The 72,089-nt window shown below is 44.5% G+C and overlaps 1 protein-coding gene across 3 annotated transcripts; it reads left to right on the plus strand.

The window, feature by feature from the left end:
* Positions 1-2,785: 2,785 nt before the first annotated feature.
* On the plus strand, positions 2,786-58,840 carry LOC147625572 (diacylglycerol O-acyltransferase 2D-like). Of its 3 annotated transcripts, none has more exons than XM_086817081.1 (11): positions 2,786-3,022; positions 3,162-3,575; positions 3,679-3,859; positions 3,962-4,036; positions 44,228-44,313; positions 57,216-57,322; positions 57,512-57,667; positions 57,832-57,918; positions 57,997-58,094; positions 58,193-58,280; positions 58,372-58,840. In XM_086817081.1, the coding sequence occupies exons 3-11, from the start codon at positions 3,693-3,695 to the stop codon at positions 58,471-58,473; spliced, it is 966 nt and encodes a 321-aa protein (XP_086673207.1). In that variant the 5' UTR covers positions 2,786-3,022; positions 3,162-3,575; positions 3,679-3,692; the 3' UTR covers positions 58,474-58,840. The 3 variants fall into 3 exon arrangements, with proteins under 3 accessions (XP_086673207.1, XP_086673208.1, XP_086673206.1); XM_086817082.1 differs by having other exon boundaries at positions 3,162-3,512; XM_086817080.1 differs by having other exon boundaries at positions 3,162-3,859.
* The last annotated feature ends 13,249 nt before the right edge of the window (positions 58,841-72,089 follow it).

Genomic DNA, 72,089 nt, shown 5'->3' on the forward strand with positions numbered 1-72,089 from the left:
CAATACATGTCGCATCATATATGCCCACAATGGATAGTTGGTGCCATCCAACTTATCCTCAGCAGCCAACATGCGGAATACATCATTGTTGTCAGCCATGGCCAATGACTGTACTGCTAGATGTAAATGCTGTCTGTAAGAGGTAAACCTGTATAAAATCGACCTGTGCTATGTAGCACAGCCCAAAACAGACGAATGGGCACCTGTCCTACAGATTTTAATCTTGACAGAAAATCTGCACAGTAGGACGATTCTGCCTGCGCAGTACTTGGAATGCAAAAACGGAGGGCGAAATGACTTCAGATCAAAATTCTGAAACCTGCAGACGCTCGTGAAACCTCGTTGTAATCGGAGGAGATGAAGCGGCAGGTGCCGGTGATGCTGCCCGGGAGGAGGAAGCCTGCTCTGATACCAATTGTTGGAATTAGGGTTGCAGGAATGCACACACAACTTCAAGAAGATGAGGAAGCTTGAGCACAACACTGTAGTGTATTATGAGTGCCAAAAATAAAAGATAACCAACCCTAAAAGATAATGGGCGTATATACAATGCACGGGGGAAAAAACCTCCTAGTGAGGGAAAAAGTGCCCCGGCGGTCCTAAGTGTGTTCACACACATCACTACTATAATATGGTAACAGCATATACGACCAATGGTGGGACTTGAACTCGGGTGGATCATGGCCTTTATAAGGGCCCTCGCACTAGCCAATAGCCAATCTGCCCCACTTGTGGGTGGCAGAAAGGTAGTGCGAGGGGCCTTTTTTATTACACACACACACACACACACACACACACACACACTAGGAGAGAGAGGTATCAACGTCGGTAGAATGCAACACGAGGGTATATACGACCAATGGTGGGACTTGAACTCGGGTGAACTCGGGTGGATCATGGCCTTTATAAGGGCCCTCGCACTAGCCAATCTGCCCCACTTGTGGGTGGCAGAAAGGGAGTGCGAGGGTCCTTTTTATTACACACACACACACACATTGGGAGAGAGAGAGGTATTAACGTCGGTAGAATACAACACGAGGGCATATACGACCAATGGTGGGACTTGAACTCGGGTGGATCATGGCCTTTGTCAGGGCCCTCGCACTAGCCAATCTGTCCCACTTGTGGGTGGCAGAAAGGTGGTGCGAGGGTCCTTTTTTATTACACACACTGGAGAGAGAGAGAGAGAGAGAGAGAGAGAGAGAGAGAGAGAGAGAGAGAGTCTATGTGTGTGTTTGTGGGAGGGAGAGCTCCGAGAGAGAATGTGACAATGCTTTAGGAGCTCCTACATAGATATACATAGCAAGCATGGTGTGTTTATATATAGGTTGCCAAGTTGAGGACCATGAGACCCAAAATGGGCTTCAAATGTAAGGCCTATCTCTACTCTCACCAAAGAAGGGCGAGTGTGTTTTTATGCATGCAAGAATACTCTTGCCCATCAAAGACGGGTCATACCACTAGTCTATACAAGATTAACCACAACCCCACCTCCCTCCACGTGGGCAAAGGAGGTGGGGCTAATTCAAAATAACTACTCCTCCTGCAAGTGTGAGGAGGAGCCAAATCTCACATCTTCCAATGCAATTTTGAATTTGAATCTAAGAAGATATCATCTCACATCTTTCAATGAAATTTTTGTATACATGCTTACATACCTATAGATACACACACGTATATATATTATGTATGTATGTGTATCTATAGGTATGTAAGCATGTATATATAAATAGATTTATATGTATGTCGACGCACACACATGTATGTTCATGCACACACAAACAGCAGCACATGATACGTGCACACACGCATACAAACACACATACACACTCGCACGCATGGACACACGTGCAACATAGAGAGAGAGAGAGGCAGATAATTTCTACGTAGGAGATAGTTTGTGTGGGAGGAGAGAGTGTGCGTTTAGATTAGTGTATGTGCGGTGTGTACATGTGTGTGTGTGTGTGAGAGAGAGAGAGAGAGAGCTAGAGAATAAAAAGTAGCTTTTAATAAAATATAAATTAAATAGAAAACATATATGTATATGTGTGTATACATGTGTGTGTGTGTGTGTGTGTGTTTATTTACATTTATATATACATACATACATGTGTATGTATGTATGTGTATGTATATATATGTGTGTGTGTGTGTGTGCGTGTTTAGATGTGTGTATGATATATCTATCTATATATTTAAAAGTGACCACAACTAATCACCCATCTCCGCACATGAAAATTTAATCAAAATTAATTAAATTATGTCGATGTTTGTATTTATTTTTTTAAATACATGTATATATGTATAAGTATAGGTTTATGTATTTAAAACATAATATTGTATATACTATATATTTACATATGTGTATGTGTGCGTGTGTGTGTGAGAGAGAGAGAGAGAGAGAGAGAGATTGAAAGAGAGAGAGAGAGCGCTTCTATGTGTGGGAGAGTGTAAGGAGAGAGAGAGAGTGTGTGTGTGTGTGAGAGAGAGAGAGAGAGAGAGCACGTGTGTGCATGTGTGTGAGAGAGAGAGAGAGTTTCAACATTTGAGAGTGTGTGTACGTGACAGAGAGAGGGAGAGGGTCATGTGCATGTGTGTTTAGAGAGAGAGAGATGGTTGTAGAGAGGGAATAGTTCTTTTCAAAGGGAGAGGGTTATGTGCATGTGCATGTGTGTGTGAGAGAGAGAGAGATGGTTGTAGAGAGGGAATAGTTCTTTTCTGGAACCTTGGTCGACCATGGGATACGTATTCCTCCAAATGAGTTTCAACTATGACACGACCAATAGGATACAGCACACAATATCAAAACAGATTACTACAGGAACAGTTTTGCGCAGCATTGTCGCCGATGACGCAGCCACGGTTTTTGGCGGATCTTCTAGTTTCCTCCGACGAAGTTGGGGCACCTCTCATCATTTCAATCTGTTTTTAGTAGCGACTGCGACTGTGTGATACTCTCAGACACAGATACACAAGGGGAAATGAAAGCGGTGGTGCTCATCAGACCTCAACCCTAACACAGGTTAGCAAGCTTTGCCAAAACATTCTCAGGTTTTGCACTGGCGTTCGCTTTAGGGTTCTTTCCCGGCAAACATCTCAGAGCCTATCAGGGGTTTCTGCTGAAGGTGGGATTTTGATCTCTTATCGTCTTTTTTCTGCAGGAGGTATCTGTGAGACCTTCAGCCTGTTTGATTTCTCACACCCTGTTACAGAAGGTATCTGTGGGATTTTGCATTGGCACGCTAGGGTTTGCAGAAGAGGTACAGTAGCACTTGTTTGGAGAGACTCTGAGAAGAGTTCAGCCAGGATAACACTCTTCCGCAAAGCCTGTTAAGGTTTTCAGACCATTTTACAACGGAAAGCAACTGCTTTTCAGAGCCTCTCAGGGTTTTAACACTTGCAATAGAGTAGAGCGCTGCATTTCAGAGCTTGATAGGGATTCTAGCAGAGGCAGCATCCCTTTGCGAGCATCTGCAACGTCTTCTCACAGGCTCTTAGGATTTTTAGCAAAGGTAGCATTCTTTTGAGAGCTGTGACAGAGCTATCACAGAGTCTGTTACGTTTGTCAGAGAGAGGTCAGCATTCTTTTGTGAGATTCTGTATCGGAAGTGGTAAAAGCAAGATAGTGTTCGTGTCGCAACGTTCAGCTGTCTTGTGGATTTTGTTTGGCCTGAGCAGTGACTTATAGGAGAATGGCCAGTGACACGAAGGAAGAAAGGAAGCCCACAGTTGTGCGAGCACTGCAGACTAGCAAGTTCAAGAGCACTCTGGCTGTTTTTCTGTGGCTCTCTGCTATCCATCTGGTTGCCATCTTGCTTCTTCTAATGCTTTTTGTTCTACCAACTCGATGGAGCGTAACGTGAGTTTCTCACAGGCCAGATTTAGATTCTCTCTTGCGCCTTTATGTTTACAAAGCAGCAGGCAAGAGCTTGATCTGATTGGGGATTGTTTGTTTGCACAGGTTGCTCGCAGTATTACTCATGCTTATGGTTATTCCTCTTTACGAGAACAGTTTTGTTGCAGTGCGAGTTGCAAAGTACCTTTTCACCCCCTTGCATTGAAATATGTTCATGCCAATTATGATCAAAGTTTTGTTTATTGATGTTTTAAGTCACACTGCCACCATGATTTTTGGAAATTGAAGAGTAGTTAGATGAAGGTTACTCTGCCTTGTGTGGTTCTCCAAGCTATAGCTCTGCTAGTTGTTGGTATAACATAATTTCTTTGAAATCTTGTCCTTTTCACCAGTATCAACTCAAGATCTTCCTTTTTGGTTGCTTGCATGCAGACAGTACCATATTCAGCAAACACATATCATGTATTTTATTATGGTCACTTCAATGCATGTTGCTTGATGGATACGCTGTTGAGGAAGCTACAAATCTTCTTGTTACTGATTGAGTGAATTAAGATCTTCACAAAATACATCCATGTGCAAAACAACCTGAGGTATCCTGTATCCAGTTCTCCCACTTGAGTGGGGGACCAAAGGAGGTTGATTGCTCAAACTCAGGCCCAAATTTGTGAGCTGCGAATTAGGGGAGGAGGACTAGATCAGCGAATTTGGGGAAGCAACATGTTGTGCTGTCTTATGTGGTGAGTGGAGTCAGAACCCAGCGGAGGATGAACTGAACTAATAAAGGTAGCAACCTCTTTTGTGGATGGAGTGGAAATGAGCTAGGAGAAGGCATCAGAGCTATAGGTGCTGTGGGGCTGAGAACGTTGCGATAATTCACATAAATTTGAAAGCCCTGGAGCTTCCCCCCCCCCCCCCAAAAAAAAAAAAGAAAAGTGCTTGCTTAAGAGGTCGTTCTCTTAGTTTTCTGGCAACAATGGCGTCAATTCTCCAGTAGGTCTGTAAGTCTTTTGTTTCAGTTAAACCTTTAGCTCGTGGCTCAAGTTATGGAAAGCAAACACTGTACAAGGAGGCACCTTGTGCGTATTGGACCTCTGGAATGGTGTGTACATGCTCTCTCTCTCTCTCTAGGGCAGATACGGGTCTCATCTCACTGCCTCAAAAGTGGAGGCAAGGAGAGCAGAGGGCATTTCCAGAGAAGATCTGTATACTTTTCTCCACAGAGGTTGAGACAGAGGAGCATCATCTTTGCAGTGTCCAGTAATTATGAGATCTGGGGGAGATTTCACTGCCTCTTCAGAGAGTATTTTGGCCCACTAGCCAAAATCCTGGATTTACCTGACCAGATGCTTGGATCTTTGTTTGTTGGAGCTCAGCAAACATAGAGACTTCCTTCTCCGAGAGAGCAGAGCCCAGACTTGGGACATTTCACAGCCTACCATCACTAGCTTCTTCTAGGTATAGGATGACCAGATGCTTGGATCTTTGTTTGTTCCTTCTCAGAGAGAGTAGAGCTCAGACTCAGGACATTTCACAGCCCACCATCACTAGCATATAGGATGACAGCACCAGTCAACGATCACGAGAGGCACTCGGCTGACCCATCCGGGGGGGGCTTGACACCACTCTATCCAACTTGGTGGAGCACCTCGACCCTACGAAGTCACACTGAATTGCGCTCGTCAGCTTCAACGGACTTGGCACCCACAGCATAGTCACAACGCAATGGGAACGGGAATGGGAATGGCCCTGCCATCCGGAGCAAGAACGGCATATAGGGATTAGGGAATGCCATGCCAACACACACACACACACTTTTTTTTTTTTTTGGGGTAATATCCAGTGCAGTATATTTATATGCTCATAAATTTACATGATGGGAGGTCTCCGAAATGGAGAGTATCCCAAAGATCAGAAACATAAAAAGAAAAGCTCTATGCAAGAAGCATCCATATCACCCTCATGGCAGGCATCATATAAGGATTGCCGCAATGAGGCTCGGAAAGATTCATATGACTTGTGAATCTGCCGACCCAAGTATGCCAAATTATGCTCACTCCAGATTGTCCAAAGAGCCCAATATCTCACCCAAGAGAGAAATAGTGAGTATTGAGACAAAGACCTCATAAATCTGCCAATGAGCCAGAAATGTTTCCCAAATCTGTGACTCGGGAAACGGAGCTGAAGATAATCTGAAATTCCCCTGAGGAGGATCCTAGAACACGGGCAGTGCCAAAGCAAATGAAGAACAGTCTCTGAAGGAGCCTAACATCTTAAACATGTGGATGGTGCAATGCCACGTTTAGCAAGTGTGACCCCCACTGACAATGTGCCTGTCATACATCTCCAAAGAAAAAGTCTTTGTTTCAATGGCATTTTACACTTCCATAACATCCCGAGATTCTTCCGCCACCATGAGAGGGGCTTCCTTATATGCCACAGAGAATTAGCATGTTGCTGAATCCATGGAGCAGGCTGAAGAAGCCTGTAAGCTTTGATGGAGGTTAAGGCGGGAAGAGGAACAGGATGAGTGCATGTAGCAGAGGGTTGCAATTGCCAATCCGTAAGCCTGTCTGTGTCAGCCACAGGAGGAACAGGTAGAAAAGGATGTAATAAATCAGCAATTTTCTTCCATATAGACCTATGATGCATTCCCAATGCATAGGAAGCAGTGGCCTGAGGAAAAGATAAGACATAGCCCTGATCATCTACCACATCATGTATGTATCTAATTCCCAATTTCATGAGATTGTATGCCCGAACAGGTTCCTATAAAGCGAGTGGAATGTCAAAGATGGCACTCCAATGAATACTTTCTTTCCTCATTGAGTTTGTCCCCGAGCAATTATCAGGAGCCCATTTGACCTTCGAAAGTACTTGTTTCCAGTCAAGTATCAGAGCAGTAGAGAAAGGACAGCCAGGTATCTTCCCTACAAATCTCCCAATGACAACCTCCCAATGATCAGTAATCCAATGACCATAAGCACAAGTCCTCATGTTGACACACATGGATGCTAGCATACAAGTCCATGGCTGTTGTTGGTGGAAAAAAGTATGCAGCATAGTCGCCTTCCTTGCAAGTACATGATATCTTATATTGAGGACATTAAGTCCACCATGCATCCTAGGAGAGCACACCATTTTCATCTTCATCAGTCTCAATGCTTTCACAGCAGTTTTTGTCCTCCATAACATCTCCATAGCTTGAGACATAAAGGCTGAAATATCCCTGGAGGACCAATGCAGCAAAGGCAAATAGAACTGGACATAGGACATTACAATGGACTGTACTATTCTGAGCCTGACATGAAGAGGCCAAGTAGAAATCTTCCAGTATTCCAGTTTATGTTGAAGTCTTTGGAAGATCCATTTTAGCTCCTGCTTCCTGGTGATATGCCATCCTATGGGATATCCCAAATGCTTGACTACATCTTTGGAATGCACCACCACAATGCATTATCAAGTTCTGTGTCAGTAAAAGGTCTCTCCAAGGTAAGAGCTTCATCCATTTCCACTATTCCAGGAGAAATTCAGTCCTAGCCTCAGTCATTTGATTTGATGGGGAACTAGGAGCGGAGAATAATTTCTGGAAATAATTCTGGCATTCATCTTGGAGATCAGAGAAAGAGTGCGTCCAAGAGCCATCTAGCTTCCTTACCCTTAGGCATGAGTTTTTCTTTCGAGTAGCATGCAAGCCCTGAAAAAAGGCTTTTTGATGAGCAGCCCTTATCCATGAGGGGCTTCATTCTTGCCCTAATCTGCCATTTGTGCAATTTCCTCTGATCATTAATTTCCCCATTTAACCTCATTCCTCCGTTCAGTCATATGCCAGTTGCCATACTCCCTAATGACATTCTGCATACGAGAGACAAAAGCTGTCCCAAGCATAATTCATGTCCTCCTGGGCATGTAAAGGCAAGGGATGAATTGCAAGTCTGATCATTTGTTGGAAATAGTGATGTCGGAAATAAGCCTGATTAACATGCAATAATCTACTGGAGAGGGGCTGCAAATTCATCCACAATGGGGCATGATCTGACAAGCCCAATGAGAAATCTATAAGGAGATGAGGGCTAAAATCTGTAAATTGTTGAGGGTAAAACAAATACCATCTGTCAAGCCTTGCCCAGTATGTAGTAAGTGCATTATGATGAAAAGTATATCCAGGCGCTGACCCTTGGAGAAGCACCCATAAATCTTCAGCCTGCACAGAAAGAAGCATGCTGTCCCATTTCTTCCTTTCCAATGATAGCATATGAGATCTTGAAGTGGTGTTATCTTTTGGCAGAGGGGAATTATTAAAATCTCCACAGATGAATGCATTGGATCTCCATGGATATCTACATAAAGAATCCCATAATGAAGCCCTCATGGCAGAGGTCTGGGAAGCATAGACTGATGCAAACTCAAGAATATCACCATTGACATTACATTGTATGACCATCCATCTGCCACTGCTGTCATTGAAGGCTAACTGAGGCTCCGGCTCATGTCTAACCAGTATGCATACACCTGAGCAGGTAGTGGTACCAGCATAATATATATCATAACCGCCGAAATAAACATGATGACCAACCATGGAGTGTTGATTATGCTCTTGCAAACAAACAATATCTGGCTGCATTTTATGTACATAATTCCATAAAAGCCTCCACTTTGAGACATTGCAGAGGCTCTGTGCATTGTAGGTAAAGCAATTTAGTGTTTGAGGCATGAAAGAGGTATATACAGCAAAGTATCAGATATAAAAACAAGACATCAGAGAGGCAAAGCCTCTGCCTGCATGGGCTGCATTCCATCATGACCCATGAAAGACATAGCATTATCCCCTTCTTCTGAATCACATATGGGGATGCCCTTCTTCAAAACCCCCACCCAATTTTGAAGGACAGGAGCTGAAGTAGAAGCCTGTCCTGGTAAGGGAGAAGAAGCATCCCATTGACGAGATTGAAGGGGGCGTTGCTTCAATACAACCACCTTCTTAGCTTGTTGAAAACCATTCTGATCAATCCCCGCAGATTCCTTCATCATCTCTTTTCCTTTATCTTTTCCTTTTCCAGCAAGTGACTGCACCTGATTGATTGGTTTGGCATTCTTTGCTCCATATCTATTTGCTGTCTTAGCTTGCAAATTCTCATTCTTTTCCTGTGTCTGGGGCGGCAAGGCATTGGGAGGGGGCTGATGCAGAACCATTGGGCATTCAGAGGCTAGATGCCCAAACTTGTGGCAGGCAAAACAAGCTCATGCAAACACACCCCACTTCAATTCAAAATACTTTTTTCCATATTGCACTCCCTCAACTTCCACTGCAATAGAAGGAGGGGTTGGTGTATCAGTGTCCGAGAGAATGCAGAACCTGTTACGGTTTCCCATGGGGCGTGGAGGACAAATGACCTGTCCCAAAGAAGCAGCCAGGCCAGGCAACTCTTCACGCATATAGTCCGGGAAGTTAACAACCTCAACCCATACAGGACAATGATGTCGTATAAGACTTTGATAATCCTTGTTTGGGGACCAGGGCATAGCATGTACCATCTGCTTCCCGTAAAACAGGGGAGAGAATTCAAGAAGCCTCTGCTTGCACGAAGCATCTGATAAATGCACCTCATAAAAGCCTCTGGAAGCAAAATACAAAGCATCCTCCAAGGATGGACTTAATCCACTGCGCGACATCACTGGCCGTTGGGATTCTTCCTGGAAAGAAAATTATAACTGCAGTTTGAGACAACTTCCTGAGAGGATTCACGAGGGACGGCAATTTCAATTTGTACGTGACCTCTGGAACGGGTTTGCCCCATTCCTGTCGTGACTGCTGAAAGTCATCCTTAAGGGTGTCAAAAACGTACTGAGCTTCCATAGTAAGTTCATCATCTTGTGATGCAGGCTCTGATAGGCGGCGCTTAGCATCTGCAGGTCTTTCTTTTCGAGCATATGTACAAAAATCCAAACCTGAAGCCATGATTGAAATACGACTCTCTCTCTCTCTCTCTCTCACACACACACACACACACACACAAAGCTATGATATTTCATTTAAAACATGACAAACACGATAGATTATACATAGCCATTGATCATGAGACTTGAGTACTCAAGAAAAACAGAAATAGATCTAGATTCCACAATCAACTTCTGAAACTTCAAACAATACAAAGAGAGGTGAAACGCACAGGAACTACAAAGATAGATGCAATGTCAAATTACAGAAAACTAAAAGATGAAGTACAACATATCAAATGTCAAGATTAGCAACTAAATCATCATCAATTGCTCTGGGAGAGCTCCCAATCTTATCATCATGGCCCATGTCCATCCGCACTGCATCTGAGTCTGAGTCTGAAGAAGGGTGGGCATCAACGAAACCCTCTGTCTCTGGACTGCAGAGCTAACTAAGTAGTCACAGATATAAACCAAATCATTGGTTCTTTGTGTAGCAAGTCGGTTCTGCTTCTTTGAGGCAATGTGGCTAAATACACTCCACAATTGCTCAATAGGAGAGGAACTAGCTCCTTGGTTCAAAATGGCAAGATCACTGAAGTTGAGGAGTCATTGCGTCATAATCCTCCCACCGTAAGGCAACACCCACACTGCATCTGTCTCTGCGCGGCTGAACCAAATCTTCCTTGCCTGCTTCTCTAAATTGATAATTGATCTTCGATAGACCTCCTTTGGGAAGGATCTGGCACCAATTTTCATAATACTTTCTCCCAACCATCTATGATCTCCTCATGAGTCTCTTGGCCGCACCCCTGGAACTCTGGATCTAGCACAAAATCGGTTGCATGCAAGGGTGAATGATAGTTATACCATCGAGTTTGGGAGAGTGCTCTGAACTCCTCTTGCCTTCCCTCATTAGGCTCCACCTCTCTAATGTGCTCTATCATCTTGTCCATGCTCTCATAAACCTTGCAAATGCATGTGTGACTAACTGGAGACCGAGAACGGTAGACCAACACTTCAAATATACCAGATAGAGCATGAAAACACAGTGGAAGGACCATAAACAATATAAAAACACCGCACTGAGCCGGAACGGCCGGCCCCCTGTACGAACTTCTTTATTCAAAGACTAAACTGGTACAACAGACCAATGTGCGGGTGCAATCCTGCACTTGATTTTCCACATAGCTTCCTTATCAAACATTTTGCGCAGGGATCTAGGTACAAACAGCACCAAAAACATTACAAATCAGCCTCGAAACAGCCCCAAAAACAGTGGCCACTCCGGGAAAAGAGAGAGAAGGTGCTGTCCTGCTGTATGACCAGCACTCAGGAGAGGGAAACAAGCTGTACTGCTGTACAACCAGCGCTCAGGAAAGGGATACAAGCTGCTGCCTTGCTGTACGGCCAGCTCATCAGGCGAGAGAAAACCTAGATAGCTGCTGCTGTACTGTACGGTCAGCACTGTAGGAGCACACCGGGCGGCTGCTGTAGTAGTGTACGACCAGTGTTAGACATCATCCCCTACTTGCTGGCTTCCTATTTGGTGTCCTATTTTAGCCTCTAGGGCTGACCATGTTAGGTAGAGGGGCTGGTCACCCCTCACATATATTTTACCCATATTTATTCCCCATTTTATGGTCTTGGGTATTTTCCCAGTCGTGTAGGCACTTTATCACCAGTCGGCTGCCTTCATGTAGGCATATATATAGCCGGCATGTCTCTCCCTCATATCTCACTGCTTGTCTAGCTGCAGTCCCTCACATACGAGGTTCTCCTCTCTTGCTCGGGACATGTATTCGTTTTGGTGATGATATTGAGAGCAAGTTCTCACCTGTGTTTCCTCTCCATCTCTCTCTCTCTCACTGTCTCTCTTGTGTTTCCACTTTCCCTTCTTCCGCTGCACATTATATCATGGTATCAGAGCGCCGGTGATCGTCAGCGTTGGATGCTCCCTCCTCTACCTCTTGATTTCTGCGTTTTTTTGCCTATGGACAAATCTGCATTTTTTCTTGCGTTGAAGCTTGCGTTTCAGGTCAATCTCGGGTTGACTCATCCCCAATTCAGTGGGCTGCAGTCCCTCTTCATCAGGGTGTCAGTTGGCAGCCTCTAGGCGGCCTGACGGGCGTTTTTTTTTCAGGACAGCATACTTGCCCTTTTGGTGGCACCTTCCAGGGTTCTCAGGTGACTATTTTTCCAGGTCTGGGCAGCAACATTGTTGTCCCAACAGGCTGCGTTTTTGGCCTGTTTGGGCTTGCTTTCCCACGTGTTAAAACCCTAAGATCTCTCTAGATAATTGTTATGCATAAACATGCATAAATCAGGCATAAACTCAACCACCCAACCACCCCCGAGCCCAAGGGATGCACACATGAATAATAATGAAATACATCATACCTCTACCTTGATGTCCCATACCATCAAGAGGTATAACTCCAATCCAATAGCATGTAGCTATAGTGTGAAATGGTAGATGAGTAGACATGAACCTCTACACAAGAGACCATAGCCCCCGCCTCCAAGCCTCCAAGCCCCCTTGAGTGTGCCCCATGCCCCTATTATATAGGAGGACCCTCAAGTGACTCTTGACTTTCCACTTCCCATGTGTGACCCTTGGATGCCTGACCCTAACCTTAACCCTTAAGGTTAGTCCTAACCCATACTCCACTAGACCTTGTTCCCATGCTCCCATGCTCACAAGCCTAATGTGGGTTAGCCTCCTAGTATATGCACACATAATGTGTATATAACATAGCACACATAATGTACATATAACATACTTCCCCTCTCTCAAAACATTGCACTCTTGCAATGAAAAGAAGGAGAACTGCGCCGAACAATCTCAACCGACTCCCAAGTCAAATCCTCAATTTCCCTATCTTTCCACCTAATTTTAACCTCAGGGATAAGTCAACTACAAAGTTTCCTTTCCCTGAATTCATGTACCTTATCAGGTTCATGTGGAACATAGGATAAATCTTCAACTTCAACGAGTTCTTGAGGAGTAACTGTGTTATCCTCACCTCCCAGTTTCCCTTTCAATCTATCGATATGAAAGACTAGATGAACTCTAACAATTGGAGGTAGTTCTTAGTTCATACGCAACCGTGCCAATCCGATGTATAACTCGAAATGGACCACAATATCTAAGAGATAAATTCGAGCATTTTCCCATTGACAAAGTCTGAGAATCTTTAGGAACATTAAAATAAACCAACGCTCCTGGTTCAAAAGATCGAGATGAGCGTCTCCTATCAGCATGAAACTGTGCCCTATCATGAGCACTCCTCATAGAATCCCGAGCTTCGGTCAGCATTTCCTACATATCACGCAAGAAATCCCTCGATTCTTCTGTGGAAAATCCCTATTTACACCTTGGCTCCAATCAGTGTGTGAAACACTGGTCAAGTCTGGTGAAGGGACCAAATGGTCAGAGCAAGGTTGCTTGTTGTCTGCAATCCTTAACATATGAATGATGGGCTTCACAACAACATTAAGATGGACCACATCAGCCCAAAATGCATCATGAATCACATTATAGTAGGATGCTAAACTTGTAACTGAGTCAGAGGTTGGCCAAGTAATCCATTGATCACTCACCACAAGCTGTTTGAAAACATTTTCCACCTTTTGAAGCCGCTCCTGCATAATAAAATTGTAGGCAAAGTGGGTTTCAGAGTATTTTAAGATATCCTTTTGGGGAGACCTCTTTCTGAACTCTGAGAGAATATAGTGGTGACGACTGATAAAATTGACAATCTCTCTCCCTTTTTGAAGTACAGGTGCCACCCATGGCAAATCCCCAATGTCCTTCAGCAAATTATTTAGTCCATGTGCGATACAAGGAGTAAATGTGATATGGGGATACCTCAACTCCAACTTTGCCCCTACCGTTCTATTTGATGCTTGTCCATCTCCTATGACTTGAATTGCATCTTCTGGACCAATGGTGTCAACAGCATTTGCCCACTCCTCCACAAGCACATCGAAGCTCTTTCTTGTTTCAGATGCATCATGTGAGGATAAGAAACTCACACCACCTCGTGAATAAGCCACAATACCATGGATGGTGCAAGAGCGAGAGTCACTCCAGCCATTAGTGATAAGAGACACCCCATTCCTCTTCCACCCAACACTAATATTCTCTAATGTTGCATCAATGGCCTCTTTCTCCTTTTTCAGCAAAGTGGTCCTCAAAGTCTCTTATGATGGAGGGGTATACGTGGGTCCAAATCCAGCAATTGCATAGACCATCTCTTGGAAATATGGTGATCTTACCACATTGAATGCAATGTGATCATGAAAGAAAAACCTTGGCCATTTGTGAAGAAATGTCACTTTTTCCAGCCCTATAAGGGACTTTTTGGATATTTTATATTTTATATTTTATACTTTTGGGGTTTTTTTTTGTCTTGGCTGCCGGCCTACACCTTTATGGTGACCGACCAGCACCCCCCCTTCACTATATATAGCATTGCCCATACCTCATCATTTATGTACCTCTTCATTGCCATATTAGGTACCATCTAACCGCCTACAGCAGGGGCTCATATCTGCGTTTTCCTTTGCTGGTCCAGGCCACCTTCTGCAGGGCTTACATCAGCCTTACATCAGGCTGTTTCTTGGCGCTTACATCAGGCCTTCATCTGCTCCACATCTACGTTTTACTTCAGCATATGTCAGCACCTACATCAGAGCATACATCAGCGTTTATACATCAACACTTTGCTTCAACAATCATCTGCGTTTTGCTGCAACATACATCAGCGGTATACATCAGCCCACATCTGCGCTTACATCAGGCTTACGTCAGGGCTTATATCAGCGTTTATCTCAGCCTTCTTCAGCGCATACATCAGGGCTCACATCCATGCTTACCTTCAGCATATCTTGTGCGTTTTGGGACAGCAGCCCTCTCTGCTACACTTTGGGACAGCAGCCCTGTCTGCTACACATTGGGACAGCAGACCTCTCTGCTACACATTGGGACAGCAACCCCCTCTGCTACTTTGGGACAGCAGCCCTCTCTGCTACATTGGGACGGCAACCCTCTCTGCTTTAGGTACGCAGCACCCGTGTCACCAGAGCTTGCACCACTCGGACGGCAGCCCTCTCTGCTTCAGGTACGCAACACCCGTGTCATTAGAGACTGCACCAATCATCGTCATTGACGTTACCTTTTTCCGCTGCCACTATCACCTCGGAGTGCTTTGCCTCACATCGACGCGAGCCTTCGTCATCGACCGTGCTTCGGCTCGGACGTCTTCTCTGCTTCAGCTCTGGTCTTCTTTTTGCTCAGAGTCACCTCTCATATGAGGGCTTTTGTACATATCTGCACTCCCCCTTTTATATATATTCACTCACATATTTCATGTTGTGTGGTTTTACTCTGATCTCTCGTATATCTGGTCCTTTTGTCCTTTTGCCCTCACATAGTATCTACTATCAGAGCTATCGTGAGCAAAGGGATTGAAGACCTTGAGAGCACACAGCATGGATCGTCTACCCGCACTCCTGGAGGACCGATTCTTCTCACCAGAAGATGCTTCTCCAAACTCTGATCTGGACCACATAGGGAATGGGATTTCTTACTCAATGGAGAATCCTGTTCAAGATCATACTTTGGGAGACGATCAACCCATGTACATCACCTCATCCACACCACCTTTGCCATCACGATCGCCCTCACTGACTTTATCAAATTTTGATTCCAGAGGGGGATACATTCTTTCTACCATTGTGTTTGTATGGGACCCTGGCATACTTCATCTTCTTTCATCTTCTCTCATGGTCCCCTTTTTGGTTTGAGAGAGAACGTCACTTTTTCTAGCCCTAAAAAGAGACTTTTTGGATATTTTATATTATATTTTTTGGGGGTTTTTTTTGTCTTGCCCGCTAGCCTACACCTTTATGGTGACCGACCAGCACCCCCCCTTCACTATATATAGCATTGCCCATACCTCATCATTTATGTACCATTTCATCGCCATATCAGGTACCATCTAGTTGCCTACAGCAGGGACTCATATCTATGTTTTCCTTTGCTGGTCCAGGTCGCCTTCTGCAGGGCTTACATTAGACTTACATCAGGCTGTTTCTTGGCGCTTACATCAGGCCTTCTTCACATCTGTGTTTTACTTCAGCATATGTTAGCACCTCATCAAAGCATACATCAACGTTTATACATCAGCGCTTTGCTTCAGCAATCATCTGCATTTTGCTGCACCATACATCAGCGATTACGTCAGGCTTACGTCAGGGCTTATATCAGCGTTTATCTCAGCCTTCCTCAGCGCATACATCAGGGCTCACATCCGTGCTTACCTTCAGCATATCTTGTGTGTTGCATATCTTGTGTGTTTTGGCACAGCCCTTGGGACAATAGCCCTCTCTGCTACACATCGGGACGGCAGCCCTCTTTGCTACTTCGGGACAGCAGCCCTCTTTGCTACATCGGGACGGCAACCCTCTCTGCTTCAGGTACGCAACACCCGTGTCACCAGAGCTTGCACCACTCGGGGCGGCAGCCCTCTCTGCTTTAGGTATGCAGCACTCGTGTCATCATAGAGTGCACCACCATCATCGTCATCGACGTTACCTTTTTCTGCTGCCACTATCACCTCGGAGTGCTTTGCCTCGCATCGACGCGAGCCTTCGTCATCGACTGTGCTTCAGCTCCGACGTCTTCTTTGCTTCAGCACTAGTCTTCTTTTTGCTCAGAGTCACCTCTCATATGAGGGGTCTTGTACATATCTACACTCACCCTTTTATATGTATTCACTCACATATTTAATGCTATGTGGTTTTACTCTCGTATATCTGGTCCTTGTCCTTTTGCCCTCAGAATTGCAACATCCACAGCTTCTTCACTTCCAAGGATCCCATGAACCAAGAATAGTTCTTTGGCCACCTGGTGATGGTGGTGCCTTGGGAACAACAAAAGGCCCATGGAGTAGAGCTGGTACTCCCAACCTGTGTTGCATAAGTACCACTAGATGCACCGGAAGCAAAACAAGAGGGATTTGTAGCCACCTTGCAAGTGGACCTCGAAACACATGTGCATCGAGCCTTTCTTGTAACTCCCCCTTCTTCTCTGTTGGAACTGATTGGAAAAAAGCCACATCATGGCTAGCTTCATGCATCAAATGAGCTCGCACAGGATTGGCACCTCATGTCTTTGCTTGCTTGCAATACCTGCACTTCCATTTCTTGGCACCTCCAGTTGCATATGTCTCTGGCTTGTGCATCCGTTAATCCCGATACTCATAGACATGTATATTCTCATTAGCAAATATATGGGCAGATTTAGAGCGGATTTTGCAGCCCTACATGCTCTGGGAAGTGCCCAAGACATAGCCCAATGGTTTTGGTCATAGTTTGGACACAAAATATGACTTTTTGGACAATGTTGTGGGAAAAATAGGCAAAACCGACTTGATTATGAATTCATACCTGTTCCCTATAAATAGGATCATTAGGCATTCATTAGAATCATCATTCAAAGATCAAGAGGATTCATTTGTCAGAGTCTGCAAGGCAGCAAGGACACACTGGTGGATCAACAAGAGCTTCTCTTGTCCGATTGCAAGTAGAGGATTGCAGGGATCTTTGGTATGCATCATGAAGTTGTGAATCGGCAAGATCATTTGCATGAAGCTGTGAATCAACAAGATCATTGTATATATAGCATGTTTTGGCAATATACAATAGATTAGGTCTATCTCTCCTTCTCTTCTGTCTTTGCCAAACATAGGATTAGCATTTATCTTCTTTGATTAGCGTTAATCAACACTTTCGCAACACATGTTATAGTCTCATCACGGTCCACCTCTTCCCACCATGACCAAGTAGCTTGCTTCTTGAACTGCTTGCTGCTTGAAGCGCTAGGTTTCATTGAATGATTGATGATTGAAGGAGAAGAAGATGAAAGTGATGAGGATGTATCCACATAATGTGAAAATGCATGGCGAGAAGTAGCACGTGTACGACTGGGCATAAATGTGGACTGTTTGCTATCACGCAAAGTCTCAACTAGCCATCTAGGAACAGCTTTTGACTTCCTAGTATGTGCATCTTCCTCTACCAATGCATCACCCAAGGGATCTTGATCAATCTGAGGCATTTTAGGATCAATTTGGGCCAATTTCAGCTGCTGATTTTGCTGATTTTCAGCAGGCATAGGGGGCCGTAAATGAGCCGAAACTGGCTCTACATTATCCACATTTGAATTGAATAAATGCAACAAAAAAGATGGTACTATGAGGGCTGTCTGTCCATTACAACTCATTTATAGTGATCTTTGTGGTCCCATGAGGGTTCCATCTTTTGGAGGACACTTGTACTTTATCACGTTCATTGATGACTACACTTGGGTGTATGGTTTGAAAGTGAAGTCAAGTGCTTTTGTAGCTTTCAAAGACTTCCATCCCATGGCTGAAAATGCTTGTGGACACATGCTTGTCACATTGTGTACAGATCGAGGGGGGGGGGGGGGGGGGATATTTGTCAAATGAGTTCACATCTTACATGCAGTTACACGGTATTTCCCATCGTGTTATACTCCTCAGCAGAATGGAGTTGCAGAGAGAGACGTAATCATACACTTGTGGAGACGCACGTTGCATGCTCAAGAGCAAGGATCTGCCCAGTAAGTTTTGGCTTGAGGCGGTTATGTGTGCCAATTATGTCCTTAGCTTTTGCCCCATTAAAACCTTGAAATCTATGATTGCCTATGAGGCATGGAATGGCAGGATTCCAGCGTGTCTCATATGAGAGTCTTTGGGTGTTTGGCATATGTGCATGTGCCCACACAACAAAGACATAAGCTTGATGCAAAGGCAATCAAATGCATTTTCATTGGTTATAGTACTTAGAGTAAGGGATACAGACTCTATGTGCCTAATATAGGCAAGATCATTGTGTCAAGCGATGTTATCTTTGATGAATATGCATCTCAACCACTCCTCCATAGGAGGAAGCTCATGCACCCTACCTTGCGTCTGCAAGCGTAGAAGAGATGGGAAATTCAAGTGACCAAACCGAGCATGCCATAACTCAGTGGCACTCAACACACGGGAGGTGGATGCAACCATAGCATCATGAGAATGAGTACTATAAGGTGGTTTACCAACGCATCTCTGGCACTGGTGTTTTTCCCAATTATGTGCCCTCTCCAAGGTTTGTACCTCAACCTAGTATTCCTCCTATGCTGAGTACCCAAAACTTGATTCCATCTTATGGAGCACCCTCGACAGGTCCATCCATGCTTGGTCTTGGTGCTCTCACTGGCGAGCTAATAGTCAGGTTGCTCACGCCCCACCTTCCCAGTCAGTTTCTTTCACCACTCCTGAAGAGACGTCTGACTGGTCTTCTCTCACACCTCATCCTGGCCCCTCAGCCAATATTGCTCAGGTCACACTTAAGATTGATTCTAGCCACCACTCCACAAAAAGGAAGAAACGAAGGCCTAAACAAGGACATCCGCCGCAGGGAAAGGCCTCTGCCCTCATTCAGATTTGTCAATTACCTGATAATCCCTCCGTGCCCATTATTGAGGCCCATCCAACTCTTCCCTGTGGTCATCCTATCACTTGGGTAGTTGACAGTGGCGCTACTCACCATATGGCACGTAATGTTGACATTTGCATTTCTCAGCGTCCCGTTAAGGGAGAAGTTCGATGTGGCAACAACAGAATGATGCCCATAAAATCCATTGGCATTGTCTTATTTGACACTAGCACTGGCCCCAACCAGGCTACCCTAACCAGGCTACCCTGGACAATGTCTATCTTGTCCCTAATTTAGGTCTCAACCTTCTTTCTGTCTCCCAGCTTACCCAACTCGATCGTGGTGTTTACTTCAACAAACGAGTTGTTGAGGTAATTGATGAAACTACTGGTCTTGTTGTTGCCAAAGGACAAGCTGAGAAGGATGGTTTGTACGGATTGTCCACTTTTCTAACTGAGCCATCTTTTGTTGACTTAGAGTTTCATTGGGTTCGGGCCTATCATCCTTATGAAGTCCGTCAACCTCCCCATTCTTGAGCGTCTTCGCAATCAGATCGGCATCGGTCCACCACCATCACCCTCCGCTCATTGAGAGGGGGATCTGCCTCTCCCTTAATTTTTTACCATTTTTGTATCGGGCACATTGGGCAGTGAAAACCCCATGAGGGCATGGCTCTTGTGAAAACCCACTGCATTGCATTTTTTTTCCATCGTGCATTCCCTATGCACAACATCTGTTTTATGTGTTTGGGGCGCATGTATGAATGAAAACCCAAAAATGGGCATTCATGCTGAAAACCTCTTGCATTGTGGCATTCTTCCAGTACTTCTCAATCCCAGATGCCGTACCTTGGTCAAACCATAGAAATCCTCATCTTCGACAATCATCTTTTTCCCCTCATCTTCTCATGATCCCTTTTTGGTCTGAGAGGGGGTGTGTGAAAATATACCTAAAACAGGCAGCCCAAAAAGGGCCGACTTCTGTGCTGGTCATTAAAATTCTCATATAAATATGAGACCCTTCTCGTGTTCACCACCACCAACCTACGTGGACCAGGCGCATCTGCGCTTCTCTTCACAGCAGTGTTCCATCGCTCATACCATGGTCGCCTCACATTAGCGCTCCAACGCTTGTGCCCTGGTCACCTCACAACTGCATCGCCATCGCCTGCTGGTCAGCACACAAGTCGCCTACAGCCAGTTCATGTGCTGCGTTAACTGTAGCTTTTCACCGCTTATAGCCAGTTTATGCGCAGCGTTAACTGCTATTGGTTTGGGCGCCTACATCAGCCTCTCCGCAGCACTTTTGCCTCCTACATCAGGTTCTCGTGCATCGCCTACATCAAGCTGACTTTGTCACCTTCATCAAGCTAATAGCAGCGTTAACATCACCTACTGTTGCTGAACTACATCACCTACATCAGGCTCACTTCATTGTCTACATCAAGTGGTCTTCGGCGTTTGCTTCAGGCTTATATCGGCGCCTTCATCAGGGTCACTCTAGTTTGTTAACCGCGTTTTATGGAACAACAGTTCTTTCTGCTTATCCGGAGTCTCACATAGAGCTCCTGTACTGGACTTCATCTTTTATATTCACATCACCATCGCATACTGTGTGTTTTACTCTGATCTTTCATATATTTGGTCCTTTGGTCTCTTTTGCCCTCACAATCTCCAGCCTAAGATAGACATACAAGAAGCAGACAAACTGCATGTAGCTACTAATGCATAGCCCTCATGAGCAAAGTTAGCCTCTTCTTTAGTGTCCACTGTAGCAGCCAAACCTTGCTACTTCTTTTTCTTTTCACTCTCAATGCGCTTCCTACATTCCTCAATGAGATGGCCAGGTTTCCTACGATAGTTGCATCTCTTCTTTTTCTTGGTGTCACCCTCTTTAGATGAGGTAGAATCTGAATGGGTAGGTGGTTTGCCCTTAGGCTTACCCCACTAGATAAAGCCCCAGATTTACCCTTGTTTCAATCAAAGGCACCAAATGCCTGATCAGCCGAAAGTATAGTGGTCTTGTTAGAACGAGACTGCTCTTCCTGCAATAAGAGAGCCACCAACTCATCAATGGTATATAAGTTTGGATTACCCTTCATGAGTAGACGAAGAGTAGTAGCAAAACCTTGATAGGATTCTGGCAAACCCTGAAGCATTCTAGACACAAGTGAACCATCTGGAATGATCTCATCAATGTTGATAAGTTGCTCTCGCAAATCCTTGATGCGGGTAAGGAACTTGTCCATTGAATCACCCTTATCCATAATGCTCAAACTCAATCTTCTTGCGAAGATAGGCAACACGAGCCTCATTCCGAACCTGATACAAAGAAGCAAGTACATCCCATGCACCCTTAAAAGAAGTGCATGAACGAATGTGCGGAATAACCTGCCTTTTGCATGAAAGAGCAATCAAAGCATGTGCCTGAGCATCCTTGGCATCCCATCTTAGTTGTTCTAGAGTGGGTGGCAAAGGTGCAAAAGATGTAGCACCACCTGAAGATACATCATCACCTGCATCAATAGTGCCTGAAGCACTTGCTGCTCGTGCAGGAGCAATAGGCCTGACATCAGCCCCTGATACATAGAGCCATTGATTCTTTGCGATTGGTACATGTTTCATCATATATGCCCACATAGGATAGTTGGTGCCATCCAACTTATCCTCAACGAACAACATGTCAAACAAATCACTAGTATTCCCAGACATGGCTGGCACAAATGCGTACAAACTAGTAGTGTAACTTAATCAAGGCGTGAGTTGCAATATGACCCAAGTGTACCACTGTGTTTGCTCAATACATAGGCATAAACCACATCAACTGGAGTGCAGAAACCTTCAAAGCAACCCAATGGTGAGACACCTGAAAATTGCGGGAAATGCCCCAAATGTGTCTTTATCACTTGTACCAATGTTGTAACACCCAAAAAATTCGGGGAAATGCCCCAATGCCAAGTGAATGTGCCTGTAACACCCAAAATACCTGCAAATGTCTATAGTAGACCTGCAAATAGCGTCAATTTTTGCAAAATCCCCAAATTTTTAGTGCAATTACGTACCAAATCTGATGAAATCAATGCCAATGTGTGCCAATGTTGCAATTTCAGGCTGAATGGTGAAAAGCCACAAAATTAATGCAGTCGATTTGCTAATTTTTAGCAATTTTTGAAGTTTTGAAAAAATTGTAGAAATACCAAATCGTGGGTAGTCGGCACAATTTTCGAGGAGTACATAGTAGCTTTAGTTGACGGCTTCAACAAGTCGGGTGCATAAATAGATGCGTAAAGAATCTTTATATCAAAAATAAGAATTCTCTTACATTCTATAAATAGATGTGATACGAATCAGATAGATGAGAATGAAAAGAGAATGGATGTGATGAGAATAGAAGTGATGAGAATGAGAGGTAAATAGATGTGATGATATGTGATGCAAATCAGATAGATGGGAATGAATGGATAAATGGATGCGATGAGAATAGAAGTGACGAGAATGTGAGGTGAATAGATGTGATGAGATGTAATGCGACTCAGATAGATGGGAATGAATGGATGGATGGATGTGATGAGAATAGAAATGATGAGAATGAGAGGTAAATAGATGTGATGATATGTGATGCGAAACAGATAGATGGGAATGAATGGATGGATGGATGCGATGAGAATAGGCGTGGTCTTGATATGTATGCAGCTGACGTAGGATATGACCCTAAATAAGAGGATGTTCACACTACTAAGGACACTTGACTAGACTCTGGACTAACTCCAAAATATCCAACAATATAAGTGGGATGAGTGGATCTATTATGTGTGTTACTGTCTTGGGGACACGATTGGTATGTACCTAGACCAAGGGATTGATCCTCGCATGGATCCGTCCATCCTTGATGTAGTTAGAGCCTTGGCTAGGTAAACTAGCTAGTATGGGACGGCAAGGTTGACGAGCATGGTGGATATGTGATGGGTGGGAACCTTAGCCCTATGTGTTGGTCATGTCCGCCCGGCCACTCCCGGCTAGTTCAAGTGTGAACCTAGCTTGCTCACAGGCACTTTTTCCCTGTGACTGGACATAGGTTTTTTCCCCGTGTGAACACACTTATGTGTGTTGGGCACCTTGCCCTAGGCTTTCATGTACTCCTTGTACTTTGTACAACATTATCATTATTGAGTACTTCTTCTAGCACTCCAACTCTGTCACGTTTCTAGTTCAAGTTGTGTGTGTGTGTGTGTCTATGTGCAGGCAAGCTTCTCCCATATCCAACATGGGTATCAGAGCGTGTTGCTCATTACCTAGGGTTTCCTTGCATCAGCCTATCCCACGCAAACACACACATATTCTTGTGTTCGTCAGTGCCGTCAAGAAGAACCCGCTGTTGTGCCCTGCCGACGACCTACACCTCTTGTCCTTCATAGAATGTACGATAATTCATTCATTGTAATCTTGCTCTCTCATACTTGAGCTCTATTGTTCTCTCTCTCTCCCTCTCTAGCCCTAGTGTCATGACCCTGTGAATTTGTGCAGCATAAGTGTGAGCATGGTGGTCAATGAGCAAGATATATGTTTAAGTTTCATACTTGAGGCAAATGTTTTATTTAAATGAACCCATGTGTGGAGGGGACAAAAGGGAACAAAGGTTTATAACCTTTATAAAAAATAAAATAAAAAGAACATTCCCTTTTTTGGAGCATCGTGGCCCCTAGGCTATTTTGGGGGCCTACGCTTCTTTTGGAGAGAGAGTTGGGCCAGCACGCTCTCTCTCTCTCTCTCTCTTTCTCTTGCTTTTGGGAAGAAGCTGGCAGGCTGCGCACAGAGGCGCACTTCTTTTGTGCAACAAGCAGGCAGGTGGGCTGGACAGAGAGAAGTGGGGCTGCGCTACAGCACACGCGCACACACACACACACACACACACACACACACTCTCTTTTGTGCAACAGGAGTCGGGCTGCAGCCAGGGACTGCAGTGTACGTGGGCGCACAGAGGGGCTGGCTTTTTGTGGAAAAGAGGCGAGCAGTCTCCAAGCGGCGCATATGGGCAGAACAGCAGATTTTTCCCCTTTTTGCAATAGGCCGGCGCACAGGAGCTGGACTGTCTCCCTCTCTCTTGTGCAAACATATGGGGGGAATTGTTATTCTCTCTTTCTTTCTCTAGGGGAAAGCGACACAAGGACTGTAAGTTTTTCTCTCTCTTTGTGAGCAGGTGGGAATGCAGGAAGTGTCAAACTGAGTCTCTCTTTTCACTGGCTCGTGACTGTTTCGGAGTTGTTTCTCTGGCCCCTTTGTGAGAGGAAGGGTTTGAGAGTTTGGAGGGTGGAAACAGGGCAAGTTTTTGGACTGATTTGGAAGAGGTTGTGGACTGTTTCATGGCTGACTTTGTGGCTATGTGCATGGGCCAGCTAGATGCGTATTCAATGCCTCATGGATGCACTGTCTTGGCAGATTAGAGGAGATAGCATTGTGGTGTTTTTGGGACACAAAGCTGTGTGTAACCTCTATGCTAAGAGGCCCAGAGGATTGGCAGATTGGACATGCAAACATACAAGCTATGAACGGCCATGATGTACTCATTTAAACTTTTCCATTGAATTTGAATAAAGAAATACCGAAAGGGGCGCCAAGCTTTGGGGCCAACAGGTATCGTTCTTCTTTTCGTGTTGGAGCACTCTAGCTTCCATATATTTGTTTTATTTGCTGGATTACAACTGGTTTCGATGACTCCTAGTCTACCGCACTTTGGTTTCTACCAGAGGCCGGTTTCAAGGTTCCATTGCCGAGATCATCACCAACTTTCTTAAGGGGGTGAGCTCATGGTTGTCTCGAGGAAAGTCGTTGCTGAAAATTTCAGCAAGATATCAGACTATGAGGATGACTATGACTATGATGATGAGGAAGACTAGGAGACCACTTCTGAGAGAACTGAATTTGAGGATGTACTTGCAGGAGAATAGGCTGCAGAAGATGCACGTTATGAGGATGTAACGCAGCCATGCCAAGTAAAGAGGAAGATGATTCCCAGTTGAAAGCCCGTTTGGCAGGGGCAGTGGATGTGCTTATGCAGCTCACGCAAAGTGAGAAGTTTGCTAAATTTATGAGGGTCCCTTCTCAGCCTAAGAAGAAGAAGAAGAAGGTGCGTCCTAGGAACCCACCTCAGGGCAATAGTGGTGCCTTCCCACAGGATCCTGCTTTTGGACAGTTTTCTAACATGCAGAACACTTATGGAGCAAACCCATAGAGTTCCTTTTTCGGACAGCCACCTATTCCGCAGCAATCTATGCATCCAGGCTATTTTGGCGGTGGTTCCGTGTTCCAATCTATAATTACGGGTTACCCACAGGGAGGCATGGGAATGCAAGGGAATTTTGGAGCTAATTTCTAGCCTCGTATGTAATGCAACATGTATGGTGGTATGCAGCCCGGAATGCAAGGGAATATCTATGGGGCCATGCAACCTGGAATGCAAGGAAACATGTATGGGGGCATGCAGCCCGGTATGCATAGTGGTATGTTTGGAAACATGGGAGGATCAGCAGGATTGCATGGTATGCAAGGTGTGGGAACTGGCGATGTTGACCCTACTATTGGCATGAATGCAGGGGGTAGCAATCTTGTGAAGCCACTTCCTTATGATAATCTAACGCCTATGGGTAAGGCGAAGGATTATAAGGAAGGGGGAGCTGCGGTTAAATTTGACACATTCAGTGGGGCCAAAGACAGGCTCAAGGCTCTTACTTTTTAACAGCAGTTTGATGCTACCTTTTTCTGGTGGAAATTACACGGAATCCTCGAAAGTGAGAAAGGTTGCGACTTTTCTCAAGGGCAATGCATTGCAGTGGTGGTCCACTCTTCTTTTGCCTGGCATAGCACCATCTACTTGGGTACAATTTAAACAGGTGTTCTCTTCCGTGTGGCTCACATCTACATTTGAGGTGGATGTAATGACAGCATGGCATAAGTTGGATGCATCGAAATGTGAGAATCTTGAGGACTACAACAAGAAGTTTTGGGAAGCTTTACTCCAAGTTACTTCTTATCGTGCAGTACCATTGTCAGAGCAGGTCGAGAAGTATTGTTGTGGGTTGCCGAAGAAGTGCGTGACTATTGCATTAAAACTCGAGTAACAAATATGTTGCAGATGATAGAGCATGCCATGACGGCAAATGCGTTACTCGTTGGGGTTTCAATTGGATTTAAGGGCAGCAAAAGCACTGGCAAGAAAACTGAGAAGTCAGGGCATGCATCGCGTGATGCAACAGTACATGCAGAGAAGCGCGTAAGATGTTACTAGTGCCCAAGAGAACTCCCAAGGAGAAACAGGCTTTGTTGGATTCCAAGAAATGCTTTTTTTGTACTGAAGAGGGACATATGTCTTTCAATTGTCCCAAGTGTAAGTCCAACAAGGACTCTGACACTAAAGGGGAGCCCAAGTCTAAGAAAGCAATTCCTAATCTTGTTGGGGAACAGCCAGGTGGTGAGGAGACTGAGTTGTGCACAGCATGGGGCAAAGTTAGAGATTAGAATGCTTTGATTTTCTTTGATACAGGAGCTAGAGCCAACTTTATCTCATCTGATTTGGCTAGCAAATTGGGGATCCGTGCAGAGGAGATGGGGCCTTTGTATGAGGCTAATATGGCTTGTCCTGGGTATGCAGAATCCGTTACCCCTATTATTGGGAAGCTGAGTTTTCATGTGCAGGGTTATGTGGGCAGTGAGGAATTCTATATCATGCCACTTGATGGGTGTAAGGTTTTGTTGGGTATGCCATGGTGTCTTTGACTCATAGTGGGAAAGAGCATATTTTGGATGTAAAGCTTAAAGGGGAGTCTGTTTCTATTGTATCGGCTTTGGCCATTTCATCAGTAATGAAAAAACATCTGTTCGCATACTTGGTTTTGTAAAGGATGCAAAAGATGATGAATCTCAATCTATTTTGTCTATGTTAAATAAAGACAGGACTGATTTCCTACATGAGTACCAAGATTGCTTTTTCGAGCCATTGCCAGGAGAACTTTCTCCGGAATGGCCAGAAGATCATGCTATTTATCTTATTCCGGGGAGTACCCCACCAAATAGGTTGCCGTACCGCGTTAGTGCAGCCCAACAAGAGGAAATTATGAGCTAGGTATAGGAGTTGTTGAAAAAGGGGTTGATTCAATCTAGGTCATCACCCTTTTGCTCACCTGTGCTCTTAGTGTAAAAGAAAGATGGTTCTTGGCGCATGTGTATAGATTACAGGGCGCTAAACAAGAACACCATCAAGAATCGATTCCCTATTCCGAGGATCGATGACATATTGGACTGCTTACAAGGTTCCATAGTCTTTAGTCAGATAGACTTGAAAAGCGGGTATAATCAGATACGCATTAGACCCGAGGATGTGCATAAAACAACATTTCAGACGACCTTTGGGCTATATGAGTTCTTGCTCATGTCCTTTGGCTTGACAAATTCTCCCGCCACCTTTAACAGGATGACGGATAGGATTTTCCGGCCTTCTCATAGAGCGTTTGTGGACACATTCTTTGATGACATGATTTTGCATTCACGCTCAGAGGAGGAGCATAGGAAACATTTGGCCACAGTGTTTGAAGAACTCCGGAAGCATAGGTTGGTCATAAATGGCAAGGAGAGTGAGTTCTTCTTGAAAGAAATACACTTTTTAGGGCATATGTGTCTAAAGATGGAGTCCGTATGGATCCTTCGAAAGTGGAAGCAATTCTCAATTGGCCAGATTTGAGGACCGTTCATGATATACACAGCTTTTTGGGATTGTATTCCTATTACAGGTGGTACATACGGTATTTTGCTGAGATTGCTTTGCCCCTTCATGCTTTAACGAAGAAGGGAACTCCGTTTTGATGGGCTGATCGGGAAATTGCAGCTTTTGAAAAGCTTACTTCGGATCCCGCATTGGTACTATCGGATTTGCGAAAGGCTTTTGTTGTCCAGTGTGATGCATGTGGGAACAGCCATTGGGGCAGTTTTCATGCAGGAATGACATGTGATAGCCTATGAGAGTCGTATATTACAGAATGCCGAGAAGCATTTGCAAGTCTATGAGAAAGAGATGTTGACTGTAATTCAAGCTCTTTCTACATGGAAACACTATTTGCTTGGGGCTCATTTCACTGTGCAGACAGATCATCCGACCTTGCGTTATTTCCTCACGCAAACTAAACTTTTTGAGAAGCATATGAGATGGGCCAACTTTTTGTCTATGTTCCACTTTCAGATTGTACATGTGGAAGGCAAAAAGAATGTTGTGGCAGATGCTTTGTCACGCAACCCACAGGTCTCAGCAGTTTCACTTGCTTATCATCATGAACCTGATGAGATGAGAGAGGAGTATGCCCAGGATGAGGATTTTGGCAAAGTCTATGATCAGATGTCTTAGGGTCAGGGCATGATCATTATATTCTCAGGGATGGCTTCTTGTTGATGCATGTTAGACTGTGTTACCAGGCAGTTACTGCTCAAGGTTATGATTGAAAGTCATGCTCCACCGTATGCAAGTCATAGGGACATTGAGGCCACGGTAAAGGCAGTTGAGGCTTTCTTTTATTGGCCGGCCTTGAGAAAATATGTTGATGCTTTTGTTAGACATGCATCGTATGTCAGAAGGTGAAGTTTGACCGTGAGAAGACACCCAAGGACACAAACGGGGAATGATGGCATTTGGACTATCATATGTAGGTTCAGCAAGCAGGCTCATTTCATTCCCGTGCGTAAGAAGATCAAAGTTGATCACATGGTGAAGTTGTTCATGGTGAACATCTTCAAGTATCATTACATGCCTTCGTCTATCATTAGTGACCGTGATCCACGGAAGACGAGTTTATTTTGGAGAGGGTTGTTTGACAACATGGGTACAACTCTCAAGTTTTCATCATCGTTTCATCCACAGACAGATGGGCAGTCGGAAGAGGCTAATTCCAGAGTGTTAGATCTTCTCAAGTGCTATGTGTCAGAGCACAAGCGATAATGGGAAAAGTGTCCTCCTTTGGTGGAGTTCGCTTATAACAACACCATCCATACCTCGACGGGCAAGGCGCCTTTTGAGATTGTGGAAGGAGGGAAGAAGGTACCACCCATTTTGCACACAAAGGATAAGATCTTTGAGGCTGACCAGTATGTGGAGAACATGGATGAAGCTTATAGAAGAGTTAAGTTGGCACTCCAAAAAACTCAACAAAAGCAAAAGAAGGCAGCAGACCGTCATAGGCGTGCATTAGAGTTTGCATTGGGTGACTGGGTTCTTTTGCGATTTGAGAAAGCTAGGCTCAAAAAGATGAATGGTAAAGAGCACTTATTCCCTAAGTTGAGCATGTGCTATTATGGATCTTTTTAGGAAATGGAAAAAATTGGTGAGGTGGCCTATCGTTTGAAGCTGCCAGATCACTGGAGGTTTTACAATGCGTTTCGTGTGAGTCTACTTAGACCTTTCCATGGGGATGTGCTTGAGGATGTATCGGATGAAGCTCAGCCGGAAGTGGAGGAACTTGATGAGGTTGTTATTCGTGAGCAGATACTGGCACATAAGGAAAGAAAGGTACGAGGTAAAGTTTCCCGTCGCTATCTTTGTGAAGTTCAAGAACTATTCACCAATGGATGCGAAGTGGATGGAGGAGGGTGACCTAGCAGATTCACCTTAGGTATTGCAGCTTTATCTTGATGCCTTTGAGTTGGAGCCAACTCTTGCTATGGCTCATTCAGGTTTAGCAGAGCATTAGGTATAGAGCATTGCGTGATGCTCAAGAGGGGGGGTAGCACCTCTGCTCCCTTGATACAGACAGGCTCAGATGTCATCTAGAGGTCGCTTGGTGCAGCTTTTGTCTCACCCGAAGGTATTGATAGCTGATAGTACATCTGCTTATGGGACTTCTATGATATATGTGTACTAGTCACATTGGATGTTGTGGTTGTGTATGGTTCACAGTGGTATATAACTTGGACTATTATTACACCATTGGTTTGTAGTGAATGTTCCTACATATACATGGCTCAGAGAGATTGGGATGCTGATCCTGATATGCATGCTCTTAAGCAATGCAATGGATAACTCTATGCATGCTAAAGCATAAGGTCATGCTTAGAACTATTCATACCTCGCCATATTGTACTTTTCACTTTTAGTTGGATCACATGGTTGATATCTTACTATATTGGGTAGCCTTCGTTATCAGTGTGGTTCCGCTTTGGATGTCTTGCTGTGTCACCAGAATGCAATCGAGGACGCTTGCCATTTTTCAAGAGGGGGGTATGTCATGATCTTGTGAATTTGTGCAGCATAAGTGTGAGCATGGTGGTCAGTGATTTTATATGCATAAGTTTCATACTTAAGGCAAATGTTTTATTTAAATAACCCCATGTGTGGAGGGAACAAAGGTATTTAAATAGCCCCATGTGTGGAGGGGACAAAAGGGAACAAAGGTTTATAACCTTTAAAAAAAAAAAAAAAAAATTCCCTTTTTTGGAGCATCGTGGCCCCTAGGCTATTTTGGGGGCCTACGCTTCTTTTGGAGAGAGAGTCGGGCCAGCACGCTCTCTCTCTCTCTCTCTCTTGCTTTTGGGAAGAAGCTGGCGGGCTGTGCTGGAATACACACAAGCGCACAAGCGCACTTCTTTTGTGCAACAAGCACGCAGGTGGGATGGACAGAGGGAAGTGGGGCTGTGCTACAGCACACATACACATACTCTTTTGTGCAACAGGAGTCGGGCTGCAGCCAGGGATTGCAGCGTGCATGGGCGCACAGAGGGGCTGGCTCTTTCGTGGAAAAGAGGCGAGCAGTCTCCAGGCGGCACACAGGGGCAGAACAACAGATTTTTCCCCTTTTTGCAACAGGCAGGCACACAGGGGCTGGACTGTCTCCCTCTCTCTTGTGCAAACAGACGGGCTGAATTGCTTTTTATCTCTTTCTTTCTCTAGGGGAAAGCGACACAAGGATTGTAAGTTTCTCTCTCTCTTTGTGAGCAGGTGGGACTGTAGGAAGTGTCAAACTGAGTGTCTCTTTTCACTGGCTCGTGACTGTTTCGGAGTTGTTTCTCTGGCCCCTTTGTGAGAGGAAGGGTTTGGCAGTTTGGAGGGTGGAAACAGGGCAAGTTTTTGGACTGATTTGGAAGAGTTTGTGGACTGTTTCATGGCTGAGTTTGTGTCTATGTGCATGGGCCAGTTAGGTGTGTATTCAAGGCCTCATGGATGCACTGTCTTGGCAAATTAGAGGAGATAACAGTGTGGTGTTTTTGGGACACAAAGCTGTGTGTAACCTCTATGCTAAGAGGCCCAGAGGATTGGCAGATTGGACATGCAAACATTCAAGCCATGAATGGCCATGATGTACTCATTTAAACTTTTCCATTGAATTTGAATAAAGAAATACCGAAAGGGGCGCCAAGCTTTGGGGCCAACATGTGTCATTCTTCTTTTCGTGTTGGAGCACTCTAAGCTCCCATATATTTGTTTTATTTGCTGGATTACAATTGGTTTGGGTGACTGCTAGTCTATCACACTTTGGTTTCTACCAAAGGCCGGTTTTACCTAGTCACCATCACCTTTACCATGGCTTGAGTTTCCATCTCCTTTACCACTCTCACCTCCCTGTGATCCTGGCACCGTGTTTCCATCATGGTATCAGAGCTAGGGTAGCTTTCTTTTCATTGCCAACAATCTTGCTGCGTTTTTCTCCCACATCATATAGTCACCTTGCCTCATACATCTGAGTTTTTTTCCTCACCTTTCTCTGCTCTGTTTTTTTTTCCAATCATCATGCTGCATTTTTAGCCTCTATGGTCGCCATCAATTGTGTGTTTTCCTTCCTATGAGCTGCTCATGATCTGAGTTTTTACTTACCCTGCTACAGGCCGGCTTCTCATGCACATAGCCATCTAGAACATGCTGCATGCAGTCACCATTCTTTACATAAGTTATTCTATCTGTGCCCGCCTCCATACAGCCCAAACACACAGCATATGTGGCCATCTCTGCAGCAAAATGCACCTGTAAAGGGGCGGCCAGTTTAGCCACAGCCATCACCCATTAACGCACAGCAGTAGGCCACCGTTTGGAGCAAAATGCACAACCCTATGGGCTGGTTCTTGGCGTCAATCTGCAGCAGAAATTAACACACATGAGGTAGCAAACGCAAGCTTGTGTAAGAGGTCCATAGGCACCAAAACGCAGCCTATTCAAAGCAGCCTGATCCAGTAATTAACACATCAAACCAGGGCTATTCAGCCCCGGCTAGGAGGACTGCAATCCAGGGGCAGAACAGGGGGTTAACGCACACCTTGAAGACGCCCGAAATCAGCCCATAAAGAGGATGCTATAACAGTCATTCAGCCGTGAGCTTTTCTCATGGATGCTTTCTAAAGTCATCATCAACCAAGGGGCTTCTACAGAGATTTTCAGCGTGGAAGCATACAAGAGCAACATGTGTGTTTTCATCAGCAACATCTTGACCCGCTCCATCAACATGTGCAGTACCTTTCAGAGGATCCTCTGGTAAGGGCTTCAATGGACCAATCTCTTTTTCAGTGTTTTGCTTCCTTCAAGGAGCAGGCACAGGCTACACCAATAGGTGCTTCAACCAATATTGATAGGCCATCTACATGGTCTACTTTCTATGCTTCTTTCATGGAGCTATCGGATTTTTCAGCATTGGTGCCTGTCTCAAGGTGTGTGTGTGCGGCATCGACTTTCACATCTTCATCAAGATCGAAGGGGGATTCTTCCTCAAGCTCTCGTATTTTATGTGAGTCAAGGGTTCTTTGCTCGTGTAGTCCCCCAAAATCTAAGCTATATATTTTGGATCCTGTTGGATTATGTAACGCCTTGTTTCTGTATAAGGCTCCTCTCCATCATTCCCTTTTTGCCCCTGCTTTAGGCAAGGGAGGGTTGTTTTGGTATGCTGACGTAGGCTATCTTTGTCCCTCGGGCAAGGCCTGACCTCCGAGTCTTTCGCAAAGACCATGCTTATTGAGCCTCTGAGCCTTTTCATTGGCCTCTGAGCCATGCTTACTGGCCTCTGAGTTTGAAGTGGGGACCATGTCTTGTGTCTTTGCTTGTGTTGTTGTACAGGACTATTGAAGGTAATGCATGCAACTCCACTATCACTCTGCAGGGGGGTTTGTTGGATATTTCGGAGTTAGTTTGGAGTCTAGTCAAGTGTCCTTAGTGGTGTGAACACCCTCTTATTTAGGGTCAAAAGATAAGGCCTTGGTGCCTATAAAAGCAATGTACATGGTGGAAGTATTCAGATAGTTCATTCATCATGGTGTTGTGCAATCTTGCTCTCTGATACTTGAGCTCTATTGTTTCTCTCTCCCTCTCTAGCCCAGGTCACCATCACCGTTACCATGGCTTGAGTTTCCATTTCCTTCACCACTCTCACCTCCTTGTGAATCTGGCACCATGTTTCCAACGTATATAGTAATTCCCCATAAAAGCATAAAGTAGTCACGTATGGGATTATTAACTTATAAGTGTTTATAACTGTAGACCACCATAAGCAGCTTGCTTTTCTAATCCTCTAGGCCCTCTAATGTCACATGCTGAACATGTGGGCATGCTTAATCCCGAGTTTTAGGTTGTGATTAGGAACCTTTGGGGGCAGTAAACAGCCCAGTTTTAAGCTGGGTATCTTACCAAGCCTGTCGGAAGGAGCTGGAGGGCATTTCCAGGTAGTTTGGCATTATATTGCATTTTATGCGTGAGCCTACAGGAAGGCTAGTTCATTCCCTTTTGTAATCATCTGGTCCCAGGTTTGTGGGATAGGACATAGGCATAGGTGTTACCTTTTTGCAGGCCCTGTTGGCTAGGATCTATGTACATATTGATACATATATATAGAAAACATTGTTACAAGAACCCCTCTCTCTCTCTCTCTCTTTGGTCTCATAGGTCATTATGGCCTTTTGAAGACATTAATATAACATTTCATTTCATTTCTCTCTCTCTCTCTCTCTCTCTCTCTCTCTCTCACTCTGCATTCATCTCTGCATTTTGTAGAGTTCTGAATACTTCTGCATGTGACATCTAACCCAAGATAAGATCAACTAACCCTATGGTTAACATTAGGTACGTAACATTTAGGCTGATTTGTAGCATAGACTGTGCTCACTCAGGCTAGATTTGTGCACGAATAGACTTGGATGCTAGCTTCTTGAAGTTCTGGCACTCCTTGGTGAATGAGTGCACAGAGCGGAAGCAAACAAGCACTAGAGTGTGCTGAGCAGAGAGTGCAAGAGAGAGAGATATGAAGCAGTGAGCCATGTGGCTGATGTACATTTTACATATAATATAAAACACCATTTCACGAAAAAAAAAAGAGAGATATGAAGCAACTATGCTGAATATACTGAAGTGATACAATCCCAAGAAAGAGACATGAAGAGTCTCATAAGTGAGGGAGCAAAAAGAAAGACTAGACTATAAGAAAAGTGGGAGGCCAGCCCACCTATTTATAGGTAAGAGTTTATAGGTAAGAGGGGCTGGCCGATTGGACATGGGTCTGTTGGCCGACTGGACATGGGTCTGCTGGCCGATTGGGAAAAAGGTACCCGACTTGGGAAAAATGTACAAAAATAGGGTGGCCAGCCCACAACCAAGGGCCATGAAAAGGGACCAAAAGGGGACACCAAATATGAGCAAAAACTGGGGATGAATGTGCTAACACCCCCTCTCAGCACCAAATGCTGAACATACTCCGAGAAGCCGTGAGGAGCCAAGGAAGCCTCAGAAACCGGCTTGGTGAACAAATCTGCTGCATCCTCCACTGAAGGACAATACTCCAAACGCAAATCTCCAGCAAGAACCCGTTCACGAACATAGTGATACTGTATCTCAATGTGTTTCGTACGAGCATGAAACATAGGGTTCTTGGCGACGGCGATGCAACTCTGATTGTCACACCAAAGAAGAGTAGATCCGGTAGGAGGACAACCAAGCTCCTCCAATAATCTCCGCAACCAAATTGCCTCACATGTAGCATAACAAACTGCATGATAGTCCGCCTTTGTAGAGGAAAGCGCCATTGTAGGCTGCTTTTTATTGCTCCATGAAATCGCTCTAGACCCAAGTGAAAAAACACAACCGGTGGTTGAATGTCGAGTATCTGGATCTCTAGCCCAATCTGAGTCAGACCATCCAAGAAGAGTGCATCCTTGGCCATAGAAGATGCCAAAGTCCAGAGTACCACGCAAGTACCTAAGAACTTTGAGAGCACACCGCCAATGTTGGTGATGGGGTTTGGATGAGAAAGAACTCAATAAGTTGACTGCGAAACACACGTCCAATCGGGAGTAGGTCAACCAAACCAAACAACCGACGAGAACCCGATACTGTCCTTGATCAATCCCTGAAGAAGCATCAAGAAGAGAAAGCTTCTCACTAGTATCCATAGGAGAAGATACTGGTTTGCATCCAGTCATCTGAAATCTGTCAAGTATCTCCCGTGTGTACTTCTGCTGAGAGAAGAAAATGCCCTTCGGGGTCTGCCAAATCTCAAAGCCAAGAAAATAATGTAGAAGGCCAAGATCCGTCATCTCAAACTCTGTCTCCAAAGCATCCATGACTGAACAGATCCTCACAGAATAAGAACCTATAAAGATGAGGTCATCAACATAGACCACAATGATAGTAATCAACCCAGGATATAAAGGCTCGAATCTGCATGAGAACGACGCAAGTCGAGCTTCTGAAAGAACTCATCAATCCGCTGGTACCAAGCCCGCAGAGCCTACTTCAGACCATATAAAGCTTTCTTCACTCGGTACACTTGATCCTGTTTGCCTGGAACAACAAATCCCGACGGCTGATCAACATAAACCTCATGTGTAAGCTCTCCATTCAGGAAAGCTGACTTGACGTCCATCTGGAATATGGCCATCTATGATGTCCTGCAAGAGCAAGAACGGTGCGAATGGTAGTCATCCGGGCCGTTGGAGCAAAGGTCTCATCGAAGTCGACTCCAGGGCATTGAGCATAACCCCTGGCAACCAACCTCGCCTTGTGCTTGTCCAAGCTGCCATCAGCTCAGAACTTCGATTTGAAGATCCAGCGCACACCAATCACCTTACGCTGCAGTGGCCTAGGCACCAAAATCCAAGTGCCATTCCGTTCAATAGCATCCAGCTCTGCCTGCATAGCACGACGCCAAGGCTCATGTGAAAGAGCCTCGTCCACAGAAGTGGGATCAAAAAGACCATGAATGATTGAGGACATAAGAGCATAGTTAACAAACATGTTGCCCTCATGAATTTGCTTCCATGAAACTCTGGAAGATCGCCTGAGAGAACTAGGTGGAGGAGCAAAAGGAAGCTCACATAACCCAGAATCACGAACTGTCTGAAAATACCATCCAAGCACAGATATGCTCGAACTCGCTGGAGGAGCAGAGTCATCATCATTTGACTGAGAATCCAGAGCTGGAGGTGTAACAGAAGCAAAGGGAGGAGGAGGAGGAGGAGGCGAAGAAGGAGGAGGAGGAGGAAGAAGAAGCTCACCACCCCCCCTCTAAAGATGTAGGAGACTCGTTGAACACTGTCTCCGAATGCCATGAGCCTTGCGTTATTGTTGAAACTCCTGGGATGTAAACTCACCCCCTCTGTGGTTCCTGAGAGCCTTGACGGAGGAATCGGTCTCTTTTTCCACCTCAACTCTCCAATCACAAATGTGCTGAGAAGCCTCATCCTTGGACTTCAGAAAGAAGACCCAAGTATATCTGGAGAAGTCATCCACCATCAGGAGCATGTACAACGTTTTACTCAAAGACGCGGTACTCATAGGACCACATAAGTCTGCATGAACAAGAGCAAGTGATGTCGAAGATATGTGTCGCCTCCTTCGGAAAGGCGGCTCGGTGTTGCTTCCTTTGTAAACAAGAGGAACAAACAAAAGATGGAGCCTTGATGGTCGGTAAATCCTCAACCAACCCATCCTTCGAAGCTCGCTGTAGAAGCTGATAGCTCAAATGGCCAAACCGAGCATGCCAAAGAGTTGAAGAAGAACTAGAAGAAAGCAAAGCGGTCACTTTGTACAAACCACTATCTATGACTCCCTGAGCCAAGATGCTACCAGTCTCCTTATCACGAATGGTAATCTCATAACAAGAGAAGATCACCTCCGCACCTTGAGCTGTAAGAGCACTCACTGACAAAAGGTTAAATGCCAAATATAGAATGTACAGAATGTTAGAGATGTATCTCTTGTCCTCGGAGGAGCGGAAGATGGGGATGGTGCCATGTCCATGCACTGGCACGGAAGAAGAATCACCCAAAGTGATCTCCCCTATCCTAGCAGTGAAGTCTTCGAACCAATCTCGATGGGGTGTCATGTGAGCAGTAGCACCACTATCCACAATCCATGACTGCGACTGAGAAGTCACGAGCAGGTACATGACGAGTACCTGCTAATAGAAGAATACCATCATCCTTCTTGATTTGAGACATCGCTGTAGAGGAAGAGTTCTTTGCTTCTTCATCCCGCTTCTTCTTGTGACATTGGGGTGATTTATGATCCTTCTTGCCACAATAATGACACTCAATGTCCTTGTTTTTAGAAGATCTGCTTTTGTCTGTCTTTATCCTTGGATTTCTTGTCAGAACCCCCTTTCCCTTTCTTCTGTTGATTCTTCCCTTTATCTTGTGCAGCCAAAGCTCCATCAGAACCACAAGAGGTGCCAGTCCGCTCCTCAAAGCGAGACTCAAGCTGCATAATGGAGGGGAGAACTTCCTCCCAAGTAAGTGGAACAGGACAAGGAGAAGAAACAAGAGACTGAAAATAAGCATCAAACCTCTCTGGAAGCTTGGACAAAAGCCGAATAGCCATATCTTCTGTAGAGATATCCTTGCCACAAATAGCAAGCTCGTCCCGGAGATCTTTCATCTTCGAGATGAAAGCAGATAAAGATGGAAAGCCAGAAACTGACAAGTTCATAAGCTTCTTTTTCAAAGCCAAAATCCATCCCAAAGACTTAATTTTGTAAAGATCTGCAAATGCCTTCCAAACTTCATGTGCAGCGTCTGCTGTACGTATATGAGAGAGAATAGAATCGTGACAATTCAACATCAGAAAAGAGAAAACACGACAATCATTTGCGTGCCAAATATCAATATGTGCCTGAGTCACACCACCGGAAGCAAGGGTGGGAGGGGTTGTTAGCAGTCATCTCCTGTCTGTATATTTACACCAGGGCCTCTATTGTGGGTGTGCCCGCCCGATTTAGGTGTTATCTCATTTTTCCCCACTCTCCATATTTTTCCCTATTTTTTTCCCATTTTATTCTGGTGTGGGAGGCTGTCCTGTGGCTCTTGGCTGATCTAGGTGTGGTGGCCGATTGCTTTTGCTGTTCCCTGCCTCTCTTTGTAGCTGGCCGACTTGGTCTGGAGCTGGCTGACTGATGTTGCAGCAGTCGGGTGTCCTACAGAGGGATGTCGGCTGGTTTTCTACTGGCCGATTGGATCATAGGAGCCATGTAAAATGGCCCCTAGCCCCCCCACACACATTGTATTGGGTATTCCGGGATTTTCTTGTGTATATAGCAGAGTTACACGCCTCTCTCTCTCCCTCTCTATTGCGGTGTTTTTCTGCCGTGCACTTGCTCTTGTGTTTTCAGATTTTGTCTTCATCTCCGCTGCATATTCTGACATGGTATCAGAGCTCTAGGCTCTTGATAAATCTTGGGAACTGTGTGAGCAAGAGGGGGGCTGTTTTGTTGCTGATTGGTGGATTGTTTTGGACCGTTCGGGAAGAGGAGAAGCAAGAGGAAGGCGGGCTGATTTGCTGGACAGCCACTTGCAGGTTTAAGTTCTTCTTTTTTCCCACCCACCCTTTTCAGTTACACCCCCGCAATGGCACATTTACTTGAGATGGCTGAGAGGCATGTGAAGATCCCGACGCTCCTCACGTTCCCAGTGGACCATCAGTTAGACGGGAACAACTACGACAGATGGAAGGTAATGATGGAATCTGTTTTGGAGTCTTACGACCTTGCATATTTCATTGTTGTTGGGGTTCGACGGCCGGAGTTAGAGGAAGGGGAGTTACCCTCGATTCGGAAGGAACGCGAGGCACAGGCACAGTTATGGGATCGTGTCAATGCCAGGGTCCGTTCTTTCATTTTCCTCAACTGCACACCGCAGGTAATCAATCATATCAAGCATATGACGCTGGCCAGAGGTATATGGTAGCATTTGGCTTCTCTCTATAACAGGGTATCGCCCATGAAGAGGATCTCCTTGGAAGTACAGATGCGAGTAATGAATCCTGCCAAGTCATCGACGATGTGGGAGCACATCAACAAGCTGCAAGCTCTTCAGCAGGAAGTTCTCCAGGCTGGGAAAGAGATATCATCAGAGGATATGGCCATAGCATTGCTGTCACATTTGCCCTCTCAATACTCAGCATTTTACTCTTCGTTGATTACCAGTGGCAAGCTCAGTACCAAAACATGGGAGGAGCTTGTGCCCATGGTTCTGGACCAGGAGGAAAGATTCTTGAACCCCTCCCACAGGGCGGAGGTTCGGAGGCCTTAACTGGCCAACAGTCGAAAGGCCGTAACAAGAAGGGCAAAGGGAAGGCTTCACCGGAGAAGTCTTCTGAGAAGCAGTCCGACGCAGACCGCGAGAAACTAAAGGCAGAGAGGACGTGTAATGATTGTGGCGAGAAAGGCCACTATTGGAGGTAGTGTCCCAAGCAGAGCACCAAGAAGGGTGTAGAATCCTCAGCAGCAATCGTGAAGACTCCAACGTTTGTGCACATGGAAGTGATGGACACCGATGTTTCATTTTCTTCTTGCAGGGAGGAGGTTGGAGGACTCTCCGCTACGGATACTCGGGAGTGGATTCTAGACAGTGGTGCTTCCAGGCACATGACTCCTTCCCATTTGGCTTTATAGGATCTCTGCAGGTATTCTGGTCTTCCACTATCCCAGTTCACAGTGAGGGTAGGTTGGAGATGGTTCCTGATGGCAGAGGGGGGAAGCATTCCTCCCAAGTGTTGTATGTTCCTTCACTTGGTTTTCATCTGTTGTCAGTGCATCAAGTCTGCAAGACTGGTGTACGGGTGGAGTTTGATGATCATTTTGTTGCTCTCCGGGACAAGGCAACAGGCCAGGTAGTTCGGGAAGGCAGAGTGGAGAATGGAGTTTACAAACTTTCAGCACTCTCTCTCCCAGGTCCTCAGTTTTGTGATGAGTGGCAGTCTGGTAATGGCCACTTAAGTGTGGATACGCTGCAGGTGTAGGCTTTCCTGCACCAAATGGTGGACGGCTTGCTAATTGATGGCAGCAGTTGGCAGGAACTTTCCAGTACAGATGTTGGTAGTTCTTGTGTTTGTCAGTCAGAGGAAACTTTCCAGGTAACCTATGCTATGATGTCTCGTAGCATTTGGGACAGAGAAATTCCTGTAGTTAAGAAAGCTCTTTCCACGGGGACCTATCGGAAGGCTAGGCAGGTGACAGCTGATTACTTGCAGAAGGAGGTGGATGTTGCACATTCTCCAGGCTTTGTGGTGCTGGATTCAGAGGGGGTGGTTTACAGGTTTTCGAAGGCCTTCAGTGGTCTTCAACAGGTTGCCAGGACTTGGCATCCCACCGTAACAATTGTTGATCCTTGTGAGTAGTGAGCGATGAGCAGTATGCTGCCTCTTTGACTCGGAAGCAGAATGGTTCATTGATCTGGTTGGTGGATACCAGATTGGACGGGAGCTTTCTGATGAGGCTGTTGAGCTCATGTTTGCAAAGGACTCTTTGGGAGACAAGATTGCGTATCTTGTGGTTTCTGCAGCATGACGGATCTTGGAGTCTTTTACACAGGAGGGGGATTGATGGATGGAGTCAGGCTCCACGATCGGAGTGACTCGGATTGGGGAGGAGAGCCAAACACGAGGACCTTGACATCAGGCTACAATTTTTCCCTTGGCTCAGGAGCAGTTTTATGGAGCAGTAAGAGGCAACCATCTATTGCCTTGTTGACGACAGAGGCAGAGTACCGGGCTGCTTGTGGTGCTGCTTGTGAGGTTGTGAGGTTGCAGAGGTTACTTGGCAGGATTGGGTTTCCACAGGAGGGACCAATGGTCATCCAGAGGCATTTTGCTTGTGAAAAGATTGTTGCTGATGACATCTTGCTAGAGTTCTGTTGGACGGAGGACAGTGCGGTGGACCTCTTCACGAAGTCTCTATCTCAGGCTTTGCTCAGGCGGCACTCGAGCTCCTTGGGGTTGGTTCCACATCCAGGAGCTGAGAGGGGGTGTTAGCAGTCATCTCCTGTCTGTATATTTACGCCAGGGCCTCTGTTGTGGGTGTGCCGCCCGATTTAGGTGTTTTCTCCTTTTTCCCCACTCTCCATATTTTTCCCTATTTTTTTTCCATTTTATTATGGTGTGGGAGGCTGTCCTGTGCCTCTTGGCTGATCCAGGTGTGGTGGCCGACTGCTTCTGCTGCTCCCCGTCTCTCTCTGTAGCTGGCCGACTTGGTCTGGAGCTGGCCGACTGATGTTGCAGCAGTCGGGTGTTCTACAGAGGGCTGTTGGCTGGTTTTCTACTGGCCGACTGGATCATAGGGGCCATATAATAAGCCCCCACACACATTGTATTGGGTATTCCGGGATTTTCTTGTGTATATAGCAGAGTTACACGCCTCTCTCTCTCCCTCGCTATTGCTGTGTTTTTCTGCCGTGCACTTGCTCGTGTTTTCAGATTTTGTCTTCATCTCCGTTGCATATCTGACAAGGGTGGCATTGGCAGGTGTAACAAGCCAATCCCAGAGATCCATGCCACACAAGGCTGATTTCACCTTCACCTTCCACAAAGTGTAGTTGGAGCCATCCAACTTTGCAGACTCAAAGAACATATGAAGTGTAGTTGGGGTAGCCATCACAAGAGCTTGGGCTCAATCTCAGAAAAATGCACAATCTCAGAAAAATGCACAATCTCGGAAGGAGTGTCCACCATAGGTACTAGAAGCTACCAATCCTCAACTCAGAACACCGAAAAGTGCAAGAGCCAGGTACCTGTAGGGAAGAGAACGTAGCAAGATAGATGCTGCAGCCCTAAAAAGGAGTAGCCGACAGGTGAAAAAGGGAATCTCAGAGATCAAACCAATGAGGGAAGACCTGAATCTGCAGTGGAGAGGCGCTGGAAGAAGCCAGCTGATGTTAAGGTGCTGAAAACTAAGGCAGATCTGGGGCAAGAAGTTAACGCTGATTGGGGCAGTAGATTAACGCTGAACCGGAGCGATGATACCATGAATGAGTGCAGAGAGCGGAAGCAAACAAGCACTAGAGTGTGCTGAGCAGAGAGTGCGAGAGAGAGAGAGAGAGAGAGAGAGAGAGAGAGAGAGAGAGAGATATGAAGCAACTATGCTGAATATGCTGAAGTGATACAGTCCCAAGCAAGAGACATGAACGGCTCATAAGTGAGGGAGCAAAAAGAAAGACTAGACTATAAGAAAAGTGGGAGGCCAGCCCACTTATATATAGGTAAGAGGGGCTGGCCGATTGGACATGAGAGCCTGGCCAACTGGACATGGGTCTGCTGGCTGGCTGGGAAAAAGGTACCCGACTTGGGAAAAATCCCAGAAAAATGTACAAAAATAGGGTGGCCAGCCCACAACCAAGGGCCAAGGCCATGAAAAGGGACCAAAAGGAGTATGAGCAGAAACTGGGGATGAATGTGCTAACACTTGGCTGAGTTCTTCTATGACAGCTTGACATCTGTGTCTAGTGCCCAGCTCTTGGCCTACTAAGCTGTTTAGACACTTGTACAAAAGATAATCCAAGTGGGTTGTAATTGTGTGTGGGACAACGCACTGACAACTAACCCTATGACCTGATCCTGATGGCAACTGATGATATGTCTGTGGACTAGGGATCACAACATGCTGAGTGCTCATCCAAAAGGTTGCTAAACTGTGCTTTCATACCAGTATGGTCACGTGTGCACTTATTTCTCGTGCATATATTGAGTCAGTTCTAATGAAAGCCCAAATACATCATGTTTGAGTACATCTGTGGAGGCTAATGGAGCATTTGAAGGCATAAGAATGGCGGTGCGAGCTGCCAGAAAGATATGATTCACATACATGGATGTTTGAATAAAGAAGGCTTTTTGATTGCACTGCTCAAGCCTCACAGGATGTGATGTAACATTAGCAAATTCCTTCCATACATGGATGAAATTCAATGTGTGCTCGATTTTTGTGAGACACAGAAGGCATATCAACAAATGCCTAAATGTGTACTCAAATTTTGTGAGACACAGAAGACATCAATAAAAGTCAAGAAATTCAGAATATTAGTTCTAGGATGAAAAAAGTACAACATCTGTCTGCTTATATACATGTCATACGAGGGCCACTAAATCAGAGTTTGCTTCAATAATTGTCCTACATGGGACACTAGACCTGATTGAAATACAAATATAGTGAGGCTTTTGTTGTGCTTGGAGTGAAATACTGTCAAGGGCCAAAACTTTACATATTTTTGTAAACTTACTTTAAAACTTTTCATACATGTGAGATGTTGATTGGGTGCATGCATTATGCTTTCATCGATGTGCATACCAGCTCAAATGATGCTTTTGTAAATTTGTAGCTTTGTGATTCACCCAAGTCTTTACAATACTGCCAAGGGCCAAAACTTTACATATTTTTGTAAACTTACTTTAAAAATTTTCATGCATGTGAGATGTTGATTGGGTGCATGCATTATGCTTTCATCGATGTGCATACCAGCTCAAATGATGCTTTTGTAAATTTGTAGCTTTGTGATTCACCCAAGTCTTTACATGTACTTGTTGGGGTTGAGACACTTTGTGTAAACTGTTGAAGGTGAATGATCTTGTGTTATGGCTGGCATTTGTTTTGATTGCAAAAAAGCTTGCAACTTAGTGTTGATGACAACATTCTTTTGAAATAAATTTGTGTTTTCTATGCAGATTTATATGCAAATACGGTCCTGGTCATTTCCCTCTTACTTTGGTGATGGAGGACAAGGATGCTCTGGATCCAAAGCGAGCTTATCGTAAGGCATTTACATCATTGCATTATTTTGGTAATCGCATGTTTAATCAAATGTGATCATAATGTTGGAGAAAATATGGTAAGCTAACCCTACGTCTTCCTACCAAACACAAAAACACAACCTTCTATATCTTGAAGAGCTGCACGTACACAAGATTGATAAAAAGAAGACTTCTATTATTATTGAAGCACGACGAGTGCAATATATAGATTTGTACAAAGGGAAAGGCAAAATTGGCTTTAGACCCAAAATAGATGCTATTTTTATCTCTATCCTCTATCCTATCCACCTCGAAGCTTTGCACAACCTTAGCAATATCTAGCAAACCCCTTCTCAAAGTGTGTTATGACTTTGAGAATTACAAATGATCAATTCATTGCATTGGCATCTATTTAGCCAGGGGCTTACAAAATGACTAAGCCCATAGATATCTGAGCCACCACCATTACACTCAAGTACTATGTCGTAGTATCTAGTCCATACTATGCATAATGGAGTTGATAGTTGTATAGTCTTGTGGGTTGACTACCATGACTATATAACATGCATGTTCCTAAAAGGTGAATTTGGGCATGTTCCTGGATTCATCTAGGTATATATATATAAGAAAATACAACAGCTTTTGGTGCTTTAAAGACAAATCATGAAAAGATTTATGTGTTGTCGATGTTGGCATCAAAATAACAAAGTGGAACATACAAGATCCTCGAAGAGGGTGGTGAACAAGGTAGCAATGCCCATTGAAGTCCATGCCAATGATGATAGAACAGAGTGACATATATCAGGAAGCCTTTAGTAAAGTGCCAACCCTTATATAAGACCCAGTTCCCACATAACACATGAGATGCACATATTCTAGTGGGCTGATCAGTCTGTTATCTCTAGTCGGCCAGCAGCCAGGACCCTGTAGCTACTTACACTTCATGCCATACCATCGACTAGCCATCTCACCAAATTTTGCATATGGCAGGGTGAATACCACTGTTGAATGCAGTTTTCAGCCACAAACGCAAGCAGCCAGAGGTCATCTACAGTCCCACATCTGCATTTTCAGCAAGCGTAGGCCTTCTCAACCTGTTAAAAAAACATGCACTGTAGGTGCTGTCCAGCAGGTGTTGTACAAGGCAACCAGCAATCAGCCTTCAACGACAGCATCTGTACATGTCTATGGTCAGTACAATCAGGGGATTACAGCTCTACAGTCAGTCTTTTACATTCATACAGCAATAAAAGCAAATATACCTTCATGGTGGGGGCCCTTCTGAGTGTTATTGGGACCCAATCTTGTGTATAGTTCTCTCTCTCTCTCTCTCTCTCTCTCTCTCTCTCTCTACCCCCCCCCCATATCTCTTGCATACTTTGAATTTCTGATTGTTCTACTTGCGATTAACACATTCCGCCACTCAATCATTGTCAACATTCAAACTAATATTAGTCAGTGCGCACAATTGATTAAACACATTAATATTGACTATATCATACCATCCCACACGCTTGATTGAATACATTAACCTGGTAGATGATATAAATAAAAGACGCATCCAAAATAAAATTGTGGGTGTCTCTCTAGAGGTTAAGACTAACATTTTTTCGTGCTCGGGTTGCAATTGATCTCAATTGCGTGGATGAGATTTTAGTAAGAACGGAAAAACTTCTATGGCATCCATTTGGTATCTTTAATAGGATAATTCTTGAAACTCATAAGATACTTAACATAGGTATTGCATGCACGTGTAGTGGTGGTCTCATGATCAATGATAGACTTGAAAGAAAGAGCATCGCAGGTCGTAGGTTTAAGAAAATGAGCACGAGGGAAGCTCGTAGGTGCTTATAAGCATAAGAGACTGTCTCTACAGCCAATGTAAGCCCAACAGAGCATGTAGTGACAGACTCAACCATGTGTCCAAGAGATAAAGATATAGAGAGAGGGGGGAGAGAAGGAAATAGGGATCTTGCACAGTACACAACATTGAGCGGGAAACAGGTCCCGCTCTCTTTCAGGAATTTATTCAGGAACAATCCACGGGCATGCTAGCTAGGATCAATACAATCAATGAATACGAATGCCGATGGAGGATATCCAAGTCGATGTCGATGCCGAGGCACAAGATTTCTAATGCCGAGCACACTACGGGGATGACCCACAAGTATCTCTCACCGGGCTAGTATCAAATCTAATATCCAAATCTAAATCCAATGAATCCGAGTCCAATGAATCCAAATCCAAATCCAAATCCAAATCCAAGTTCAAGTCCAATTCCAAGTCCAAGTCCAAGTTTCATAACCAAGTTCCATGTTCATGTCCAAGCTATATATCCAAGTTCCATGTTTATGTCCAAGCTTCATGTTCCATGTCTAGCCCAAGTTCTCCATGTCGAAGCTCAATGTCCAAGTCCAAGAAACACTCGCTCATCCCATGAGTAATCTCCACAACTCCTATAGCCTTGTCCCTAAAGAAAACCATGGAAAAGCTCTTTTTGGCAAGAAAACTGATATAAAACCTGTTTTAATGGTTTTTGGGCAATAAAAACCTCCAAAAAGCAATTTTTAGGATTTTTGGAGCAGTTTTAGGACTTTTAAAATTTTTAGGATTTTTGAAATTTTTATTCGTACATGCCTGTATAGCTTCGTACACATTCGTACAGCTCCGTACACACATCCGTGTCGCCCATGCATATGCCCATACAAATCCAGGGCTGATCGTACATCTGAAAAGCAAGTTGGAGAAGGTGTTGATGGCGAAGAAGAAGCTCTCCATGATTATAATCTTTGAAAGCTTGGACTAAATCTTTGTGACCAACTCAGTATCTGAGCCAGAAAGGATGAGGTCATCAACATACAAAACAATGACACAAATATCCCCATCAGAAAGAAGCACATAGAGATTGGTGTCAGTATATGTCCTCTCAAAGCCAAGAAATAACAAGAAGGCATCGATCTTATGATACCAAGCACGGGGCGCCTGTTTGAGAACATAAAGAGCCTTTTGCAGAAGATACACATGGGTGTCCTGTCCCTGAATCACAAACTTAGGAGGCTTCTCAACATAAACTTCCTCCTCTAAATCTCCATTCAGAAAAGTGAATTTGACATCCATCTAGAACATGGGCCATCTGAAGTGTGCAGCCAGAGCCAAAACAATCTTGATGGTGGTATACGTGGTTGTAGGAGCAAATGTCAATGTCTCATCAAAGTCTTCACATGCCTTTTGAGCATATCCTTGAGCAACAAGGCGGGCTTTGTACTTATCCAAAGTACCATCTGCATGAAACTTGACTTTGAAAATCCATTTCACACCAATCACACAACGATGTAAAGGCCGTGGCACTAAAGACCAAGTGTGATTCCTATGGACATCTTTGCTTCCATGGCTTGCGGCCACTATGGCTATGCAAGAGCCTCCTCTTGACTCTCAGGCTCATCGATCTCCTGGAGAGAACTCATGAGAGCATAATTCACTGTGTGATGAGATGTGGAAGCCCGAGATAAATGGTAAGGTCCAAGGGTGGTGGTAGAGAGCTGGTTATGGAGCTGTGCATCAGTGAGACCAGAATCTCTAAAGAGTTGCTGAACCCACCGAGGTAGGCCAGCCTTCCTCTCAAAGCATGAAGAAGAAGAAGATCCAACTACAGTAGAGAACTCATCCGATGCTACTGGGAGAGGTGATGAAGTAAGCACTGGTGGGGGTAATCCCGGAGTCAAAGCAGGACTCATAGAGAGACTGGGAGCTGCAGAAGCTGGACAATAGGAACTGGTGGTTGTAAAGGAGCAACTGGCACTGAAGTTGCAGCAAGAGGAGCTAGATGTGGAAGAGGTATAAGATCACTAACATCGGCCGAGATCCAAAAAATTTGTAGATGCATCAGGTGGAGAGGAGTCGATGCCAAACAACAAACCAAGCATCATGGGAAATGATGACGTCATCAACCTCTGGATCCCAGAAGTGGCACCCTTTGGATCTCAGACTGTAACCTATGAAGATCACCTCATTGTGATGACTCTCGAGCAGCCAAAGCCAAGTATAAAGCCTAGGATGCTTCCAAAGCATCTAACAAGGACAACACCAAAGATAAGGGCAAGGACAAAGTTTCAGAGGAGAGATCTGCCAAAGTTGCATACATGGCAATCACAGATTCATCTACTTCTTCACTAGATTCACTCCTCGTGATCACAGCGATGACTTCTTTTGAAGAGCTCAATGACACACCTGAAGCGGTGGAATGGGTTGGTAATAGTGGTGCTTCTGCCCACAAGACCAATCACGCCCATATCATATCTTGGAGGACACCAGACTCTCTCTTCTTCAGTTCGTATCGGCGACAACCTTCGCTTCCGGTCACCGGTGTTGGTAATGTTTCTTTAGGTTCCTCTGCTACCTTACATGATGTTTTATATGTACCACGGATTTCCAAAAATCTGTTTTCTGTATACAAAGCTTCTCGAAAGGGACGGTGTACTTTGATGATGAGGTCATTGAAGTGATTGACAGGAAGACTCTCTCTATTGTTGCCAATGGAGTCCATGATGGGGGTCTCTACAAGATCACCAACTTTTCTTCCTAGATTCCTCACACTAAACTCTCATATTCATCAGTTTTTCTCTCCCTTGATGGCTTTGGTTTCTGAGACAGATACTTCTTTGTGGCATTCTCGCTTCGGTCGTGTATCCATTGCTGCCTTACAGAAGTTCCATTCTCAGCAAGTTGTCAGCGGACTACCTCAGCTCAAGTCTCTTTCACACATCTGCTCATCCTGCATGATGGGCAAGCATCATCGAGATGCATTTCCAGAGGAGGCCGCTCATCGAGCAACCCGAAGACAGGAGCTTATACATGCAGATCTTGCTAGACCCATAGAGGTTGAGTCTCTTGGAGGGGCTCGATATTTTCTTCTTCTTGTGGATGATTTCACTCCAAAGTCTCGGTATGTTTTCTGGCTTGCAAGTCAAATGTTTTTGCCTCCAACTTAAATGCATTATCATTTATCTTGGCAACAATTTTGAAAGGTCCATAAAATTTAGGAGCTAATTTTACTATAGGTTACTTCCTTGTTCTCAATTTGTTCTTTCATTTTAAGAACTATATGAGGTGAAACTTGCTTTTCAATAGGTTTAGGCATACCAAAATCATCGGAAATATTTTCATGTTATTCGGGAGAGAAGTCATCATCATCATGATTGACTTGTGGAAAAAGTAAGCCTTAGCTCCCTTATAATTGTTTTATTGGCTAGACTACAATTGGATTGGTTGACTGCTAGTCTACCGCACTTTGGTTTTTACTAGAGGCCGGTTTCAAGGTTCCGTTGTTGGGACCATCATCAACTTTCTAAAGGGGGTGAGCTCATGGTTGTCTCGAGGAAAGCCATTGCTAAAAATTTCAACAAGATGTCAGACTCTGAAGATGATCATGATTTTGATGATGATGAAGAGCAGGAGACCACTCCTGAGAGGACGGAATATGAGGATGTACTTGCAAGAGAACATGTTGCAAAAGATGCACGTTGTGAGGATGTAACGCAACCAGAAGACATGCCAAGTAAAGAGGAAGATGATGCCCAGTTTAAAGCCTGTTTGGCAGGGGCAGTGGATGTGCTTATGCAGCTCATGCAAAGTGAGAAGTTTGCTGAATTTACGAGGGCCCCTTCTAAGCCTAAGAAGAAGAAGAAGAAGAAGGTGTGTTCTAGGAACCCACCTCAGGGCAATAGTGGTGCCTCCCCACAGGTGTTGGGGTAAAGGCATTATGCCCACCCTTATAGTGTGTACAAGCCCATAAGTTATAGTACATAGTACACTTAGTACTTTTAATGTACTAAGTGCACTATGTATACTAGTGCAATATACATGTGTGATAGGGGAGTCACACACTCAATGCTTGAGTTGACTTATCCCCACAACTCTCTCTCTCTCTCTCTTCCTTGTTCTCTCTGTGTATGTCTCCCACATGAACTCTAACCCTAATTATCTCACCCATTCAACTGGTATCAGAGCTTGAACTTCCAACAATGGTGGTGTCGAATTTGCTGTAGAGGAGAAGAAGGTGCAGGCACTGATTTCTCTCCTGGCTTAGGTAGCAAAGCAAGGCGTGTGCTGTCTGTGTTGAACGTGGGGAAGCGTGTAGAAGCGCTGGCCACTTAGGCGAAGGGCAGGCGTGTCAGCGCTGAGCAGCCAGGCGCCTACAGCAGCAGCAGCAACCATCGCAGCGCACAGCAGGCTAGGCGGAGACGGCGAAGGCAAGCTCGACACGACAAGTGGCTGGGCGAAATTGGGTCAGCCCACACCAGGCGAAGGCGGCAACTTTACGTCGGCGACATCAGTCGCACGTCGCGTGTAGCGTTGGTGGCCCCAAGGCGTAGCAAAGTACACCTGCACGAACACGTAAGAGCCGGCACAAAAGTCCTTCGCCTGCCCAAACAGGGCCACGTCTGCAACCAGCCCAAGCCACGTTCTCTGCACGACTGTACCCGTCAATTGCAAGTACAATCGCCCAGCCCGTACAGTACCTGCAGGTGACCTAAATCTGCAGCGCAGCCAGCTCCCAGCCTGCACATGTGAATCTGTACCTGCACAGTGACAGAAGCATCATCTCCTTCACGTGTAAATACGACTCTCCTCTTTCCTGCAATAGAAATCAGAAATCAGAGGTATTTTGCTTCAATTTTGGAATTTGCATGTCCAATTATTAATTGAGCAGGTACATTCATCAATTGAGCAGGAACAGGTCAAAATTGCTCTGTTACCACATTTGGTCGTGGAAAGTGGAAAATTAGTAAGGGCTCACTGGTTGTTGCTAGAGGCTCTAAGGTGGACACTCTTTATTTCATGCATGCAGGTGTTTGTCACCATGCTAATGTAAATGCAACCGAGCTGGCGGAAATCTCTATGTGGCATAGCCGGTTGGGACACATGAGTGTCAAAGGAATGGAGCAATTGTCTCGTTTGGGTTACTTGCCTTCTCTAAAGTTTTCAAGTTTTCAGTTTTGTGAGCATTGTATATATGGCAGGCAACTCCAGTGCCCCCACAAGAAAGCTCTTGGACAGAAAGATGCTCAGTTAGAGCTTGTGCATACAGATGTATGTGAGATGCCTCAGCTTTCTTTGGGAGGGGCAAAATACTTTGTGTCTTTTATTGATGATGCCACACGCAAGGTGTGGGTTTATCCTCTTCGTTTGAAGAGTGATACATTCTCAGTGTTTCAGAAGTTTGTTGCTCATGTTGAGAATCAAACTGGCAAAACACTGAAGGCTTTGCGTTCCGACAATGGTGGAGAGTATATGTCCAAATAGTTTCAGGACTTTTGTGATGCTAAAGGCATCAAGAGGGAGCGCTCTACTCCTTATGATCCTCCACAAAACGGGACAGCAGAGAGAATGAACAGGACCATACAGGAGAAGGTCCGTTCTATGTTGTCACATGCTGCATTACCTCATGGTTTTTGGGCTGAAGCTGTTATGACAGCCGTTCACCTTATAAACAGGTCACCTAACACGAGGCTTGGTGGGAAAGTGCCAGAAGAAGTATGGACAGGGAAGCCTCCGTCATACAAGCACTTGAGAGTGTTTGGTTGCTTTGCGTACGTGCACATACGCAGGGAAATGCGCACCAAACTTGATCCTAAATCTCACAAATGCATATTCCTAGGATATGGTGACAGAGGTGAAATGGGGTATAGACTTTGGGATCCCGTGAATAGAAAGATTATACGCAGCAATGATGTCATTTTTGATGAAACATGCATGTATAAGGAGCTTGCAAGGCAATAGGAGCCTAGCAGAGTCATCTTTGATGATGATGGACATCATAGACAACAACCAAGGGCTGTAAATCAGCCATTACAGCAGCAAAACCAGCCCTTAAATGGTGCTGAAAATGTTCCAAATGGACAGCCAGACATGGCAGAAGATATCCCTATGGATATACCACAGTTAGAGGAAATACCGGGCATGATATTTCAGCCTTATGGCATGGAACAAGAGCCACCAATGGGTGATATGCAGGCTGGACAGCAACCTGCAAATGATGGTCATTGGGTACGGAGGTCCACAAGACTCTCCAGAGCCCCTGACAGGTTTGTTCCAGGGGTTGACTCCTTGATGCTCACTGACTGTGGGGAGCCCTCATGTTATAAGGAGGCTTTACAGAGGGCAGACAAGGCTCTTTGGAAGCGTGCCATGAAGTCAGAGATGGATTCTCTGCACAAAAATGGAACATGGAAGTTGGTGCATTTGCCTGCAGGCAAGAAGGTTTTGCCATGCAAATGGGTTTACAGGCTCAAAGTTGCACCAGATGCAAAGCCAAGATACAAAGCCAGGTTAGTGGCTAAGGGCTTCAAGCAGGAATATGGTGTGGACTTTGAGGAGATCTTCTCTCCAGTGGTCAAAATGACCACACGTAGAGCTGTGTTAGCTTTGGTTGCACATGATGATCTGGACTTGATTCAGATGGATGTGAAGACTGCTTTTCTTCACGGTGATCTCCATGAGGAGATAGATATGCAACAGCCAGAGGGTTATGCAGTAAGTGGAAAGGAGAAGCTTGTATGCAAGCTGAAAAAGAGTCTTTATGGGCTCAAACAGGCACCAAGAGAATGGTATCATAAATTTGATACATTCATGAAATCCCAGAAATTCAGGAGAATTGACATAGATCACTGCTTATACACCAAGAAAGCTTTGGATGGCAGTCTATTGATCCTCATCTTGTATGTTGATGATATGTTGATTGCCGGAAAATCTCGTAAAGAGATGGATGTCTTGAAGAAGAGGCTGCATCAAACCTTTGATATGAAGGATTTGGGTGATGCAAATCACATTTTGGGTATGCGGATACTTGGGGACAGAAATCAGCATGTGTTGTATTTGTCTCAAAAGGAATACATTGGCAAAGTTTTGCAGAGGTTCAATATGGACGGGGGGAAGAAGACTAGTACTCCTTTGCCTCCATATGTGAAACTCAGTGCTATGGACAGTCCACAGTCAAATAGTGGCAGGGCTGATATGGCCAAGATTCCGTATGCTTCAGCTTGTGGCAGTCTCATGTATGCCATGGTTGCTACTAGGCTGGACATTGCATTTGCAGTGGGAGTGGCTTCTAGATACATGGCCAACCCTGGCAAGAAGCATTGGGAAGCAGTGAAAGGTGTCATGAGATACCTGAAGGGCACACAGGATATGTGCATTTGCTTTGGCAAACAGGATGCATTAGTGCATGGTTACATGGATTCGGATTATGCCGGTCATCCAGATAACCGGAAGTCTACTACCGGTTATGTGTTTACATTCACAGGAGGTGCTGTGTCATGGATATCCAGGATGCAGAAGTGCACTGCCTTATCTACTACAGAGGCCGAGTATATTGCAGCCACAGAGGCTTGCAAGGAGGCATTATGGCTATCTCGGTTAGTGGTTGATTTGGGTTATACAGGGGATATTCCATTGTTGCATTGTGATAGTCAGAGTGCCATCCAGTTGGCAAAGAACCCTGTCCTTCATGCAAAGACGAAGCATGTGGATGTGAAGTATCACTTCATCAGAGAGGTGATAGAGAACAAGCAAATTCAGCTTGTTAAGATTCACACGGATGACAACCCGGCTGATTTGTTGACAAAGAGTTTGCCTCCGGAGCGGTTTGCTCATTGCAAACACTTGATGGGCATTGGATGAGGCCAGTTTCAGCCTTGATATGGCCTTGTATATTATCATGTACATGCTGATTTTTTCTTTTCCTTCATTTAAGGGCACTTTGCCTTTAAGTGGGAGGTTGTTGGGGTAAAGGCATTATGCCCACCCTTATAATGTGTACAAGCCCATAAGTTATAGTACATAGTACACTTAGTACTTTTAATGTACTAAGTGCACTATGTGTACTAGTGCAATATACATGTGTGATAGGGGAGTCACACACTCAATGCTTGAGTTGACTTATCCCCACAACTCTCTCTCTCTCTCTCTCTCCCTTGTTCTCTTTGTGTATGTCTCCCACATGAAACCCTAATTATCTCACCCATTCACACAGGATCCTGCAATTGGACAGTTTTCTAACAAGTAGAACACTTATGGTGCAAACCCACAGAGTTCCTTTTTCGAACATCCACCTATTCCACAACAATCTATGCATCCATGCTATTTTGGTGGTGTTTCCGTGTTCCAATCTATGACTGGGGGTTACCCTCAGGTAGGCATGGGAATGCAAGGGAATTCTGGAGCTAATTTTCAGCCTGGTATGCAAGGCAATATGTATGGTTGTAACACTTATGGTGCAAACCCACAGAGTTCCTTTTTCGAACATCCACCTATTCCACAACAATCTATGCATCCATGCTATTTTGGTGGTGTTTCCGTGTTCCAATCTATGAATGGGGGTTACCCTCAGGTAGGCATGGGAATGCAAGGGAATTCTCGAGCTAATTTTCAGCCTGGTATGCAAGGCAATATGTATGGTTGTATGTAGTCCGGAATGCAAGGGAATATGTATGGGGGCATGCAGCCCGGAATGCAAGGAAACATGTATGGGGGCATGCAGCCTGGTATGCATAGTGGTATGTTTGGAAACATGGGAGGATCAGCAGGATTGCATGGTGTGGGAACTGGCAATGTTGACCCTATGATGGGCATGAATGCAGGGGGTAGCAATCTTGTGAGGGCACTTCATTACGATAATCTAACGCCTATGGGTAAGGCGAAGGAGAATAAGGAAGGGGGAGGTGCAGTAAAATTTGACACATTCAGTGGGGCCAAAGACAGGCTCAAGGCTCTTATCTTTTTACAGCAGTTTGATGCTGCCTTTTTCTAGTGGAAATTACACGGAATCCTTAAAAGTGAGAAAAGCTGTGACTTTTCTCAAGGGCAATGCATTGCAGTGGTGGTCCACTCTTCTTTTGCAGGCATAGCACCATCTACTTGGGTACAGTTTAAACAGGTGTTCTCTTCTATGTGGCTCACATCTACATTTGAGGTGGATGTAATGACAGACAGCATGGCATAAGTTGGATGCATTGAAATGTGAGAATCATGAGGATTACAACAAGAACTTTACTCCCAGTTACTTCTTATCGTGCAGTGTCATTGTTAGAGCAAGTTGAGAAGTATTGTTGTGGGTTGCCCAAGGAAGTGCGTGACTATTGCATTAAGACTCAAGTAGCAAATATGTCGCAAATGATAGAGAATGCCATGACGGCAAATGCGTAACTCACTGGAGTTTCAACTGGATTTAAGGGCAGCAAAAGCACTAAGAAGAAAACTAAAAAGTTAAGGCATGCATCGCGTAATGCAACAGTGCCCCCAAAGAAGCGGCATAAGATGTTACCAATGCGCAAGAGAACTCTTGAGGAGAAACAGGCTTTGTTGGATGCCAAGAAATGCTTTTTCTGTATCGAAGAGAGACATATGTCTTTCAATTGTCCCAAGCGCAAGTCCCACAAGGACTTTGACACTAAAGGGGAGCCCAAGTCTAAGAAGAAAGCAAGACCGTCTGCAGGGTTAGTTCCTGATCTTGTTGGGGAACAGCCAGGTGGTGAGAAGACTGAGTTGTGCAGGGCATGGGGTATCTTTGTACCATCCTTCAAGTAAACCACATATGAAGATCTGAAGGGCCTTCGACTGACTTAGCTTATCTTCTTCGATTTCGGCTTCGATTTTGGAATTGAGTTGTCCCCACAAATCCTCCTCGACCACCTTCTGGATGTTACTGTCTTTTGCAAATCTTATTTTATTTCCTCTCATCTTGGTGGCAGTTGCCTTGGTATGTTGAGCCTGGGGTGCTAGGCTCGGTTATTTTCTCCAAGATTGTGATGTGGGCTTCAAGTTCACAGACTTGCCCTCATTAGCAGGGTGATTTGCTCCATCAAATATGTTGTCAGCTCGTTCAAGTGGGTAGAAGGGGCTTTTGCAGAGTGGAGAAAGTGAGTCTCTTGGACACCTTTCCTGCTGCGTGACCCCCTGCTTATCTGAAACTAAATACTAATGTTGAAAAAAAACCCTAAAGGTAGGGTTCACTCACTGTCTGTAAGGGGGGAGCTGATTCGAGATGAGGAGTGAGCTGGGCCGATGCTGCTTGACGTAGATGACAGGCAAGGCTGCTTGAACTGAGCCGGGGGTGCTGCTTGAATCAAATATGCTGCTAATGCAGGCAAGGGCGCTACTGAATAGGTGGGACGATGGTGAGGCTGAGAGAGAGAGAGAGAGAGAGAGAGAGAGAGAGAGAGTTTTATCTACTAAAGGCCCAAAGGGTCTATGAGACCAAAAAGTAATACATATGATCCATGTCTAGACTAGTAGTCATGGAACAAAATTGAATTGGAACCAGTCATGTGTCATCTTCCCCTACACGAGGGTACATGGTGTCAATGTTCTCCTCCTGTGCTGGCGCCTCTATGGTGTTAGAGTTTGTCTGGGATGGGAGAGGGCTCCGATCTTTGGGGTGGGGGGTGTGCGCCCCTCTGGAGGGACTGTGCCCTCCCTCTCATGACTCCACGTGTGGGCGGAGCCAGTACATCTTGGGTTCAGGGTGGACTCTCCTCGGGAGATGGGATGTGTCATCAATGATCTATCTGCTCCTCCTTGTGGCAGTGGGACTGGGGGTCTGTCATACTCATATGATGGATGCCAAAAAATTATGTGATAAATGTCTTGGTTGACGAATGGGCCAAAGCAGCAAACCTCTTGCCAAGCAGACTTGGGCAGCTGGTCACATAGTAGAGATACGGCCAGTAAAGGCAATACCGAGGTGTACATATGAAGTGATTAGCCCAATGGCATCGTCCCTGATCAGTTTTCTAGCAGTGATAAGCTTTATATAAGAAGTGATCACATCAGAATTATGCCTGAGTAGTCCCTTTGCTTGAATCAATTAAACGTTAATACATGATACATCAGGGCTATATTGATATATTGTTTGTGTCTGGGACAGTCTTTGCAGTGGAGCCTCATTCTGTTCTACCAATTGGGATTTTGGCACTTTGCAATTATACTGAATACTTGCCCATTCAAAAGCTTAAGGCACTTTCAAGCAGTGCGGTAATCTCTCTCTCTCTCTCTCTCTCTCTCAAATGCTTGCAGACATAGAATATGCATGTGCGCATGCATTCCATGCACACACTAAGATTCAAGCACATACGAATTTACGTTTATACCTGTGTATTGAACATTTACAATGCATCTTTAAGTTCCAAGTGTTTCTCCTTAGTAAACGCATCTGTTTTGTAGATCTTTTTCACCCCTTTTTTAAGGCACATCTGGTCTTGGTTGGGACTAGTACCTGCATCAAGAAAGGTTCTTTCAAATTCTCTAAGCAATGGCTATAGCTGCATTCTTATTCCTGGAGGTGTTAGAGAGATGCTGTTTATGGAACATGATCGTGAGGTCAGTATTTCTGAAAATCATTCGAAGCCTCTCATGCTTTTTAGATTCCCAAGTATTGGTGTCTTTCCTCGTGTCTTTTGAAGCAGGCTGGCAGTTGCATAGTCGTGCTGATGCCCGTCTCTTGACAGTCGCCCAGTTTTCATGCTTTGGCTTTACCTGTGTAGGTAGTGTATCTAAAGCAAAGGCTTGGGTTCATACGTGTAGCTATTGAGACAGGCTCTCCTTTAGTGCCTTGTTTTATTTTTGGACAGGTAAATACACGAGTGTTCTATATTTTTGTTTGGTACTTAAATGCAAGGTGGCTAAAGCAGTAGTATATACCCTGGCAGACTCATGTCTACAACTGGTGGAAACCCAAGGGCAAGGTGTACAACCAGATGTCTCGAATTCTCCGCTTTGCACCACTTGCTTTCTGGGGGATGTTTGGGTATGCCTTGTATATTTTGTGTGTTCCTCTTCATGATTTGTAGGAACGTTAATGCAAAACCTTCATGATGGAGGACAAGTGTGCTGGCTTGTCTGCAGGACCCCTGTTCCTTTCTCTCGTCCTATGTACGCTGTGGTGGGAAAGCCTATCGAAGTGAAGAAGAATTCAAATCCGACTCAAGAAGAGGTTTGCTTTTTGCGCTTTTCTACAAAAAAATAGTGCGCACAGTGTTCATCCCCTCCCTTCAGGAACTAAATTGTTTGTCATTGTATCTCAGGTTTCTGAAGTGCAATCAATTTTCATCTCCTCCCTTCAGGAACTTTATGAGAAGCATAAGGTGGATGCGGGGTGCAAAGGGGTCCCTTTGTATGTTTACTGAACTGAATAGAGACCCATTCGAGCTTTTGCGTCCCAGGACAGTTGAGTAGTGTGATTATGGTTAAGTGCACTAATGCACATCCAGATGGGACAGATTATAATGCTCTTTTCTATCTTAAGCTCCATAGTATCCCCAACTCTAATGAGCTGCATGTGTAAAGGAGCATAAGAAGCAGCAAGTTTGCTTTACAAATAGGCAATAAGATGCAGAAAATTACTCATAGCTTATTATATTATTATCATTAAATATGTCTTCTGCACACCCACACCAAATATACATTATGATTAACTGTGATTTTTGTATATTTGCAAGGATAATTCTGTGCAGGTGTTCACAAATAAAATGTGGTCGCTAAAATTCAAATTAAGTTTTGTGTGAGTTTTGTTTTGCATAGTTATTTAGGATAGTTTGATGTATTCACAATATGTTTATTGTCTTTTTATATACTGTATTATCGTTATTTTATGTATTGCATGTCTATTGTGTGTGTGTGTGTGTGTGTGAGTGAGAGAGAGAGAGAGAGAGAGTGTGTGAGAGTGAGAGTTAGAGAGTGTGTGTGTGTATAACGTCTACTAAAGGATATATGAGAATAAAAATAAAACACATGATCTATGAATGCTTGGATGTCAAAAACAAAAGAGAGAAAGAAAGAGAATTAAAAAAACAAGCTGAAAAATTGTTATTGAACTTTGGATAACATATGTTGATTAAACGTCTACTAAAAAATCTACGAGAATAAAATTAATACACGATCTATGAATGCTTGGATGTTAAAGAAAGAAAAAGTTATTTGTTATTGAATGTAATATGAACTTAGGAACATATGTCTTATTAACATGTGCGTATGTATGTTATAAAAAAATATAATTTCTACTAAAATATTATATTTCTTGGATGTAGGTTCTATCCTTGCTCATTTCAACGGGGTGGACGTGCTAGAAATAATTATACACACGCACATATATATATAGTGTCTTAGTGAATAAAATAATATCTTTTTTATTATTGTAGTTTTTTTACTTTTTTGTATTGTGGGGGTCATTTTAGAGGTGGAATTGACAAACCGCATGCCATTAAGAAGTGGGCAAGTATTGAACCCGGGCTGTTGGGTGTAGGACGAGAGCCCTTACCACTATGCCATCTCTCTCACCTCAATTATTGTAGTCTTTTTAGTGTATTGCATTTATATCATTCCCAAAAATAGGATGTGTGTGTGTGTGTGTGTGTGTGAAAGAGAGAGAGAGAGAGAGGCAAGAAAGGTCTATGAGCTTTCTAAAAGCAAGCTTAGTTATGGTAATTGAAATCAATGTAAATATAACATGAGTTTGAATTACATATGTCCTATAAAATTTATATGATTTGTATTGAAATGGTATGTGAATTTATTCTACTATGGTATAAAGGCATATAAAATTATGTATATAAATATATATTGATAATACATATGCTTTTATAAAACTATTTAGAAAACATTTTATACCATTTTCTCTCTCTTTCTCTTTCTCTCTCTCTCTCTCTCTCTCTCTCTCTCGGACACACACGAGACCACCCCAAAGCAAGGGGCCCTTGTGCTCCAAATTTTGGGGGACACAATTACTACTAATAGTTAATTCTTAATCGGACCTTGTGAAATTATCCTCAAGCCTTACATGATATCAAATATTTTCACATAATGTCACGTAAAAACCTTGTGCGAAGAATCACAATCTTTGTCTTCTAGAAATGTCTTTTAACATAGATTCTCATACAACTCGGGTTGCAAAAATACCCTTAGGAATGGACCAACATGTGTGTGGAATGCATCAAGTATTGGACCCCGAAACTTGAGCTCTAGTTAGAGATAGGTTGGGAGTGATGCTGTTGGTCACTCTTTGTCATTTTGTAGTGTCGTCGCTTGGTGGTGCATGCCTCTCGATAGGGTTAGGTACATTAAGCGTGCCAATGTTGCATTGGAGTTAAGAGCTAGAGCAAAAGGCTAGACACCTAGCCTTTGCTCATGCAGAGAATCTGTCACAAAAAGATTCGCCATCATGCAAAGGACTGAGTGGGACAACTCTCGTACACAAGCGATGGTTTCCCTTTTTAAGAACGGAGGACAAGGCACCTTAGCGTTGTTTCTTTCCTATGTTGACACTTTGTCTTTTGGTCTTGTGGATGTGAATACCATGTAAGCCTTCAAGAAGCGCTGGGTTGTAGACCTCAAAGCAACGAAGGCATACCATACGGATGACCCACAATGCTCGACAAGCAAGAAGGTGTTCAATGCTAGGATTTCGCTTCCTATGGACGAAGTGTGCCATGAATTCAAGAAAGCTGCTAATGGTGCCTCCTACCTGTACTTCACAGGGCGCATACCTTCGGAAGAAGATTTTAAAAGATGGTTCGCTGCGGCTTTCCAAGGAAAAGCCACCTTTGTTCGCTTTCACTTCGCGGGGGAAGGGCTTTTTTCAAGTACTAGTGGAATCCCCAGCTCAAAGAGACATCTGCACACTAGGCCCTAGCTACAATGGTAGCCTTGTCCATCTCATTTCGTGGTAACCAGCCTTTAAGCTGGAGCATGTGCTTCAAAATGAACGCCCAGTATGGGTCAGCTTCCTCGATCTCCCATATTATCTAGGGGCAGAGGTACCCACATCAGTGGGTGTCCTTGGTAGGGTACTATATGCCCCTCCACTGAGTTCAACGAAGACCATAGGCCGCGATGCTGCTCCATTCTCTGGGATAGGCAAAATGACACCCCTGACATTCTATCCCCGTCGAACCCAAAAGGTATTAAGTTTGGAACCTTCTTGGACTCCTGGTATAAGTGTAAACAAGCAGGACACTTTGCCAAAGATTGCAAGGCTGCACATCTAGTTCTAGTGGCTAAACATCAAATTCCCCTGTAGGGGACGCCTCGTGTAGCCGTTCACATACGCCCTCGGACCTATTAGAACCTGTTGCCACACCAACGGCACACGGAATCCTCCTGCAAGAGAGAGCGTGAAGCTATCAAAGAACATAGCTCAAACTCGAGAGGTAAGGTTACACTCTCTTGCACCCCACTCCAACCGAAGGACACAAGAGGTTCTCTCAAGCCCAAGCCAAGGGTCAATCACCCATACCAAGAAACAAGTATAAAGCTCTAGCAATACTTGATCCTATTGAGCTTGATGTGCCCCAAGATGCCATCATTCTTGGTTAAGATGCCCCTGCACACCAAGATTAAAGTATTTTCATGGAACATCAGGGGACTATGTTCAGTTAGAAATAAAAGAGAGGCCTTATCCTTGTTTGATAAGTGGCAAGTTGTCTTCTTATGTTTGCAGGAGCTGTAGACTGGAGGAGACCGCCTTCTCAATCTCGAGAAGGGTGGAACTTTTTTTTAATTAATGCTCCCAAGAACCGGTCTAGAGGAACAACTATCTTGTTCAAGGCTGGATGGAGATGCATGGAACAGTATAACGAAGAAAATGGTCATGCTCAAAGAGTGGCTCTCTGGGACCACATGAGCGAGATCCTAGAGGGGGAAGAGGCCATTCTGGTTGGGGACCTCAACATGACAAAGCTGCTGGAGGACCGCTCACACCCAAGCTCGAATATGAGCCGAACAAAAAAGGCCCAGAAGTGTTCATTGGTAGATACTAAACAAATGTGCGAGTTGAGTAATTCATGCACATACACGTGAGATCGAGGATATGGGGCGGCACCGTCTTTGGCCACATGGGCTCTTCCAGGCCAAGGTTGCTCTAATCATGCTCCCATCCTTCTTTCTTTCACTGTGCCTAACTCAGCACCTCAAAGCTCTAGCCTTCCCCCATTCAAACTGAATATTTCTCACATTGGGAAGGAGAATTTTGATGCAAGGATTATTGTTGCATCATGGGTGCCGCAAAGATCCATGGTGGGCCTCCCATTGAATGCTCGGACACATGCATACATTATCCCTCCTCCTGCAAGAAATTTGGCTGGGAAATAGCCCGGAAAAGAAGATGCATTGCATAACTGTAGAGAGAGCCTAAGAGAAACGCTGGTGTAGATAGTACAATAAGAAGGACCAGACCCTCTCATTACCACCCTAGTTACTGATGTGGACACATACCTGCATGCCCCCAAGGTCAAGTGACCAAAAGTCCAGCCCGAATGGCTTTCTAAAGGGGATGCACCTACTACCTTCTTCTTTTCAACAAGTGAGAGAGAAGCATTAACACAAGAGAATTAGTAAGTTACAATTGGGGGATGACTCTGTAACAGAGGATGAAAAGGAGATTGCTACACATTTCACTACACCCCTCTCCTCGATAAGCAGCTCTGCCCCTTTGGTGGAGAATGGATATCTTGAGCGGTTGGATAATTTTTTAGCTCGGATCAATAGAAAGGTGGAGGGTCACAACAATGAGAGCAGTAAGGAGCAATGACAATGGCAACCCAAGGTTCCCAACAACACGAAAACCCTTGCGTGTAAACCTCACAAAGCGCAAGGAAAAATTGACCAATTCATAGATCCCTAGGACCATCTTCAAACATACCTGGGACATGATACTCCTTCCACATTGCACTCAGCCACCTCTCATGCATTAGAGAGCCTTGCACCACAAAACTCCCTACTCCCACCCGGCCTCCCTCTAAAGCCTCGCCAAGTGGGCCAAAAGCAGGTACCTATGAGTTTACCAAATGAAGAGGGGAACTAATCAAAAAAATCTCATTGGAAAATGTCAAAGAAAGTAGAAAGAGAGTCAAAGAAAGCAGTGAGAAGGAGAAAAGAAGGAAAAGAAACAAAAGGTTCTAGTGGAATGGAGAGTCAACCCAGATGCCCACATTTGGTTCTCTAATCACGAGCCTTCTCGATACATCTCAGGATAGGGAGGCCATGGCAAGTGAAAACCTAGCCCATGTACGGCCCATTTACTTGATTGCTAATAATCAAATACCACCACCTCAAGCATTCCACCCAAAAAAAACATGTTCAAGATTCGCACACACGTTCACTTCTGTGTATGCATGTTTCCATATCTGCGCACATATATTTTCCTTTGCACATTTACATTTCCTTTTGTGCATGCACATTTCCTTATACACACATATGTTTCCATCTGTCCATGCACATTTTCATCTACATATGCACATTCACATCTCACCACACATGTTCGGAGTTGTGAAGGTACATACGCTATTCTACGTATGCATGTTCCCAAGAATGGTCTGTGAACTTACGTAACTAGACGTACATTCCCAAGTAAAATACTCTAGAAAAAGAGGGCCCATCACACACGTTCAGAGTTGTGAATGTACGTACGCCATTCAGTGTAAGCACGTTCCCAAGAATGGTTTGTGAATGTATGTACCCAGATATACATTCCCAAGTAAAATTCTATAAAAACGAAGAGCCACCTCTCATTTCCACTCTTTCCTCTATACCTATCCAAACTATTACCACTTTTTTCCTACCTTCTACCTCCCAACCCTCAACATCCTCCACTCTCATCATGGCAATCGGGGCCTCAAAGACCTCTTCTCACCTAGTGCTCCTTGCTCCCACCAAGAAGAGGAAGGCCACCTAAGTTACCAAGCTCCTGGAATAACAAGTAGCTGCCGAAGTTGCTTGGAGAAGTCAGAGAAGTCAGTGGCCACATGATCCACAGTCGCATCCAATCAGATAGGAAGATCGAGCATAAGCTCACTTACTATACCTAGGAGTGCTACCAGATTGTAAGGAGCCTAGAGGTCATGGAGCACCTCCACAAGCTTTGACTCAGAGTTCTTCCCAATTGGGGCCCCAACCTCACCACCTGTTTCTACTTCATCTCTTCTTATGATACCCATCTCAGTACAAGCATAGTCTGTGATGCCATAGGTGCCGACCTTGGCCTTCACGCAATGTGGTCCAAGAGGCCTTGCACCTACCTCGGGCCGCCACATAGAACCATACCAAAATCTAAGTGCCACACAGGGCCATGGTCAGTGGAATTATTAGGGACTCGTTCAACAACAATGGCATCAAGTGGAAGGATATTACCTATGCCGCCAGGACACCCTTGCCCATGCCCTTACCATGCTGACAAATCTCTGTTAGATGGACATGTAAAGTGCAACCTCTCACTTCTCACCTGCCTCAAGTAAGGTCAGAGGCCATCAACAACTGGCGCGACCACTTTCATCATGAGCTCCAAAGTATTTTCACCAATGCAGCCGGCAAGTTTAGGGTGCTATGATCCTTACCAACATGACCATGTTGAGCTAGCCCCATCATTCACCATCCGAAAGCTATGTTCCTCTTGGACGTGAATGTCCCCGAAGTGCCAAGAGAGTAGTCCACTTCAAAAGTGGGCCAAAGTCATATCTCATGCCTAGGACAATCCCAGAGAAGTTTTGTTTGCTACCCTCCAAAGGATGGCTTATATAAGATGCGGAACCTGATTGAGAGTAGTCCCCTATCTTGCGAGATCTAAGAAGGAAACCCCTCCTCTGTAAGCTTTTCACAGGCCCTTTTCCATTCACTAGGCCGCCTTCCAAATTTCCCAACTACCTTCTCCTCACTTCTCCAGAACCTAGCAAGGAACATGATAGTTATTTTCTCGACAAAAAGAGTAAATTAATGTGGTGTATCAAGCCCTCCTCTTGGCATAAGCCAACCTCGCCCCAGTTGGAGACCCACAAGAATGCGACCATTTCCCTCAACCATAAATTGTAGGTCCAGGCCCTAGAAGCTGACTCCAAGATTTCCCGCCTATAGTGCAACTTGGAAGTCCTTCATATAGAGATTGAGGGGGCCTGAGCCTCCTAAGCCTAAGCTAGAGAAGAGCTCACTCGAGTCCTTCACATAGAGGTCATGGGGGCTCAAGCCTAAGCCTAAGCCAGAGAAGAGCTCACTCGAGTCCTTCACATAGAGGTCATGGGGGCTCAAGCCTCCTAAGCCCAATCCTAGGAAAAACTCACCGCAAGGACTTTCGGAGGGCACTTGATCCCAAGGATGCCACCATTGTTTAGCTCGAGTAACTTTTATCAGAACTTAAGGCTACACCCCAACCCGAGTACGTCACAGAGTAGCCAGCGAGAAGAAGAAGATGGACTACTTGATGGATGTGGCCCACCAACCTCCCAAACCTCATCATCCCTTAGGCCTTCTCGAACGGCAACACCGCACGCTCTAACACAACATCTTTCTTAACGAGTTGATCTTCACTTCCACTTTATCCAAGAATCCTCTCCAAGGTCCCTTATGCCTCCCACACCAGCTTCACTGTGCTCTTCTTACAAAACACCATCTCCCTCACCGAGCCCTCCACCATCTTTCACTTCCCTCACCACGTCATGTGCCTAAACCTCTAGTCCTATGCTGCATCCTCACTTTCTTTGACCACCTGGATGAGGGGGATTTTATCAAAATCCCCATAGAGTTGTGCCCATACCTTGCCTCCACCGACATCATCAGTAGTCGGGCAATCCAATGGACGCACGATTGGCATGTTGTGGATGAAGTATACTACCATCTCACCGCCAAGGCTAGTATTGCTTATGCCTCCAAATCCAATCCTTGCTCTATACCATCACATCTAGAAGAACTTACAACTAATGCGCACCACCAAACGCCACCTCTTTGGAACGGTCCATGTGGCTTACCCCCATGACATCTTTGATGATGTGAGGAATCCCACAAGGCCCTGGAATTTTTCATTCCATGAAGCCTGCACTTGAAGTCAAGGATGAGGAAGAACAGGACACCACAGACACCGTCAGGGATAATGATGATGATGATGCATCTGCTGATAGCAAATAGGGGGGGCCAATAGGAGAAGTAGGTGGTCCTAGCATACCTTCCCAGGGTCCTTTACCATCAGGCGACCCCTTTTTAGCTACATCTACTTTAGGCACTTCTGCCCCACCAAAGGCAAAGAGAAGGAACAAGCCTTAATGTCTTCCCCCCCCCTCAACCAACCCTCTATATCAGCTACACCTCCCCTCGCCTTCACTTCACCACCTAGCCACTCCTCCCTGGATAACTCACCTGCCTCTCCAATTCCATCATCATCCCCCTCACCCCCAAGCTGGCCCCATCACCAACCTCTCCTAGGGACGTCCTCAATGGATTCATCAAGGCCTTAAACTCGTAATCCGACCACCCCTTTCTCCCACCTCAAGTCTTGGAAGAAGAAGGTGAGATATCCAGAGTCCCGTCGAAGAACAGCCAAACAGATACACCCCCTGATCGCCCATTCAACTGGCGTGATCCTCTTGACGGGATAGATATTGACCGCATGCTTAGAATATTAGACTAAAGGCAATGCCTAAACCCTACCCCGACACTAACATGATCATTAATTTTCTTGACATTAGCCTCATCAAGTTTTATCTGGAACAGAAGTTTTATCAATGGTCATAATCTCATTGCAAGTGCGATAGGGGAGGATATAAATGACCACAAGCCCATCGTAGCCCCAATCATGCATGATCTTATGGGAGAGCAACCTATGTGGCGTCACACTATGCACAAGTTCATCAAGGATTATGATACTGTGCCCAGACCCAAATACGATGGCCACATCATTCGCTTTTTCAAGCTCATCATTGTACTTTTGGAGTTTCTAGAGTGGCATGCATTCAACAAAGTTCAACAAGGCATGGATCTCAACATCAACAAGGGTCCCACAATTTGCCAAATACTCGACTACTACAAGCAAGTACAATGGATGCAACGCTGGAGTGCATGCTCACTTTCAAGGACATATTTAAAACCGCCTTCTGGACATCCTACAAAGTCTTCTATCAAACCACCCAGTACACGAAGTTCCACTTTGACTTCTACTAGGCTTCAACGGCTTCTACCACTAACCTCTTCCATGGAGCTTCACGATCAATTTTGAGGATGGGAGGGGGTATGTTAACCACATTGGCTAACATTACTCCACACGCGGCAACTTCTTCAAGCCATATTTTTTGTACATCACAATGTACTTTGGGTAAAATAATAATGGAAAATCTCCGAGCTTACGACTTGTGTGATGCTAGAAGATAGTCAAACACTAAGCTTATGACTTGTGTAATGCTAGTGATGTACATTTAGGCTAGCTAATTCACCTAGACTAGTTTATTGGGCCCATGGACATTAGTTGGGCAGCAATGCATTGTATAAATGAGTATTGTATATAAGACATTTTGACTAAATGAGAAAAGATATAATCCCATTCTCACAATTGAGTTTAAGTCTTCTTACTAAATGAGTATTGTATATAAGACATTTTGACTAAATGAGAAAAGATATAATCCCATTCTCACAATTGAGTTTGAGTCTTCTTACTCTTATGATTGAATTACTTTTATGCTCTTCTCTTCTTCTTTGTTGCATGCATGCTTAGGGATTCTGTGGGTGAGTGATGGTGTTGATGTAAGCTCTCTTCTCCCTCTCTCCTCTTGTCTACTCACAATTGATCTTGAGTCTTCTTACACATGATTGAATTACTTGTATGCTCTTCTCTTCTTCTTTGTTGCACGCATGCTTAGGGATTATGTGGGTGAGTGATAGTGTTGATGTATGTTGTCTTCTCCCTCTCTCCTTCTCTTGTCTAATCTCGCATGCTTTCTTTCACTCACCATGGCATGGAAGTAGAGGTTGAACTTTCCGTAGCTCTGTCTCTCTTTGATCCCTACCCATTTTTAAATGTGACAACAAAGGAGGTAAGGTTGAGGACCATGGCTCTCCGCAAGAGAGAGTTACTCTACCTAGAGTGCTTGAGGTGAAAACTAGTGTGGCCCTTGTATTCCCTTCTCCTTCTCTCTATCTTGCAAGCCTTGAGTATTCTCTCCCATGAACATAAGGCATAGAGAGCTCTCCCATGAACAATGCATAGAGAGCTCTCCCCTGACTCCTTTTGTAAGAAACATTCTGTGTGTGACAATGGAGTGAGGATGTGATAAATACCCAATTAATGCCATTGTGTGTTGCATCCTCACTCCTTTTGTAAGAACATTCTGTGTGACAATGGAGTGAGGATGCAATTGATACCCAATTAATGACATTGTCCATCACGTCCTCACTCCGTTTTATGTGACAATGGTAGCTCAAAGGTAAGACACAATGACACATGCTAAAATACTGCTAAGGTAAGTTCTTGACTTAAACACCCCTTAAAGTGACATCAATCCTTCTCTTGTTTTTTAATCCTCCTTCACCCCACCCCTTGCCTCATTTGTGGCATGTACCCCTTTGGTGACAACCCCCTTCCTACCCTTAAAAGCCAAGCCTAGGTTTTCCTCTAGTCCCATTTGTTTATTATTGTGTCCAGGTGGACCCTTTCTTGTTTAACAACATATTTCTCTTTCAGACATGCAAATCAAGAATGTATGCTAAGGAAGTGCTAAGGATACATGGTGTAACACGTGAGGAAGATAGATTTATTATCAAAAGAGAATATTGTATTAGATTTAACTAAACCTTAGGTTACATAATAAAAAATTATATATTTTACATCTTCTCTTGTAGTTATATAAACTTAGATGCATGTGTTTCTATATTCATATATAATTCATTAGCTTTACCAAGGCCTTGTCTTTTAAGATCGTGATCTAGCTAGTAGTGCTCAGCATGCTTTAGCTCAAGTTTTAATTTCCTTGCATGCCAACATGTAGGTCCATGGTTTGAACCCCAAGTCCATATAAATCTCTCTCTCTCTCTCTCTCTCTCTCTCTCTCTCTCTCTCACACACACACACACACACATACATAAAACCTTGGACATATTGACGAATCTAGGAAGGGGGGTTACCCAAGGACTAAATGAGTCCTTGCCCACAAGAGAACTCGCACATAGCCTAAGTGATTCATATAAAACACGTCCGTACAGATTTCCAAAATCATGGCAAATACGATAGAATGACTGATCCTATTCAATTCATATAAATGTTTAAACAAAGATGTAAAGCCTTTGGAAATCCAAACTACCCCACCAAGGTACATGCATTGAACCTATGCTTAGTGGGGAAGGCTAGTCGATGCTTATCACATTGATACGCGATCAAGACAAACTTCAGGACCTTGAAAATAGCCTTTATCCATGGATTTTCAAGACAAGGTGATCGGTGGAGCGCAGCAACAGAACTCTATTCAATTGAGCATAAACAAAGAGATTAAAGGATAGAAACTACTTAAGAAGTAGTTAAGTAAACACTTCAGTGTTTACTATTGTCGTGGACCACACAAAGTGACAGAATGCACAGTTTGGAATACTTCCATGCCCACAGTCACCAACACCTTGCAACTCATATGTGAATAATGTGGCATCGATCACATATTCCAAGATTGCCCAAGGCACATTGCTTCAATGCAACTTGTCTCGCAAAATACAACTCTTAACATCTTGAGTGTGCAAAACGGGCAATTATCCATGGTACCCTTGAAGGTGCTTACACGCTTACAAGCTTAACGCATGAGAAACAGTAAAAAAGAGTGCAAAAGAAGACGCTTCGAAATGGGTAGAAGAGCATGTTTTAAAATGGAAGCAAAACCTTTTAAACCCAAAAAAAAAACACACATGGAGATATTGTGCATGGGTCGAATCATACTCATACATACATAGATATGGTGGATCATGTCTTCGACTTCTTAAGTGGTGCTACATGTGATGGAGGCATGAGTTCACATTTGACCCTACATGAGGACGACCTTCTGCTATGTTCATTTGGCTCTTATGGATGTGGACACGACACGATCCTATGTTCTTTGGAGTCATGACATTTTTCTTTGGATGCATTCTTTGCCATTTGAGGAGCATAGTTTTTAGATATGTGGCTCGACATTTAAGTGCATCTATGACATGTTCCAGTCTTGGCCTACACGATGATTCTTTTGTTCCGGGACCAACCACTTGACATTCTGGCCAGGAGTTTCGAGCTTATCCAGCGGATACCTTTCATGCCAGATTCACAGTGTGATTGTGAGGATGGGCTTATGAGTTTTCCTTTTGACCTTGGAGCTACTATCTCTTTTGATTCGAGCTTTTCTTTTGATCTAGGAGCTACTACCATTCCAACTTTGATGGTTCAGGATGTATACCTTTGATCCTGGAGGATACTCGACTAGATTCGTCATCGACAGTGGTTCCTTATCTACTCTACTTGCACTAGATTATCATGGGGCCATTGCCTTGGATTTTGCATGCCTCGGATTTCCTTTTGATTCAGGAGGTTGCATAGATAGCCTCATCATCAACAACGGGAGCCCTCTATCCTTTCCATTTGCCCAGGGAGTCATATGATTCATGCACGGGTTTTCTGCTACATTCAGTCATGGATGTGATTTTTGGCTTTTGTACATAGCCACTTGTATATGTCTTTTCTTTGGGCACGACCACTCTTCAATTTCGAGGATGAAATCATTGTAGGAGGGGATGGTTTGTAATGAAGTAGGTTTGGGTGCACATGCACATGGAGAAATGGGGCCTAGGCACTTGGGCTTAGGGACATTTACATGTGTACTTTTAGGGGACCCTATATGAGGCATAGGGCTCATGGACATTGTATCCTTTTGATCATTATACTTTCATGAGTACTCTTACTCTTTGGAGCTCTAAGCTTCCATGGTGGACTTCTCCCTTTTGAGAAGCTATGTGTGTACTCCATTATTGAGTGCAATAGGTGCTACTCCTTGTGATGAGTGGGACATGTGTACTCCATGCTAATGAGTGCAACCCTTAAGTTTCCTTCATTGCATGCACGAATGATGCAGTTGAAAAAGCATGTGAGGAATTCGATGAATACCTTAGCAGTCTCTCAAATCCTCATTTGGAGGAGTTCTCTTCTCTCGGTGAAGCTAGCATAGCTTCAGCCCTTGCACCTTTAAAGGTTAAACATGAGTTGTACTGAGACATCAAGAGTTACATAGAACAGGACTGCAAGGATTTGCAAGTTTCTAAACAGACCTCACTTAAAGTTGTCAAAGGACCGAGTGTGCCATTGTACATGTAAAAGCCGAGAGCCAAGAAGAGGATGAAAGTGAATAGGAATATGAAACCGACATGAGATCTGAAGCTGAAACAAATACTGAAACATCCATAGTTCCACTTGAAGATTCTCTCATGGTATGGTTAGATTTCCCTACGGGCAATGATGTTAAGCGATGCAAACGCGCATTGATTAGCCCTCGAGTCATAACATCATGACAATAAACACTTGGGTGTCATTGGGACAACCTAAAATCATACCTAAGACAATGGTCTTGTAAGAAGTGCCAATGAACAAAACATTGAAGTTCCAAGATACTTAAACTATGCTACTCAAACAATTGGTGGAAATGTGGAATGTAGATTCCATGTTACCCCAGATTCCCTTGAGTAGTATGATGTCATCCTTGGTGGAACTTGGGTACGTGACTTCTTGTATTCAATTGATGAATCCATGCATACAGTCACTGTGAACACTCCTGTAGGTATTGTGCAATTGCTAGTATGGGAGGGAGAGACCTTGAAGGAGTTAGAACTTCCAACATATCTTACTCAGAATATCTTAAGAATTATGGTTGGATTAGAACTTTTCAATAAAATCACCACAATTAAAGCACAACTTTATCCACAATGAGAGCATAATCTCATGACTCTCGAGTTATGGGATTTGTTAGGTCAACCAACACTCACGGCTCATCCTGATAGA

The sequence above is a fragment of the Cibotium barometz genome, chromosome 23 (genome assembly GCF_041138505.1).
Source record: "Cibotium barometz isolate CiBa-2024 chromosome 23, ASM4113850v1, whole genome shotgun sequence".
NCBI classification, from domain to species: Eukaryota; Viridiplantae; Streptophyta; class Polypodiopsida; order Cyatheales; family Cibotiaceae; genus Cibotium; species Cibotium barometz.

Excerpts from the sequence above, each read along its gene's own strand:
- LOC147625572 (XM_086817080.1), top strand. The coding sequence starts at position 3,693 with ATGGCCAGTGACACGAAGGAAGAAAGGAAGCCCACAGTTGTGCGAGCA. Across the intron at positions 57,668-57,831 it reads TTATGGAACATGATCGTGAG|GTAGTGTATCTAAAGCAAAG; the intron begins GTCAGTATTTCT and ends TTACCTGTGTAG. Across the intron at positions 57,919-57,996 it reads CTTGTTTTATTTTTGGACAG|ACTCATGTCTACAACTGGTG; the intron begins GTAAATACACGA and ends ATACCCTGGCAG.